Below are 71,623 nucleotides of genomic sequence, written 5' to 3'. Positions count from 1 at the left end.
CTAAAATCTTCCTTAACTCTGTTGCTGTCCAGGGCTATCCTTTGCCATATCTAGGATTTTGGGGAAAAAATCTTTGCTGTATGAATCACTAAAATTAAAAAAAATTCTCTTTATAGCACCCTAATAATTTAACATTCTTAGAAACCTAACAACATTAATTAGTTTGGCATGAGTCATTCATAAGGAACACCTATTGTCTTTTATGATTATTTTTAATCTAAATGTTCATAAACTATCTTTCAATAATCTCTTCCAGCAATTTATGAAAATATTGCATTAAATTAATTCTCCTTTAGTTTCTACAAATAATCTCTTTGAAAATTAGGATGATTGCTTCTCTTAAATTTTAGGCATCCTCTCCTGTTCTGCTCTGCAAGAAATACAGAATGGTTTAAATCAGCTATAAGCATCCTGTTTGGGTTTTAAGACAATCTTGTGTTTTTTGTCCAATCCTTTTCATTTCTAGAATGTTATCCTTTCTGGAGAAGACTGACTAAAGTGAGAGTCATTTGTTTTTGCTTTCTCTGAATTCCATGTTTACTTTATAATGCCTGCCTCGAGAAGCATACTTATTGTTTTCCTTTCTCCCTTTCCCAAGTTTGGTTGTATTATTATTACCATTGTTGGTCTTAATGTTAATATTTATTTTTAGCATGATTTGCAGCACAGAGTTTCTTCTGAACTCTTTGAACACTTTGAGATAATATCCTTAAAATTCCAGGATGTGCTTCCTTTTAACTTTTACATCTTTTTAGCTCTGACGTCTTTCATTCTTTGTTATAATTATCTGTGATTACACAGAACATCATAGTTCCACATTCCTCTGAGCCATCCTCACTTGGAAGGCTCTTGAGCAAGTTAGCTCTAGCTTTTGTTTTGGATTTGGTGAGAGTGAGTGAGCTGATACTATATGCTAGAGCTCCAGGGCCAGGCAACTCCTCCTTAAGATTTTCAGGACATGCGCATATTAGTCATGTGGGGCTTCCCTGGTGCCTTAGTGGTAAAGGATCTCCACTGCAGGAAAGGGGAGTTCTATCCCTGGGCCAGGAAAATCCCCTGGAGAAGGAAATGGCAACACACTCCAGTATTCAGTTCAGTTCAGTTCAGTTGCTCAGTCTTTGTGACCCCATGGACTGCAGCACACCAGGCCTCGCTGTCCATCACCAACTTCCAGAGCTTGCTCAAACTCCTATCCATCGAGTCAGTGATGCCATCCAACCATCTCATCCTCTGGCGTCCCCTTCTCCTCCCACCTTCAATCCTTCCCAGCATCAGGGTCTTTTCCAAAGAGTCAGTTCTTTGCATCTGGTGGCCAAAGTATTGGCGCTTCAGCTTCAGCATCAATCCTTCTAATGAATGTCCAGGACTGATTTCCTTTAGGATTGACTGGTTGGATCTCTTTGCAGTCCAAGAACTCTCAAGAGTCTTCTCCAACACCATAGTTCAAAAGCATCAATTCTTCAGCGGTCAGCTTTCTTTATGTTCCAACTCTCACATCCATACGTGACTAATGAAATACTCCACTATTCTTGCATGGGAAATCCCATGGACAGAGTAGTCTGATGTTAGGGGTTGCAAAGAGTTGGACCCGACTTAGCCGCTAAACAACCACCCTCCCCCATCACCAACCCTCCCCCACCATCACCAACCCTCCCCTAATCCCCTATTCTCTGGATCTGATTACCCTCCAACAGTGCAATCTCAGAGTGTGCAGCTGGCTGGAACAGAACCCTTCCTTGTAGGCGCCAGAATAAAACTCTGCTATGCCTCAAGGGCTTCCGTGGTGGCTCAGAGGTTAAAGCGTCTGCCTGCGATGTGGGAGACCCGGGTTCCATCCCTCGGTCGGGAAGATCCATCCCCTGGAGAAGGAAATGGCAACCCACTCCAGTATTCTTACCTGGAGAATCCCGTGGATGGAGGAGCCTGGTAGGCTGCAGTCCATGTGGTCGCAAAGATTCAGACGCGACTGGGCAACTTCACATGCCTCAAGCCTGCATGCTCACAATGTGTCCACTAGATGGCGACCCACCACCACTGTAACCGTGGCCCTAAAGTATCCTGGCTGTACACAGTAACAAAACCCATAATAATTCTTTCTCTAAAACACCCTAGAGCCACTGAGATCAGGTTTAAAGATACTCAGGTCATTTGGGTTGCAACTTAGTTTGCCAGATAAATATAGAATGTTCAGTTAAATTTGAATTGCAGATAAACAACTAATTTTTTTTTTTTAGTGTACTTCCTGCAAGAGGAGGGTGACCTCTTGAAGACTCTGCTCTGTATTTTCATTTGCTAAATCTGGCAACCTTAGTTGTAGCGCTTTCCTAGGGACAGCTACATCCACCATAGCTTCACAATTAAGACTGTCCAGGAGCCAAGAGCTGGGAGTTGGCCTCTGTATCTCTACTCAGCTTTCTTGCATTTCAGGCTCTGAACAGTCCTGTTCACTTAGTATTTTCCTTCCTCCTGCCATCATAACCCTAAATACAGGGTCCGCACACGTCTGAAAAAATGCTCCAAAATCCTTTAGAATCCTACTCTATTTTCTGTTCTTGCTAGTCACATTATTAATTATTCATTTATATATTTCTGCGATAGTCCATTTGAATGTATTTTGAAATGCATATTTTAACATCATTTGCACTAACAGAAGACAGGAAAATAGGCTGCAAAAGACAGTTTGGCTTTTGCTGATTTCATTCCAAGTCGTAAATGGTCCTGACTAGTTAAGAGTAAGTCTTTCTTAGAGGTGAAGAATTGCCTTCATTCACCCAGAAGTGGTATTGTTTTAGGCCAGAGAGAAAATCTGGGATAGTTAGCATTCTTATACTTGCAGTTTAGTTTATAATGTTCTTTCAAAAATACCCTCTCACTTGAATTTCATAACAAAGTCCTGAGAAATTAAGGCAGATGTTCATTCCATCATTCAGTAGGGATTCACGGGCAGCAACAGCACTGGGTGAGCGAACGCAAGATTAATCAATTGTCTTTCCAAGTTTCAGGGAACTCACAGTCTCGCTGGGGAGTCAGACAACACAAACGACCAGTTACACTATAGGTGGGCGATGCTGTGTGGGAACTCAGCCATGAGAACAAGGGGAGCTATACGTCCAGAAAATGCAGCAGCCATGTCCACTGTGGCTCAGAAAGCTTCAGAGTCCAGGGCACTTCTCTTAGAGTAGAAGTGGGATAAGCAGAGAAGGAAGGGCACTGCAGGCAGAAGGGGCGCCAGGTGGAAGGCCACTGAGACTGGGAAGACGATTAGGGAGAAGGTCACAGTGGCCGGATTTGTCCGTAGAAGAGGCCAGTGGAGGGACTGTGGCAGAGGAGGCTGGTAAAGGACAGAATGAAACTGTGGAAGTGAAAGTCACTTAGTCGTGTCCGGCTCTTGAGACCCCCTGGACTGTAGCCTGCCAGGCTCCTCTGTCCATGGAGTTCTGTCCAGGCAAGAAAACTAGAGTGAGTTGCCATTTCCTATTCCAGAGGGAAAGGCCCAAATTCAATGCTGAGATGCTTGAGCTGTATTCTCCAGGCCATGAGAGAGACAGTGACATTTTTCACTCATTGCCCAAATTTGGGTTTTAGAAAGACAAAGAGAGCCCAAGATTGGAGGGCTTAGAGAGGAGACGCAGAGAAATCAGAACAGGCTACTTACGGAGCGAGTCTAAGTGAGAAATGATGAGAGGCTACAGAGAGCTAAAGAAAGAAGAGGGTCAGGTCTGAGAAATGTTTCAGAATCAGAAGCACTGTAATATGACATGATAAGAAATGAGTTGAAAGGACTCAAGGAGTAAGAGAAGAGGACAAAGACTCTGGTAATTAAGAATGCTATTGACGGTGAAAGGAAATAATGGGGTTGGAGCAAATATCAGGAACAGGGAGGTTGTTTAGTTTGTGCACATTGAGGCTTTTGTTGCTGTGGTTGTTGGGGTAGACATGTCCAGTGAGGAAAATGGGGAGCTAGGGTCCGTGAGAAAGACTAGAGGTTACTATTGAGCTTCTTCAGCATAGAAAATGCTAGGTGAGGTCAAGAGACCCTGCAGAATGGCTTAGACAGACAGAAAGAAAGTGATCTTAGGACGGACTCAGGGAAATGCCAACGAAACGAGAAGTATAAGAAGAAAAGGTGGCACCGAGACTGGTGAGGAATGGGCAAGGGTAAAGAATCTGCCTGCAATGCAGGAGGGTCAGGGTTAGGGTGGAAAGAGCTGGAAGGGGTGCTGGTGAGGAAAGATGCAAAGCCCATGTGGGCCTGGAGAGGAGGTTGGACAAATACTTGTGCGAATCAGATCGCTTTTTCCCAGTCTACAGAGGAGGACACTGATATTTCAATGATTTCCAAAGACTGCCTTGACTGAGAAGTCTTTTGATTTGTTTTATCTTCCACCTCACTAAATGCAGATAGAGACTCTTGCTTCCTGAATGCCAGTATATCACCTAACAGCTGAAAACTCTGAATACATAAGACGCTATCAGTGATGGACAGTTTTGTGTATATTTTATGAGACCACAGGAAAAACTGAACTAGCTCACTTACTCAGAAACTGATGCTCAGAAAAAATATTAATGATGATGGTAGCCATTTATTTAGCATTTATTGTGTTTCTAGCCCTTTAATAGGGAATTTAGGGAATACAATAGGGAATACAACCCCAGAATGTATCCTTCGACAGACGGAAATCAGAGACACAGAGAGGTTTGTGTATTTGTCCAAAGTTGAAAAATGAGTAAATTTTGGATGGGATGTCAACTATGTCAGGGGGTGCCAACTCCAAGAAGCAGTGTATCTTGGTGGCTGTGTATGTGTGTGTGTGCTGTCATGTCTGACTCTTTGTGTCCCCTTTGGATATAACCCACCAGGCTCCTTTGTCCATGGGATTTTTCCAGGCAAGAATACTGGAGTTGGGGGAGATAAATTAATAAAAGGAGGTCAGAAGTTGAGGATGAATGTAAGAAAACAATGGGTATGATCTGGATTAGATTTAGAATCAAATCATTCCATAGACCCTTGGTCTGTACTTAAGTAACTTATCCACTCAGTTCTGTCTGATTTAAAAAGAAGTAGGGACATTGTCATGAGACATAAGATAGAGAAGACAGCACTGTCAAAAGGGAAGAGGAAGCTTCGTATTCCAAAGCTGGAGAGGGACAGGCCTGGAGGGGAGTGAATCATAGATAAGGGACCGTGTGAGAGGAGGGAAGTGGGGCTGGATGGCTCGGGTGGATCCAGACTTGTTACCTGGTAGCTAATCAGAGGGGTAAAGAGGATACAGTCAAACCTGAAATTGCTATAAGGTACTCTTCCACAGAGATTGACGGTGAAAAGACTGGGAGTAGATAGATCAGTGGGGACATGATGCTAGTGCCCAGGAATGAGGTATTGAGATTAAAACAGTGGTTTGTCAACAAAGGTCCATCTAGTCAAGGCTATGCTTTTTCCAGTGGTCATGTATGGATGTGAGAGTTGGACTATAAAGAAAGTTAAGCACTGAAGAATTGATGCTTTTGAATTGTGATGTTGGAGAAGACTCTTGAGAGTCCCTTGGACTGCAAGGAGATCCAACCAATCCATCCTAAAGGAGATCAGTCCTGGGTGTTCATTGGAAGGAGTGATGTTGAAGCTAAAATTCCAATACTTTGGCCACCTGATGTGAAGAGCTGATTCATTTGAAAAGACCCTGATGTTGGGAAAGATTGAGGGCAGGAGGAGAAGGGGACAACAGAAGATGAGATGGTTAGATGGCATCACCAAGTCAACAGACATGAGTTTGGGTAAACTCTGGGAGTTGGTGATGGACAGGGAGACCTGGTGTGCTTTGGTTCATGGGGTCGCAAAGAGTCAGACACAACTGAGGGACTGAACAGAACTGAACTGAGGAGAACAAGGGGGCTTCCCTGGTGGCTCAGATGGTAAAGAATCTGGGTTGGGAAGATCCCCTGGAGGAAAGCATGGCAACCCACTTCAGTATGCTTGCCTGGAGAATCCCCACAGACAGAGGAACCTGGCAGGCTACAGTCCATGGGGTTGCAAAGAGTTGGACATGACTGAGCGACTAAGCCCAGCACAGCATAGAACAAGGGGGCTTTCCTGGTGGCTTAGTGGTAAAGAACCTGCTTGCAATGCAGGAACTTCAGAAGACATAGGTTTGATGCCTGGGTTGGGAAGATCCCCTGGAGGAGGGCATGGCAACCGACTGCTGTATTCTTGCCTGGAGAATCCCATGGACAGAGGAGCCTTGGTGGGCTACAGCCCATGGGATTGCAAAGAGTTGGACATGACTGAATGACAGAAAAACAGTAACAAGGAGAACAAGAGGGAAGCAATCAGTGAGAGAGATGCTGGGAAGAAATCAACAGATCTTGACTGGGTAGCGGGGAGAGATGGTCACGCTGACCTCAGGTTATGGTGACCAGGCATCTAAGGGGAGAATGATTCATAAAATATGGAACTCCAGAGGAGCCGGCTGCTGCCTCAGCCTTAGAGCTTCTGTGTCTCTGCGTGTCACTCTCCCATTTGGTTTCTCAGCCTCATTGCTCTAGTCAAGTTGCCTCAAGGACATCCCTTCCTGCACAGTGTATTGTCTGAGAATGGAATTTCCGCCCACAGACATTCCACCCATCCTTCCTGGGTGGAGACTTTCGCCCTGCTGTTGCTTACATCATCCTTTCCATCCAGTTCTGCCCAGTGTGTACTTCCCACTTGACACCCTTGTCCCAATCGTGTACCTAGAACTGCCAAGAGTGCAGTCGGTTATTCAGAAGTCCCCTCCGAGCCACCATCGACAGCCAGCGCTGAATCTTCCCAAGCGCTCCAGTTCACCCACTTCGTTATTTTGCATTCTTGTCCATTATTCATTTTGGTTTGACTTTTTATTTCCTGTGGTGCTCAAGCTCAATCACTCAGTCGTGTCCGACTCTGTGACCCCATGGAGTGTAGCTTGCCAGGCTCCTCCATCCATGGGCTTCTCCAGGCAAGGATACTGGAGTAGGTTGCCATTCCCTTCTCCAAGGGATCTTTCCCACCCAGGGATAGAACTCGCATCTCCGGCGCCTCCTGCACTGGCAGGTAGGTTCTTTACCACTAAGCCTCCAGGGAAGCCCTGTTATTTCCTATAACTCTTCATTATTTGAATCAGTGAAATCAGGTCCATTTTCATACCCAGGGAAATAAAATGTGTCCCTAGAACTTATTTAAAGGACTATTGTCAAATGTTTGGGGAAAAAAAAATTACCCATTCATTTTCTTGGATTTTCAACTGGAAAACTCCTCCTTCATCTTTTTTTCCCCTTTAATTTGCTAATGCCAGTACCACTGATTTCACAAAAGAAGTCCAGTGTTTCTGCACACATTCCATCTTCCATCAAGGATCCTCCTGTCCTTTCCTCCCCTAAAGCCGAGGACACACACATACACACATACACACACCACACTCAGGAAACTCTCCCGTTCACACACACACCGCGCTCGGGAAACTCTCTAGCTCACACACACTGTGCTCGGGAAACCTTCCAGTTCACATACACACAGCTCTCAGGAAACTCTCCAGTTCTTAAGGCCCTGCTGTGCAAGGATGATGAATGCCTGCAAAAGCCACACCTTATCTTTCTTTCCAGTCTGTTGCCTGGCCAAGCTTAGTCCAATCACTAAAACCTGTTTATTAACCATTCCACAAGTCTGACCGCCAGCTCGTCTCACTTCTCAAAACTTATCTGCCTCTCCATATTCTGTTTACGCAGCCTTTGCATTTTAGAGCAAGTCACTGTCAACCTTTTGTGAGCCACACAAATGGCGCATGCTGCAGATCATGTGCTAAAATCCTAGAGGTAAACAGCAGGCTGTTTGGATTTGCAGTTTACAACTCTCTGGCTGTGTGGTATTAAGCCAGTTGTCCCCCTTCCGCAAGCTACTGTGTGACCAGGAAGGGGATAGACACAAAGAACTTCGGGGTCCTTTCCACTCCAACAGCGGGTGGTTTTCTCATCCCCAATGGTGGATCTCAGAAAGAAAACACTCTATAACTGGCTGGATGCGTCCCATCCATGGGGCCCTCTTTCCTCCCAGCATTTTCCTTTTCTTCCCAAGGCTGCCTCCGTGATGGCTGGAATCTCTTGCCAGACTTGTGGACTCTTACAGACTCTACCAGGGTCTTCCCTGGTCTGTGGCCCTCAGCCACTTTGCCCAGCAGTCTGAACTCTCTCCCTGGCCTTTTGGGGCCCTGAGGCCCATGAGCAGATGCAGAACCTCCATGTCATTCAGTGCAAACTAATGCGGCTCCTGCTTTCCTTTGGGCTTTCCATCGGCATTGTTCAGAGGTAATTGCTCAGGTAAACCGCCAGGAAAATATCTATCTGCCCATTGGTGCTTCTGGAGAGCTCTGTGGGCCAGACTCAGGCCCCTCCCTGTAGCAGGCTCTGCCCTCAGGGCGGTGACTCATTCACCAAGCAGCTGGGATCAGTAGTCACTCCCTCCTAGCTCCCTTACCAGCTTGGAAAAAAGTTTACGGCTCACATCAACCCAACCCCTTTCCTTCCCCAGTTGCTGGTGCCCAGCCTTCCCGGAAAGAAGAGACAAGACACCCTCTTTCACTTACCGACACTCCCCGAGGGGTCTTCCTTCGGCCCTCGCCTCCCTCTGGGGATGTTTCCCTGGAAATTCTGCAAGTGAAGGGATGCTGTGCTTTACCCTCTTCCCAGGAAGAGGCTGGAGTAACTTCCACTCTGTAATTGGCATTGGAAACGGGTGGGTTGGAAGAAATGGGTCGAAAGCCATTAGGGATAGAGAATGTTTTCAGTCTACCTGAAACATGACTAAGTCTGGCGTCTGTCTCCCTTTAGTTCATTTGCCTGTAACCTTTGGCCCCTTGGCACACCTGATTTCAGGAGATTACATTAAACAGCAGGCTTTGAGCCGCACAGCTCCTGAGTCATATTTATAGCAGATGCGGCTCTAAGGTAACTGAGCTGTGTGAGTGATAGGGTCAAGTCACCACCGGCAGAAGGATATTTACCTAGAGGTGTGGACAACCAAGTGCAAGCACGCCCAGGCCTCAGTGATGTGTCTCCGGGTGGGTGGGTGAGGTTCGGTTTTGTCTATAAACAGCTGCTGCACCAAAATGCTGCATTTCTAATCTGACTTCATGAACCAGAAGAAGTTATGATAAAGAGAGCATCACTAAATAGAGACAATTATGGGTAGATTGACATGGGGTCCAAGAGGAAACTGGGTTTATTGCAGGGGGATAAATATGTGTGTGAAAGAAGGAGAGCCAGGGAATGTCATTTCTTTACATTTTCAAAGACTTTTAAACAACTTCTATCCCAAAGACTAATAACAAAACAGGGACATCCCTGGAGGTCCAGACGTGAAGATTTTGCCTTCCACTGAAGGAGGTACGGGTTCAGTTCCTGGTTGGGGAGCTAAGATGCCATGTGCTTCATGCCCAAAACACCAAAACATAAAACAGAAGCGATATTGTGGCAAATTCAATAAAAGACTTTAAAAAATGGGCCACATAAAAAAAAAAAAATCTTAAAAAAAAAAAAACATCAGTCATCCTAGGACCAAAATCCATTTTACTTTGTGTTGTGGAGATAGAAGTTGTTTAAGAGAAGATGAAATCAGGGGAAATAAACACATCTCCAACTGTGAGCCTTCCAGATACTGACATGTAAGCTGATCTTATTAAAGTCATTGTAAATGACCGTGATAGCCTAAGTGCTGAACTCTTAGAATCATAACATCACAGTTAACTCTAAATGAAAAGCTGATGGCGAAAATAACCTTTACAAAACAGCTTTCTAAGTCGTGTGAGTGGATAAAATTGACAGACAAAATTTAATGGGATCAAGAGCCCAAAGGAAGTGACTCAGCGTATATCTATAGGATTTTAAGCTCCAAGCTTGTTACAATTCAGCAAAGGAGCAATAAATAGGACTCCTAAAGACACTGTCCTCAAAAAAATGCCAACAAAATACCATCTATCATCGTATGCGGCTCAAATACAGTCTGTCCAGGAAGTGCTGGTTAAGAGCTGTCTTCATGATTTCTCATAAGGAATTGCTATGTTTCTAATGCACTGATGCCAATGAGGAGTAACGAAGAAATTGAGTTAAATCCTGAAAATCTGAAGAGGGAAGGGACAGTGACAAGAACTGTGCCCCATTGTTTGAAACCCAAAGTATAAAAATTTAGTAACTCAATTCAGAAAACATTATTCATACCTAAGCCCTTTTGTTGTTGTCGCTTGATTTTTGTTTTTAAAACGAAGGATCTAAAGACAAGTTGACGTCAAGTATCTCTTAATTTCCCAGATTAGGTGAGAATAACCTGATTAAACAAATATCTATTAAATACCTCAAGACAAGTTCAGCTCTAATAGAAGTCAGTTTAAAGGTGCTTAGAAAACCTTAGCAACTTCAAGCAAAGAAGCAGTCATTTAACTAAAAACATTTTTTTTTAACATATATATCATTCAGAAGTTGATATTTTATCTCCCTGGGAGAGTAAGGGAGCATTTGCCTAGAAAATATAAGGTTGGATATGGCTCTCTTTGAGTCATAAGGCCAGTGTTCAATTATTGGTGTGAGCAAAGATCTGGATGAAAATTACTGTTATTAATATTAAGAAGAATCAGTTGTTAGTTTACATATAATATATACATTTAACATATATTAATACTTAAAAGCTAACTTTATGAAAAGATGTAAAATCTTAATTGAACTTCTCTAAAGTCATGTCTCGGAGAAGACAATGGCACCCCACTCCAGTACTCTTGCCTGGAAAATCCCATGGACGGAGGAGCCTAGAAGGCTGCAGTCCGTGGGGTTGCTAAGAGTCAGACATGACTGAGCGTCTTCACTTTCACTTTTCACTTTCCTGCATTGGAGAAGGAAATGGCAACCCACTCCACTGTTCTTGCCTGGAGAATCCCAGGGACGGGGGAGCCTGGTGGGCTGCCATCTATGGGGTCGCACAGAGTCGGACACGACTGAAGTGACTTAGCAGCAGCAGCAGCAGCAGCAGCAGCAAAGTCATGTCTATTTTAGCACTGTCAGACTGTTTAGGATAAATTAGTATTATTCTGAACTTAATTAACTTAATAGTGATAACTTTTCTAAAGATTAAGTAAGCTAACTTACATTTTAGGATGGATTGTAAACAAAATGTGTTATCAAAAGTGATACTATCATGTCATATCACAGTTAATTGGGATATGAGACCAAATTTAGAGTATTATTCTTACCTTTGTATAAAGCTGCAGTGCAATTCTACCCTGAGGCCCTCTAAAGATAAAGCATGGCAAAGGAAGAGACAACCCACTCCAGTATTCTTGCCTGGGAAATCTCATGGACAGAGGAGCCTGGCGGGCGAGAGCCCATGGGGTCGCAAGAGCTGGACATGACTGAGCAACTAAACCACCACCACCGGAGATAAAGCCGAGGGGTAGAATGTCCAGGGATGGACCACAACGTGCCCACTTAAAAGATGACTGTACCATTGCTGTGTGACGACTCGACATGAGGAAAAAAATGTAAGTGGGTATGTTCTCCACCTGAGAAGGGCAAACTGATGGAAGACAGAGAATCATGCATCACAGAGTCGGATGGAAGTCTGGAGGTTACGTGGCTTAATTCGGCATTTTACATTTAAGGAAAGTGAGAAGTAGGCAGGCTGCATCGTGGTGAGGCACTAACTGGAAGTTGGGTCTTGCGACCTGGATTCTAGGATTCTGCTATTTCCGTACTCTTTCTCACACAGAGGATGACGCAGCGGTGATGACACCCTTCCAGTATCTAAAGTCAAAATATAAAATCCATGAAGGGTCTGAGTAACAGTTCCAAATCCACCTAAACTAGCTTAGACCTTAACCTGTGGGTTCAGTTAAAAAAAGGTTTGGAGTTTTCATCACCCATCAACTCATTCTACTTCCTGATACAAACTCTGAGGCCATAACAAGCAGAAAAACTGCCCAAACGCTCCACAGTCAAAGAAAGATTTGGCCACTGCTGTAACCCAGTCAGCATCGTGGTCTTTCATGACATCTGAACCGTGGGATCCCATGTTCTGAACCTCGCTCAGTGCTCAGGAGTCTGGGGAGAAAATACTTGGAGAAGTGCCAGCTTTATTAGAGTGAGGGTGTATCACCTCACATAGCCACCGACAGACCCCAGAGACCCAGGCACTGCCCTTGCCCAGTAATTACGGGATATCTCCAGGGTTGGAAGATACCTTAAAAGGTCACCGGGTTAATCCTCCCATCTGATTTGTCCATCCTCCTCAAAATCTCCCTCCAGATTCTGTTTAATACACGGCCGTGATGGAAACTCTGGTCAGCTCTGAATCTGTACTCTGAAAGCGTTTAGCTGCAGGGCAGGAGAAGTGAAGTTCCTTGGCTTAGGCCCCATGGATCCCTTTTTCTATGAGAAAAGGTTCTCAGAGTCCAGTGTAAAGTCCCTCAAAATCCCCACACCAAATACAAAGCACACAAAAAAAGGAGGCCTGGGACTAGCTCATGGCAGCTGGGTGTTGTCCTTGGGCTTCAGAAGGCCTAGTTCCTGATGCACAGAAGGCTTCCACCACCGCGTTCCGGGCCAGCCCTGTCCAGGAACATCTCATCCTTAAGCTCGGGGGTTTCCTCCCAGGAAACGGCTAGGCCTGCTGCTCCACCAGCTGCAGCTTGGCAGTCTTGACTCGGTGGGCTTCCTTCAGGTTCCGTGCACGGACCTCTGGGTTAGAGATGAACTCCACTTGTTGTAGAGGGAACCAGCCTTGCTCCCCATCGGACAGTCTCACGCCTTCCAGCCAGCCTATGGGCACAGGGTGAATGGGAAGAAGAATTACCTGGCAAAGACTCACAATAATTTCCCCCGGACCTCCTTCCTGGACGCACTTGTGAATTAAAAGCTATGGGAACTGGAGAGTCCCCAGCATGGGGAATTCAGCCTCCCCATGTACTCACCCTGGCTGCTCTAGGTCTGATACAGTCTGTAGCTGCCCACTTCTGAGCCTTCTCCACTCTTATGGGTGAGCTGTATTCCCCCAAACTATATGATGAAGTGCTAAGCTCAAGAGCCTCAGAATGTGGTCTTATTGGGAGTAGAGTTGTTGCAGGTATTGTTAGCGAGGTTAAGATGACGTCATACCTGAGCAGAGTGTGCCATTCACTCAGTATAATTGGTTGTTGTTGTTTAGTTGCTAGCTGTGTCCGACTCTTTTGTGACCTCATGGACTGTAGCCCACGAGGCTCCTCTGTCCGTGAGGATTCTCCAGGCAAGAATACTGGAGTGGGCTGCCATTTCCTTCTCCAGGGGATCTTCCCGACCCAGGGATCGAACCCAGGTCTCCTGCATTGGCAGGTGGATTCTTTACCACTGAGCCACCTGGGAAGCCCAATATAATTGGTGTCTTTATTAAGAGAGGGAAATTTGGACACCTAGACACACGCAGAAGGAAGAAACAGAGCTTGGAGTGATACTGCCAAAAGCCAAGCCAGCTGGGGCCACCAAATCTGGAAGAAGCGAGGAAAGACCTTTTCCTAGAGTCTTCAGAGGAAGCATGGCCAGCCCAGCACTTGACTCTGGGCTTCTGGCCTCCAGAACCACGAGAGGATACATTTCTACCTATTTAAGCCACCCAACTTGTGGCGCTTTGTTAGAGCAGCCCTGGGAAATGAGGCCCTCCGCCCCCACCATCCCACCTTCCATACCCAGCCTGCCCCTGTGGATCCCTCTCTTACCATCGCTGCTCTGCTGGGTCACCATCACCACGTCCGCCTTCTCGAGTGCCAACTCGTCATTCTCTCGGGGTTTGTAGGCTCGAAGGCACTGCACTTGTGGGGAGTCTTGGAAGAGAAGAGCGTGAGAGGGGTAAGGAAAGGCAGGAGCTAGAGCATGAAGGAGGACTTGCAGGAGTGGTAGCTTGAGAGGACTGGGAGGAGAGAGAGTTCAAACTGTTGAAAGTTACACACAGAGAGACAATTGGAAAAGTCTCCATCTTCTCCCAGGGAACAAGATGGTTGATTAGGAGACAGAAATATCATCACTGAAATGACTCAAAGATTCTCTCTAGTGAAGATGAGTTGAGAAACAGGTTGTGACTGCCTTTTAGTGACCACTGTTGCAAAGAATTGAGATTCTGCTAAGCACTGAAATCTTCCCTGTGTCTTTCATCCGCAGTGGATTCTGAACTCCTTTAAAACTGTCTACGACAAGCCACTTATCTTTTACCTAATTGTTCCAAGCTTGTGTTCTGCCTCTCCAACTCCATTGTAAACTCTGAGACTCATTTTTCATTCTTCTCCATGGTATATGTTGTGGGACTAAGTGAGACTTATCCAGTGGGCTTCCTGGTATAATCTAAGCACTGAATGCCCTTTCGTTTCAGTTTCCTTTTCTATAAATGACTCAGCTGATCAAGATGACTCAAGGACATTCTGGATTTTCTGTGGTTTTGTGATACAGGGGAAATTTCCAAAGTTTTTAAGTTCAAAATTAAGAAGCCACAGAGTATGCCTGATCCACAGTCTTCTATCTTACATGGGTTTATGGCTCTTTATATTTCACCACACAGCACTGGTTCTCTTAGAGAATAAACAGACCATGTACTGTTACAGAAATGGTCTGGACCTAACAGAAGCAGAAGATATTAAGAAGAGATGGCAAGAATACACAGAAGAACTGTACAAAAAAATCTTCACGACCAAGATAATCACGATGGTGTGATCACTCATCTAGAGCCACATCCTGGAATGTGAAGTCAAGTGGGCCTTAGAAAGCGTCACTATGAACTAAGCTAGTGGAGGTGATGGAATTCCAGTTGAGCTATTTCAAATCCTGAAAGATGATGCTGTGAAAGGGCTGCACTCAATATGCCAGCAAATTTGGAAAACTCAGCAGTGGCCACAGGACTGGAAAAGGTCAGTTTTCATTCCGATCCCAAAGAAAGGCAATGCCAAAGAATGTTCAAACTACCACACAATCACACTCATCTCACATGCTAGTAAAGTAATGCTCAAAATTCTCCAATACATGAACCGTGAACTTCCTGATGTTCAAGCTGGTTTTAGAAAAGGTGGAGGAACCAGAGATCAAATTGCCAACATCTGCTGGATCATGGAAAAAGCAAGAGAGTTCCAGAAAAACATCTATTTCTGCTTTCCTGACTATGCCAAAGCCTTTGACTGTGTGGATCACAATAAACTGTGGAAAATTCTGAAAGAGATGGGAATACCAGACCACCTGACCTGCCTCTTGAGAAATCTGTATACAGGTCAGGAAGCAACAGTTAGAACTGGACATGGAACAACAGACTGGTTCTAAATAGGAAAAGGAGTACGTCAAGGCTGTATATTGTCACCCTGCTAATTTAACTTCTATGCAGAGTACATCATAAGAAACGCTGGACTGGAAGAAACACAGCCTGGAATCAAGATTGCCGGGAGAAATATCAATAACCTCAGATATGCAGATGACACCACCCTTATGGCAGAAAGTGAAGAGGAACTAAAACGCCTCTTGATGAAAGTAAAAGTGGAGAGTGAAAAAGTTGCCTTAAAGCTCAACATTCAGAAAACGAAGATCATGGCATCTGGTCCCATCACTTCATGGGAAATAGATGGGGAAATAATAACAGTGAGAGACTTCATGTTTTTGGGCTCCAAAATCACTGCAGATGGTGACTGCAGCCATGAAATTAAAAGGCGCTTGCTCCTTGGAAGGAAAGTTCTGACCAACCTAGATATCATATTCAAAAGCAGAGACATTACTTTGCCGACTAAGGTCAATCTAGTCATGGGTTTTCCTGTGGTCATGTATGGGTATAAGAGTTGGACTGCACGCCAAAGAATTGATGCTTTTGAACTGTGGTGTTGGAGAAGGCTCTTGAGAGTCCCTTGGACTGCAAGGAGATGCAACCAGTCCATTCTGAAGGAGATCAGCCTTGGGATTTCTTTGGAAGGAATGATGCTAAAGCTGAAACTCCAGTACTTTGGCCACCTCATGAGAAGAGTTGACTCATTGGAAAAGACTCTGATGCTGGGAGGGATTGGGGGCAGGAGGAGAAGGGAACGACAGAGGATGAGATGGCTGGATGGCATCACTGACTTGATGGACGTGAGTCTAAGTGAACTCCGGGAGTTGGTGATGGACAGGGAGGCCTGGCGTGCTGCGATTCATGGGGTTGCAAAGAGTCGGACACAACTGAGCAACTGAACTGAACTGAACTGAGCTGTTACCTGTACTTAGCTTGTCCGTATTTCCCATTCACAAGATTACAGTGATGGAGCAAGAACTGTCTTGCTTTCTTTCTCTTCTGAGAGAGTGAAGTGCAGCAGATGGGTCGCACCCTGAACAGAGCCCCATTTATATGCTAGTTCTCCTACATCCTTTTCCAAAGTGCCCTGGATTTGTTTGTTCTTTTGAGTCACTAATAGCTCAGTGTTCCTTTGAGTTCAGTTCCTCTCTGGATGTGAATTAGAGAGTCCTTGCCGGAGGACGACACTTCCTAATGTGGGTGTCTGCGGTACCTGCGGGTGCCTGGAAGCCGAGGGTAGAGGCGGGGCCTCAGGTCAGCCTGTATAGGGGAGGGGTGCTCAGGACATATCTACTATACTGCTGTACCCCCCAAACCCCACTCCACATGGACTTTCTCCCCCTATTTCCCCAAGACCTTCAAGTCAGTGAAATTTAGGCAAACAAGTAGCAGGATAGACTTAAAGGGATGAATATTCAAAACAAGCGAACTACTGCCCAAGACGAGGAGTGTATGGGGGGTTGGGTGGGGCACTGCCACGGTCACGAGCAGTTTTAAGCAGATGCATCTTGTTACCACCCGGCCTCCTAAACTGCATCCAAAGCAGACTTCTGACCACCTCTCCCTCTCTCTTGGACTTTAACCCACCGTAACACTCCAGAAGGTCCAACTCCTCCCTCGGCATAGCCAAGGCTGAGATCCAGCGAAGCTTTTCACTTCTGAGAAAACAAAGCAAGGTCATGCTTCAGCAGCAGCTCTGGGGGTACAGGATAGGGGCAGGTGATGGGGAAGCGGAGGGACCATGGGAAAGACTTGTCTAGTTCAGCAATATCTAGGACAAAAATCAGTGGGGCTCCGCTTGGATGGAAATTTGACCGGATCATGAATTACATTTTCATGTGTCTTGTCCCCATTTCTCTTTCTCTTTCCAAGCTTACCCTCTTAAGGACATCTTGTGTCTTTCAAGTAGAGGCCTAAAGTCAACTATCAATCGTGCATATGTAGACTTTCCATTTGGGGAAGTCTACTGAGTGAAATGTTCAGCTCAGCTGAGATTCCCTCCATCACTCTGCATACTTTTTGACACTCTGCCCACCTTCCTTCAATCAAAGATCTCAGAGACAAAATTATTCTGTAATCATAACTGGGTCAGGTAGCTGCACCTACCTTTTTTTTTTTTGTCATGTAATACTGGGTTGGCCAAAAAGATTGTTTGGGTTTTTCCGTACGATGTTATAGAAAACTCCAAATGAACTTTTTGGCCAACCCAGTATGATCCGAGCTGAATTCTGTAATTATCTGAAGGTTTCTGTATTATCTGAGCCTCTGCCTCCAACCATGCTGGAGTAACTGAGAGCTGACACTATCACTGTTCCAGGAAGACGCTACCCAAAGCACTAGACAAAGAACGTGAGTCTGTATCCGATGACCTGACTTTGGTGATATTTTGCACCTGTACAGCCCCTCTGTCCTTTAAGTGAGGGCAGGCATTACTGATCCTACCCTGAAGGGTCTTCCAATGGGACAAAATCGTTAAGCGTCTACAACGTGAGGACGCTCAGACCATTAGGCGTCAGGTCAAACTTTTCAGAGAGGAGGTTTCTTATATCTTCTGTAACAGCTGTAATAGCTGCAACTGTTCATTATGGTAGGTACTGAGTACCAGACTTTTAGACATTATTTTGAATGCTCTTTATACTGTATGCATGTGTGAATATATTTTATTAATATTATTATTATTAAAGAGATGAGCCAATCATAGTTCTCAACACTATGGATTTCTGTTCAGTAGAGGACTGGGTGGGAAGATGGGAGCAAAGAAAGCTAAAGGCACCCAGTGCTTATCTAATTCATGGCTTATTCACGCATATGCCCTCCAGCCTTGAGCACTGAGGAATTGCTGGCTCATACACATTCAGTCATGGATGTCAGTAAACCAATTATGCACTTTGTCCTTCTTAGCATAACAGATGCTAAGCCTTGATGGTAACAGCGACTTTACACCTTCTCCCACCCCCAGGCTTCTCAAAGTCATCTATCCGCTCTAGGAGTCTGGGTTTAGGCTGGTCTGTGGATGCTCCCTGGACATGTTTTCTGCCCTGGTCCCTCTTCCTTGCCCGGCTGTCTTCCCTCCCTCCCCACAGCTCCCCTGAGCAGCCCCATCTCACTGGGTCTCTGTGCGGAGGAGGAACTCGGCCTGGGAGCCCTGGGCGTTGTGCCGCAGGAAGAGTCGGAAGAGGTTTTTGTGAGCTCCATGCAGCTTCATTTCACACTTTTCCCCACGGACGGCAGAGAAGGGAGCATGGTCGAATACCAGGAATCGGCTACCCCTGCAAAACACAAGGCTTTTCAGCCTGATGCTGGGGTGCTCGGACTTCATCCACCCGCTTATCTTTACAATTCAAAATCCCTGTCCTTAGCATGTTCAGCCTGTAAATACTCATCTTCTCATGGTAAGATGGTGTCAGTATGCCCCTGGAAGGGACCTGTCAATGGCTTGGCAAACCACGTAGCCAGGGCAATGGATGCTCACCACTATAACAAGTTGCAGAAACAGAACCAATATAAAGTTTCTAAGGACCAAGGAGTTAGGATCTGGAACTGGCTCAGTATCGCTAAGCTAGTAGGCTGAGCCCAGCCCAGAACGTGTGTTAGTTGCTCAGTTGTGTCTGACTCTTTGTGACCCTATGGACTGTAGCCCACCAGGCTCCCCTGTCCATGAGGATTCTCCAGGCAAGAATATTGGAGTGGGTTGCCTTTTCCTTCTCCAGGGAATCTTACCGACCCAGGGATCGAACCCAGGTCTCCTGCATTGCAGGCAGATTCTTTACCATACGAGCCGCCAGGGAAGCCCAGAGACAACATAGACTTATTCAAAAAAGTGACATAGGCTAATATGCTGCATTTTGTCCTGTCTATATAACATGGTCGAGGTCCTGCCGGGTGATCTCAGGATGTAATTCAGTGGGATTCCCCTCTTTGGCTTTGGATCTTTTTTCCTCTTCTCTAAGTCATGACGTGGACTCCATGGGGGAAGCCGTTGAGAAGGTTCCTCTATAGGACCAGGACCCTTCTCTGTCCCCTTTAGTCCTTCCCTCTCGCCTCATCCCACTTCCCCCTCATGTTCCGGCCTCCCATCCCAGTCACTGACTCTCGGGGCCGAGACAGCAACAGACAGTCGTTGAAGAGGTGCAGGTGCACTGGGCGAGTGGTCAGCTTCCTCCGCAGAGCCTGGGAGACACTGAACTCCAGGGCTGTCAGCTCCCCACTCTTCACCAGCCAGCGTGACTGTGAAATGAGCGGGAATATCTATATGGAGCCGGGAAGAGAAAGAAGGTGGCGTCACACACAGGACATGCGTGAGGCTTTCTCCCAGGCCAGCCCTCCTCATCTGGCCTCTTCCTCTGAAGTCCCACCACCGACAGTGATCCCTTCACATCTTCCTTCTTGCTCACACCCCATCCACTTAAACTCTGCTTCTCTCTGAAACATCTGACTACCGCTGTCTCCTGACTACTGCTGGGTGGCTCCCATGTCCCCAGCGCACGCAAATGGAAGATACCCTAAGGTTCAACCCAGGAGAGTGACTCCATGAGATCGCTCAGCTGTAGAAGCTAGAACTGAAGAAGAGATGGGAGAATCTGACTGGGACGGGTGGACAATGCCCCAGAGCTGAGACCAGTATATGATGTGTCTTGTAGAAGTTAAAGGTTCAGGGTGCTTCTGACGTCTGTTCTTTCTTTGATTATAACCTGAGACATGAGAGGAGCAGTCAGAAACAGATGTGGATGAGAATACAGAGATCTCAGTGGGGTCTGCCTGGAGTTTGAATAAAGTTAAGGGTGCTGGACACTGATGAACATGTGGACGAGGGATTTTCCCTCTCCTCTGGGGAGGTAAGGATAGTATCTGAATCGAAATTTGAACGTGGAATGTCGATTTTAAATCTGGATTTGGACACCAGATTTTAGCCCTATATCTGGATTCAATTTTATATTGCCTTGGTTAGACTAGATGGAGACTTGATAAAATATTGAATAATTCAACTACCGAAAGTATATCTTTATAAAGGTATACATTGATAAGTTCTCTCTCATCTGCCCAGGTCTCAAAGGTACTCTCTCCCTGTCAGGTAACCACTGTTCTTTATTTCTTAGGTATCTTTCCAGAGTTTCTTTATGAATACACAAGCAAATACATATAGATTTTTATCCTACTTTTTCACCAAAAGTAAGAGACTGCAATACGTATACAGCTGCATCTTCCCTTTTCCCCTTAACAATATATCACGGAGATTGAAGTTTGCTGTGTGACTCAGGGAACTCAAACCAGGGCTCCGTAAAAACCTAGAAGAGTGGGATGGGGAGGGAGAATGAAGAGGGAGGAAACATATGTATACCTATGGCATGATTCTTGCTGATGTTTGGCAGAAACCAGCACAATATTGTAAAGCAATTATCCTTCAATTAAAAATCAATAAATTATACATATAAAAAGGAAGAAGTAGGCATGTGGGTATTCCAGAAATAGAGCAGAAGAGAAGGTGTACAGCAAGGAGCTTAGAGGCTGGGGTACTGTGAGCGAGACTGGTTCTGTGTTAGAAGGTGACACATGGGGACCTGAGGGACGAACTTACTTTGCACTCAAACTCAATCTTCTGGCTCAGGTAGATCAGCTCCTCCGTCCGTCGCATCCTCTGGACGTTGTTATTGCAGTCTCGGATCAGCTGTGTATTCAGCAGGGCAAGGAGAGAGGAAGAGAACCATGTTAAGAGGCTTTGGCTTGAAGTCCCTTGCAAGAAATCTGGAAACTGGCTGTGATAGCTCTCATCATTCTGCTGGCCTGGAACCGAGCAAAGACAGCACAAGGATGATGGTCTACTTTGTAGAGACCTGCTAGAACATTCCTGGCTGCGTCAAAGGAAGATGTAATCTGGGGATCGTCCCTTGGTATGGAGGGTCCTTGCAGCTGGCAGGCACGAAATGCTTGGAGGTTTGGTGGGTGCAGTGAGGCAGCTGAGCGATCGCATTGGCCAGGACCTATGCCTCCTGATGTCACGGGCTGGAGCAGGGGCAGACTTCTCTGTGAAGGACAATCAGGGGGTCCGAGCAGGGATGGTGGCCGCCTACCTCCTCCAGGGCGTGGTGCGCTTTCGTGGCCTCTGCTTCCTCTGCGGAGCCAGGCTGTGTTCTCTTCAGAATGTTCTACAGAACAAGGCGTAGGCAGGAGGCAGGTGGAGAGAGGGATGGGCAAAGAGGAGGAAGAGGTCAATGGAGACGGTCAGGAACCAAGCTGTAGCAGCCAACCTTTCTGGGAAAGGAGGGTGGGGGCTGTGGGGAGACGGCTCACTGTCCAGCGGGCGTGGGAGCGTGGCACAAGGAGGGACCGGCGTTTTGGTTCAGGGGAGCGGGCTGAGGGGGGCATTTGCAGTACCTGGAGCAGGAGCTTGAGACGGGTGATGCGCTGGAAAGGCAGAATCAGGAAGGACTTGAGGGAAAGGCGCTGGCAGATGGGGGCGCTCTCCAGCTTCTCCAGGACCTCTCGGAAACTGCTGTTGCTGTTCCTGCAGGGTAGGGAGCCTCGGGTGAGGAGGGGCACAGGGCATATGGGGGACGCAGTGAAGGTGCGGGGTGTAGGGGCTCATTGGGACGTCTGCAGGTAGAGAAAGACCAGTGGGGACCCAATGCAGAGGAGCCCCAAGGGGGATGGCTGAGGGTATCCTGGAAGTCGGGCGGGGGTGGCAACCGCAGGGCAGGCACGAGAGCGTGTGCTCTCGGAGCGGGTGGTGGGGGGAAGCTGGGCTGGCTACTGGGGGCCACTGCAGGGCCCACGTGGGGACCAAATGGGAGATCAGGGCTCACAGCAGGCTTTGGAAGGTGCGTTCCTGGTAGGTCTGGTTGGTGACGTAAGGCAGGTAGACCCGGCGGAAGTTGGGGGCATGGTTCAGGACCACATCACACACTTGGAAGGTGAAGATGTTGTTTTCAAAGTTCTCTTCCAGGTCAGAAAGGAACCTGCACAGAGTTGAAACACGTCTCGTGAGACCTGTGGGTCTCAAGTGAGGAGTCGGCTGACCCCTCCTGTAGCTTGAGGTTGGAACTTCTTCTCTCCATTAGTCAATAACGTCTACTGACTGTTAGCTCTAGAGTCCTTGTCACGCACCAGGGTTCTCTCTGCCGCTACTCTGCCCCTGATCTAAGTCTCCGGTTCTCATAGTCCATGTCTTGTCCTTCTTTTTATCTTGTTCTGGTTTTCTGATCATCAGCTGTTTCCCACCTCATCTCCTGGAGAAGGGAATGGTTACCCACTCCAGCATTCTTGCCTGGGAAATCCCATGCATGGAGGAGCCTGGTGGGCTACAATCCATGGGATCGCACAGAGTTGGACATGACTGAATATGCAGGCGCCTCACCTCCAATGCTGTGCACGCCCCCAGGACATCCAAAACCTCCATCCAGGAAGCATTTCGTATTCATTTATCCATTAATGTTCCCATCCACCTGCACTCCTCCTCTCCTTGCTCTCCTTATCCCTACAGCCTCTGGGAATCATGCAGGGAGCAATGAGAGGGCTCTGAAAGTGGAAAAACCCAACGAGAGGTTTACAGGCTAAGAGCATGAGGCTGAGTGAGTGGTCTCTGGGAGAAGGGGACGCTCACATGGTGCTGACGTCACGCACATCCTGCAAACGAGAGAAGAGCCATTGGTGATCCTGGTTGGAAAGGGTGGCCCGGAGCTGCTCTGAATGTTGGAAATGATCCACAGCTATATGCAAACTGCGCAGGTAGGAAGCCTCTGACACAATCAGCTCAAATTTGGCCTAAGAGGTTAGGGAGGAGGAAGACTAATTAGAAACATTTATTGAATCCCTGGTGCATGTTAGCCACTGTGTAATATTTTAGGGATAGAGCGGGACACATCCTATTAGAGTTCATAGTCAATACCAGAATCCAACCCGATCTCAGGAGACAGAACATTTGAAGCTGAGTGAAAGACATGTGCAGACTCTCAGGTGGAAGAGAAAATGAGGCTTTAAGGAAACTCAGATACACTGAGTATCACTGAAAGCAAGGGTATCAAAGGAGAGGACGCTGGAGAGGCAAACAGCGAGGAGGTCTGAGGATTGTCTAAACGAGGTAAGACATGACAATGGGGAAATGAAAAGAGCCTTTATGTAGGGGGATAACTTGGTCTAATTTGTTTTATATAAAGATATATCTGAGCACACCATGGAGAAAAGATCAGAAGGGGCAAGAAAGACACACGAGGAAACCGTGATAGTAATTCCAGAGGAGAGAAGAAGGCCTAAAGAGCCATGAGGATGGTGAGAGATATACGCCAATTTCATAATGATACAGGAGGGAGATTTGAAAGCGCTTGGTTATCTGCTAGAAATAGAGGCTGAAAGAACAAGAAGAGTCACAGCTAATGCCTGTTTTTGAGTTTCCCTGGGGGCTCAGAGGGTAAAGAATCTCTCTTCAATGTAGGAGACCTGGGTTTGAGCCCTGGCTGAGGAAGATCCCCTGGAGAAGGAAAGGGCTACCCACTCCAGTATTCTTGTCTGGGAAGTCCCATGGACAGAGGAGCCTGGCGGGCTACAGTCCACGGCGTTGCCAAGAGTAGGACACGACTGAGAGACTAACACACTTCAACTGGGTGAGTGATAAAGTTCCTAAATGAACTAGATAGAGATCTCTGGAAGAGGAATAGATTTAGGCGATGAAGGTAATTTGGGGTTTGAGGAACCATGGAAGGAAGCAGGATATTTGAGGTTTAGATGGTGCAATTGTGGTTTAATGGAAACAGCCCAATTGTTGGGAAGTTCCAGCAGGAAGCACAATGACTCACAGCCCTGTTCTCTAGCTGGGCTGGTCAAGTTCATCACCCAAGCATGCAGCTTCAAGACAGATGCACGGACAGAAAAGAGAAAGGGCACGCACACACCTGGGAGATGACGTGGATAACTAATGACATGGCTGGAGGCCACTCACACACAGCACTTCACCTGCATCCTGGCTCAAATATCCACTCATTACATGACTTCGGGTGGCTCATTTAACCTCTCTGAACCCCAGGTTTCTTGTCTGTGCTGATACAGTGACCCCCCTTCTCACACAAAAAAATGTTGTGACAGTCAAAAGAAATGCAGTCGGTGAAAGCCCCTTTTCCCAGAAGTGCTAATTCAGGAAAGGAATATATGTGGATAAGCACAGAGGCTTTTCTTCTCAGAACCATGAGACCAGCGCTGGCCCAGGAATGCTGGCAAACTTCCTTAAATTCCGGTGTTGGTGAAAGAGCTATAGGGTTCATATCACCTGCCCACTCACTGGTCCATAAATATGCGCAGACTAGTGATTTTCTAAATATCTCCCACATGCTTTAAAAGTTGAGGTCAGCACAAGGTGCTCAGGTCTGAGCTTCAAAAAACCTAAAATTTTTTACCTATTTAGCTTGGTAAAAGCACTGCTATCATAAGTCCTTACAGCCAGAATTTTACTCCTTCCCACTTCTGAAAAGGAGGAAGAGTATGGTACTAACATGTATCAAACTATGCACCAGGCGGGCTTCCCTGGTGTCTCCCAGGTTAAGAACCCACCTGCCAATGCAGGAGATGCGGGTTTCAATCCCTGTGTTGGGACAGTCCTCTGGAAAAGGAACATTCCAGTACTCTTCCCTGGGAAACCCCATGGACAGAGGCGCCTGGCAGGCTACAGTCCATGGACTTGCAAAGAGTTGGATACAACTTGGTGACTAAACAATAACAATGTACCAGACACCATGCTCAAAGTTATATGAGAGTAGTTTCATTTAAAACACACAGCAACTCTGAAAAGTGGTCATTATCATCCTTGATTTTTAGATGAGGAAACAGATTTAGTCAAGTTATATAACTTAAGGTTACACTGCTAGTAAATGGTAAATATAGGATTCAAACTCAGCTCAGTTTGACTTGAAACTAAATAGTAAATATTTGGTATATAGTGTCAGGAAATGTTCCAACCTCATTCTTTTACATGGAGCAGTACAGTTTTCTTAGCACCACTTATGAAGACACCACTTATGTCTTTAACTCCATTACATAGACTTGCCTCCTTTGTCATAAATTAATAGACCATAAAATAAAGGAAAACAGTGACAGACTTTATTTTCTTGGGCTCCAAAATGACTGCAGATGATGACTGCAGCCATGAAATTCAAAGGTGCTTGCTCCTCGGGACAAAAGCTATGACAAAGGTAGACAGCAGCAGAGACGTCACTTTGCTGACAAAGGTCCATCTAGTCAAAGGTATGGTTTCTCCAACAGTCATGTATGGATGTGAGAGCTGGACCATAAAGAAGGTTGGGCACTGAGGAATAGATGCTTTTGAACTGTGGTGTTGGAGAACACTTGAGAGTCCCTTAGACAGCAAGAAGATCAAACCAGTCAATCCTAAAGGGAAACAGTCCTGAGTATTCATTGGAAGGACTGACACTGAAGCTGAAGATCCAATACTTTGGCTACCTGATGCGAAGAGCCAACTCATTGGAAAAGACCCTGATGCTGGGAAAGACTGAGGGCAGGAGGAGAAGGGGAAAACAGGATGAGATGGTTGGATGGCATCACCGACTCAATGGACATGAGTTTGAGCAAACTCAGGGAGATAGTGAAGGACAGGGAAGCCTGGTGTGCTGCAGTCCATGGGGTCATAAAGAGTCCAACACAACTGAGCAACTGAACAACAACAACAAATAGGCCATAAGTGGATGCACGCATTTCTGGGCTCTCTACTCTGCTACACTGATTAATGTATCTGATTTAGTGCCAGCATAATACTGATTACTGAAACTTTGCAGTATAGTCTGAAATCAAGGAGCATGACACCTCTAGCTTATTCTTTTTTCCTCAAAATTCCTTTGCAATTTGGGGTCTTCTGTGGTTCCACATAAATTTCAGGGTTATTTGTTTTAGTTCTGTGAAAAATGTCATGGGTCTCTTGATAGGGATTACATTATATACCAACTCAAAATGAATTAAAGACTTAAATGTAAGACCAGAAACCATAAAATGCCTTAAAAACATAGGCAGAACACTTTTGGACATAAATTGTAGCAACATGTTTTTGGATCTGTCACCTAAGGCAAAATAAATAAAAGCAAAGATAAACAAACGAGGCCTAATTAAACCTAAAAGCTTTTGCATAGCAAAGGAAACCACTGACAAACAAAAAGACAACCTATTGCAAAGTATGTGATTGATAATGGCTTAACACCCAAAGTATATAAACAGCTCATAAAAATCAATACAGAAAAGCAAACAACCCGATTAAAAAATAGACAGATGACCTGAACAGACATTTCTCCAAAGAAAATATACAGATAGCCAACAGGCACATGAAGAAATGCTTAACACTGCTAATCATCAGAGAAATGGCAACCAAAATTGTAAGAAATCACCTCACACCTGTCAAATGGCCATCATCTAAAGGTCTACAAATGATAATTATTGGCAAAAATTTGAAGAAAAGAGGATCCTAGCACAGTGTTGGTGAGACTGTAAATAGGGGCAGTCACTATGGAAAACATTATGGTAGTATCTCAAAAACAAAAAATAGAACTAACACATGATTCGAGAATTCCATTCCTGGGTACATATCAAAGAAAATGAAAACACTAATTCAAAAAGATTAATGTACCCCAATGTTCATACCAGCTCTATTTACAAGAGCCAAGATATCGAAGCAACCTAAGTTGCTGATAGTTGTCTATCAACAGATGAATGGATAAAGAAGCTGTAGTACACATACATACAAATACACGCACACACACACACACACACATACACACACATACACACGCACAATGGAATATGACTTGGCCATAAAAATAATGAAATCATGCCATTTCCAACTACATGGATGGACCTAGAGAGTATGATGCTTAGTGGAATAAGTTAGAAAGAGAAAAACAAATAGTCTATGTTCTATAGACTACTGTATGTGGACCCTAAAAATAAAAGAAACAAGTGTATATAATAAAAGAGAAACAGACTCACATATATGAGAACGACTAGGATCACCAGTGGGGATAAGGAAGAGGAGAAGAGCAAGATAAGGGTTTGAGATTAAGAGGTAAATACTATTATGTATAAAATAAATAAGCAACAGAATATATTATATAGCGCAAGGAAATATAGCCATTACTTTCTAATAACTTTAAATAAAAAATAACCTATAAAAATACTGAACCACTAATATACTGTAAATCATCTATACTTCAATTTTAAAAAGTGACATTTTTTGACTGATTACTATGCACTAGGAACTTTTTAAAAATTATTTTTCAATTGAAGTATAGTTGATTTACAATGTTTCAAGTGTACAGCAGAGTACAGAATTCAGTTACACACACATATATACACATGCAAAATACGTACATATATACATACATATTTCTGCTTTATTGACTATGCCAAAGCCTTTGACTGTGTGGATCACAATAAATTGTGGAAAATTCAGAAAGAGATGGGAATACCAGACCACCTGACCTGCCTCTTGAGAAATCTGTATGCAGGTCAGGAAGCAGCAGTTAGAACTGGACATGGAACAACAGACTGGTTCCAAATAGGAAAAGGAGTACGTCAAGGCTGTATATTGTCACCCTGCTTATTTAACTTCTATGCAGAGTACATCATGAGAAATGCTGGACTGGAAGAAGCACAAGCTGGAATCAAGATTGCCGGGAGAAATATCAATAACCTCACATATGCAGATGACACCACCCTTATGGCAGAAAGTGAAGAGGAGCTAAAGAGCCTCTTGATGAAAGTGAAAGAGGAGAGTGAAAATGTTGGCTTAAAGCTCAACATTGAGAAAACTAAGATCATGGCATCGGGTCCCATCACTTCATGGCAAATAGATGGGGAAACAGTGGAAACAGCAGCTGACTTTATTTTCCTGGTCTCCAAAATCACTGCAGATTGTGACTGCAGCCATGAAATTAAAAGACGCTTATTCCTTGGAAGGAAAGTTATGACCAACCTAGACAGCATATTATAAAGTAGAGACATTACTTTGCCAACAAAGGTCCATCTAGTCAAGGCTATGGTTTTTCCAGTAGTCATGTATGGATGTGAGAGTTGGACTATAAAGAAAGCTGAGCACTGAAATATTGATACTTTTGAACTGTGGTGTTGGAGAAGACTCTTGAGAGTCCCTTGGACTGCAAGGAGATCCAACCAGTCCATCCTAAAGGAGATCAGTCCTGGGTGTTCATTGGAAGGACTGGTGGTGAAGCTGAAACTCCAGTACTTTGGCCACCTCATGCAAAGAGCTGACTCATTTGAAAAGACCCTGATGCTGGGAGGGATTGGGGGCAGGAGGAGAAGGGGACGACAGAGGATGAGATGGTTGGATGGCATCACCGACTCAATGGACGTGAGTTTGAGTGAACTCCAGGAGTTGATGACGGACAGGGAGGCCTGGTGTGCCGCAGTCCATGGGGTTGCAAAGAGCTGGACACGACTGAGCGACTGAACTGAACTGACTGATACATACATATGCATACACACCTAAATATCCTTTTACAGATTCTTTTCCATTATAGGTTATTACAAAATATTGAATATAGTCCCCGATACACAGTTAGTCCTTGTTTATAATTTTATATATAGTAGTGTGCATCTACCAAACCGAAGCTCCTAATTCATACTCTTTCTTGGTAACTATAAATTTATTTTCTATGTCTGTGAGTCTGTTTGTATACACACCACATCTTCTTTAGCCCTTCATTTGTTAATGGACTTATAGGTTGCTTCCCTGTCTTGGCCGTTGTAAATTATACTGCTATAAATGCTGTAAATAGAATCTATCTTTTTCTGATTCTCCCAGGAATTCTTTGCAACCAAGTTTTTACAAATGAAACAGAAGCTTGGAAAGATCAAGTATTGGGCTAGCCAAAAAGTTTATTTGGACTTTTCTATAACATCTTATGGACAATCCTGAATGAACTTTTTGGCCAGCTCAATATTTCGGCCTAAGTTAAATAGCTGGCAAATATTAAAGTGGGTCCAGGTCATTTAAGCCAGAACCTAATGCTTAAACATTGTTCCATAATGCTTTTCCAATGTGCCATATCGTCTTTCCAGGAAGAAAGATTTAACCCATACTTTAGATTGATTTTTAAGATAAGTGCTCCATGTAAAATATATTAATGATAGTAACTTAACATGAGACCAACAGCCTTTACTGTAGTCTTGCTGTTGGAAGGAAGGACCAAGCAGAGCCTGATGGTCATTCAAAAGCCTCTTTGAGACCCATGAACCACAGAACAGCTGCAAGGGCCACTCACCAAGGGAATACCAAAAAGCCCCTGCATGCGTCTTGGTTGAAGAGGAAAACTTCGGTGTAGGCTGACCCTTTGGTTGAAGAGGGAAATTTAAGTCTAGCCTGAAGCTAGACTAATGAGATTGAGTGTATACTCCTCCCATCAAATTCAGGGGCACGGTCACTTTGTATGAGCTCAGACCAATAGCATGGAGCAGTAAATGGTTGATGGAGCGAGAAGGAGGTAGATAGGAGGGAGAGTGGTGATGTTCACAGAGCAACTTGAGCCCAGAAAGCTGGGGGTGACCCAGTGTCGTGGTGGTGAGTGTGGTAGGGACAGCCCGCTCGTGGTGGTGGTGGGGGTGCTGAGTAGGAGACACGGGCGTGAACAGAGGAGACCCTGCTTTCCCTTCCGCAGCCCCTGCCCCACCCCGCCTGGTGGTACCTCCTGGAGCTTCTGGTCTTCATGGGTCATGGAGAGCAGCACGGTGCTGTTGCGCACCACGGGGATCTCCTGCCACAGCGAGCCGCTGGAGGCCATGGAGAGGCGATGCAGGTAGGACTCCGAGGAGACCAGGGCCTTTCGGGGCTGCTGGAGCGAGATGGGCCCCGGTGCCTCCGTCAGGCTGTCCAACCGCTGCTGGCTCTGAATCTCCTTGTTCAGAAACACATCACTGTACTCCTGGTAAAGCAGCGGGGCTACAGGGGTGAAGAGGTGCAGGAGAGGGAGGGAGTTAGGGAGATGGGGAGTTGAGGCTCCGAGATAGGTCATCAAGCCCCGTGGTCTCCTGGCATTTCTTCCTACAGATGGCCAAGTCCCACCGCTGATGACCATGAACCCCTCTCCGGCTCAAGCAGAACACTCACGGGGGTCCACAGGCCTGTTTTAAGGTACTCACAGGAGTTGATGAGCTTGGAGCACCGTCTTGAAAAGTTTCCCATCACCTCCTTTGGCTTTTTCTCCCTGTGGGATAAAGAAGGGCTCCATGGTGTTTGCTGACCATCAGACACGGAGAAGCCCCAAGTGACTATAAATAAGATAATCTCTGACCACTGGGACACGTGCCAGAATATCACAGCCAGAGCCTCTGGAGAGGCAAGCTGTAGCCTGACGCACTTTTGCACAGTTCGACACTCTTATGGATGTCAGGTTGAAATTTTACAGCAGGGTTTAGTTCACGGCCCAAGGGTCTAGATGGATGGGAGATTGGGATTCAGCTGCAAGAACCGGGTAGACGAAAGATCTCCCTATCCTGGAATCCTGGTGTCAGTCCCTTCCCCTCCCTACGCCTGGAAAAGACACGGTCTCAGCACCTTTGTCAGCTAATAAAAATCTCAGTATCCTAGGAAAGAGAGAAAACTGTGCCCACTGGGAGAAAGGGTGACTCACCGGAAAACAATGGCGTCCAACAGGCCAGGGGATCCTTCCATGGCGGGACCTCTTGTGTCTGAAAATAGAAAACGGGTAAAGTGAGATTGCGAGGGGCTGTTCAGACAGAGTCAAGGAACCTAAGACCTAGAGTGGGAGTTGTAGCCATGGGGGGTGGGTTCAAGGTTCAACTGGGCATCTGTGAGAAAGGGAAGAGCCCAAGTCAAAAGCATTTGAGATCTATCCCCACCCATTGCGGCAGAGTGTGAACCGGACAAGCAGAAGATGCCTTCTCTGCTAGCGGAAGGGCATCGAGCAAGTGTTGGTAATGAAGGTATGCAGCGGCGGTGGGGGGTTGTGGGGGGGAAGGTTCCAGAACAACGCTGGAAAACAGAGATGCACTATAAAAGTACACACCGCAATAGAGCGAGAGAGAAGGAAGGGGAGAAGAAAGAGCCTCGCCATGAGCTCAGAGACGTTCTAGAGGACTTTCCTCTGCTTGGGGCTGGGTACGTGGGTGAGGGAAGCCAGCAGGGGGACCAGCAGGAGCCTGGAGGACGGAAGATGGATGAGGAGGGGAGAGCGGGACAGAGTCTGCTCTGAGGCGAGGTCACCGTGGTCCAGGCTCTGCACTCACCTACAGGGCTCTCGGGGAGGATGGAGGGTCTTCGCAGGCCCTGCCGGTGCCAGTCCTTGTGCTTACTCGACCCCTCACCGGGGACCACCACCGCCTCACTGCCATCCTCCGCTGGCCTTCTCGGCTCCCGTCGATGGGGCCAGCTCGATGCCTTCTCCAGGAGGCTGTGGCCCGATTTCTCTGGCTGCCTCGCTGGGCCTACCTCTGACTTCCTCAGGCCATTGCTTCCTTCCTGGGGGGCTGTTCTTCTCCAAGACCCTCTGGCAGGGGCTTCAGACTCTTCTGAGAGCCCGGGTTCAGAGGTGGGTCGCTGGACCTCTGGAGTCCATGGGGTGGTTGGGGAAGATGGGTGTAGAAGGGCCGTCATGTTACTGAAAGCGAGGCCCGGGGGGGCATCACTCTTACACCTGCCGACGGAAGCCAAAGGGTGGGTTGACCGGCATGTGGCTGGAGGCCAGGAGACCCGTCCTGCAGAAGGCGGGGTGGAGACGGTCCACTCTTGACAATCAGGCCTTGGCCTGCCTTGATCCCCTGAGTTCACGAGTCCTCCCTGTGAGCTCCTGCCCCTCCCCTTGGACTTTGGGGGCAGAGGGGGCGGTTCAGTAGGAGGATCCAGGATAGGGACAGGAGGGAGAGGCTTGTAGATCCTTGAGATGCTCGACAAGACAAGGGGGTGGTGGGCCTGAGGGGCGTGGGGGGTGGGGGGTAATGGCTTGTTGTATCTCTGCCTGGGAGAGACAGAGTGCTGAGTGTGGAGTGGCACGTCCGGCGTGGAGGGCAGCGGTCGGTGCTCCCTTGCCACCACAGGGTTGAGAATGTGGGCTGGGGGGGCCCTGGGAGGGCCGTGGGGCCCCGGACCCAGGGTGAGTGGTGGAGGATGGCTGTACCGCTTTAGCATGGGGACCACCGTAGGGGGATGGCCGTCTCGCTCCACCGTGGAGGGCTGGACGTGCCTCCTCTCCGGGGGAGGCAGGGGTGGAGGTTCATGGATCGTCAGGTCTATGGGGGTGCCAGGGGCTGGGGAGGAGCTGCAGGCAGGAGACCCGGGGGCAAAGGCCCAGTGCTTCGTGGGGCCCCACGGCTGACTGTCGGGGGGGCTGCCGGCCGTGGCTGGATTTGAAGCCGGTTCTCCAAAATCCTGCCCCGGAGCGGGTGGTGAACTTGAGGCTTCGGGAATGATGGCACAGTCCCTTACAGTTCTCCTGCCCCTTCTTGGGAGCACAGAGCCATAGATGACAGGTTTGGGAGGTCTCTGGGGTAACTCTGAGTGGGAGGAGGACAGGGATATTCCCACCAGGTGCGGGGCTGGCTCTGTCCCGTGAGACCCGGGGAAGGAGTTGCTCCTCATGGGCTGGACCACTCCGGTGGGGCTGCCCAGGGACCCTGGGGGGCTAGCCCAGCCCGCCAAGGGGAAGCCGTAGCGGGCTGCTGGGGGGGTCTTAGGAGCCCCACAGGGAGATGGACTGTCGGTCAGGCGAGAGGCTCTGGAGGTTTCTGGAGAACTGGCAAGGACAGGAGGCTCCCTCCTGGGAGTGGCAGCCAGGGAACGGGCCGGCGGTGTGGCAGCCGTGCCAGGGGGCCCTTCAGGAGGACTGGGTGTAGCTGCCTCTGGGCTCCTTGGAGGGGTCGCGGAGAGACTGTAGACAGAGACTACCTCCCTCCCCCCACCACATGTGGTCTCCTGCCCCAACTCAGAGCCCTCTTGTTGGTGGCGATGAGCAGTTTCTGGGTCTGGGGACTCCTCGGCAGGACAGGAACCAGGTAAAGAAAAGGGCTGGTGGAAGCATCCTGTGGGTTCTGGGGCAGGACTTGGAGCTACGGGGGATGGAACCTTGGCTCCAGGCTCTGTTTGAGTCCCCAGGATCCTGGTCGGGGGAGAAGAGGCCTCTAGAGACAGGCCACAGGGAGGAGAGACCTCAGGGGCTACCAGAGCCAGCGCAGTGGGACCCTCAGGCTCTCCTTGTCCTATGCAGCTCTCTTCTCCTCCTCCCCCCGGTGTGTCCCCCTCCCCGCGCCCTGGTTCCTCCTCCGGTGACCCCACTTCCTCCTCCTGCCCCTCTGCAGCCTTGGCTTCCCGCTGTGCACCCGGATCTTCCGGCTTTCCACTTCCCTCCTCTGACTTACTTGCTGAGCTTCGATTCTCCCCATTCTGAGCACCCACCTCATTCTCCTCTGGCCCTGTTAACTCCCTCCCCTTCTGCTCCCCTTTGCCTGGATCCCCGTGGCTCCAAGCCCTCCAGTCCCACTCCCCATAACTCAGATTCCCCAACTCCTCCCCACGGCACCACCCCTCTCTTTCTCCTTGACCTGCGAGTACCATGTCATTTTGAATCTGCTGCTGTTTCTCTCTCTCTTCTTCCTCTGCACCTTTAACCTGCTCTCCTATCTGCTCTGGAGCCCCGGAAAGCCCAGCAGAGCCAGCAGCCTCTCCCTGAGGTCCCCCTTCCTCCAGCCCCTCAGTTCCCTGGAGACACACGAGGCCTGGACTTTCCTGCCTGGCAGGTCCACACTCCGAGTCCTCCAGGGGCCGGCTGGTCTCAGCCGGGTGATTGTCATCACAAGAAGGCCCGCGTCTGGTCTGGGCATAGGTGTCGGAGGATGTTTCCTCCTTCCCTTCTGCTTGTCCCGTTTCCAATATCAAAGACGTGAGTTCTGGTTTAAAGTCTACCTCCACACTGCTGCCCAGGTCCCTGGATAACGAGGCCGTGTCCAGACAGTCACCTTGGTCAGGGCAGGCCAGGAGCTCCAGGGAAGCTGGCGTCCTTGCCTGTCTGTCTGCCAGGCTCCAGGGCCCGGCCTCCTGGCATGAGGGGGTATCGTTACAGGCCTTAGCCGTCAGGGTTTCCTGGTCAGTCTCCACCTCTGGAGAGGCTTCGTTGTGGAGAGAGGTCATGCTCTCAGCTGCATGGTCATTCGCATCCCTCACGTGTCTCTGCTGGGTCTTCAAGAGCGTGCAGCCTTCAGCCCACTGACACCCTGGGTCCTTGCCCTCTTCGGCTGCAGGCTCCAAGGCAGGGGTCTGGCTGCTCCTCATGGGAGCTGCCCGGATAACAGGGAATTCCGCTCCGGCAGGGATGGGAGTTGAGGCTCCGTGCTGGGGCTCCTCCGCCTCCATCAGCGCTGAATCCTAAAGAGGAATAAGAGACCAAGTTTCCACCCCCTCTTCCGCTTTATTTGTTATTCATCCAGAGGGACAGACCATAAAGAACAAGCATGGGGCATTCCTTTGGTTCCATTTGCAGTCTTTCTTTGAGACAAAAAGTCCTTCACAAAGTAAGCCATGGCTTCTATAAAATTTATCATTGATTTGTTCATTTTATAAATATTTGCCAAGTCACCCTTTCAAGGGTGGGGCATTCAGTAGCAAAGGAGGCAAACAAAGACCATGTCCTCATGGAGCCTGCAGGCTTGTGACGGAGACAGGTGAAAACAATTACGTTAGGGCACCAGACCGCTGTCAGAGAGCTCCCAGCATTCCCCAGTGGTCATTAAGCTCTAGATGGTATGACGTCATGGTGTCTCCCCGTCGACTCTCTGGACACCAAGAGTGACTCAGGCCCGTATAACTCCCAAACACTGTGAGTGACATGCCCTAGATCTTACAGCCCAGAGGAGCAGTGTCTGGAGGGGAATCCTCCTTCTAAACTGCTGATGGGATTTAAACAGTTCTGGCCATTATGGCCGGTGTCTGAGATACCACAGCACCGTATAATCTCCTTTATGAAAGTGAAAGTGAAGTCGCTCAGTCACCTCCAACTCTGTGACCCCATGGACTGTAGCCTACCAGGCTCCTCCCTCCATGGGATTCTCCAGGCAAGAGAACCGCAGTAGGTTGCCATTTCCTTCTCCAGGGGATCTTCCCAACCCAGGGATTGAACCTGGGTCTCTCACATTCCAGGTAGACGCTTTAACCTCTGAGCTACCAGGGAAGCCCAATCTCCTTTATAGAGGGTCTGAATTTCACTCACCTTATTTTCCAGAGTGTCTAGCAAAGCCTATGACTAATTAAAAACAACAACAAAAAAATTGTGTTTCAATTATAGAACAGCTTTAGTAAACTAGACTTAGATGAGAACCAGATGAGATTAGACGAGAACGAGAGTGATACAAAGGGTACCCACTTCAATGAGGTCCATCAAACTGGGGACCCCTCACCATCTTACTCTCCCCTTCTCTCTAGCATGAACTCATCTCATCACTGGTCATATTTTGATCTTCCCACCTCTCTTTGCTACTTTGCAAAGAATTTACAAACCAATAGAGAGGAATTGCTTCCGTTTCTTGCAGTTCAGAGCAACCCACACTTCACTCTGTCCATCTTCCCCCTCTGACTATGCCAGAGCACCTTCATCTCTAAGTGCCATCGTCCATAGCTGCCTTCTCAGGATCTGATGCAGTGGCTAGCTCATTCTCTAGCACCTTCACCTTCTGTTAGAACCATCCCACCAGCCTTTAAGCATGTTTGTGTCTCTTTCTCTTCCCAAGATGTACTTGGAGTTCTTCATACCTACTCTCCTCATATCCTTGCATCTCCCCTACCTCCAACCAAACTTTAACAGCACCACTTTGCTCACCTCCCCTACAATCTTCAACTTGCTAACTCTAAACAAGACTCTGTGGATGCTTATTTTCGGTGGTTCTTGCCAGCATTTGACATTTGACACTGCAGTGGACACCAATTTGACATTACACATACCCTTTTCTGTTATTTGTGAGACTACATTTTTTCCTCTTGAGTTTTCCTCAACCCTCTAACTGACTCATTAGAACTGACTCATTGGAAAAGACCCTGATGGAAAGACTGAAGGCGGAAGGAGAAGGGGACGACAGAGGATGAGATGGTTGGATGGCATCAATGACTCAATGGACATGAGTTTGAGTAAGCTCCGGGTTTGGTGATGGACAGGGAAGCCTGGCGTGCTGCAATCCATGGGGTCACAAAGAGTCAGACACAACTGAGTGGCTGAACTGACTGACTGACTGAACCCTCTAACTGGGTTACTTTGCTCCTGTTTGTAGCACTTATCATCTAGTTGCTGCTGCTGCTGCTGCTGCTGCTAAGCCACTTCAGTCATGTCTGACTCTGTGCGACCCCATAGACGGCAGCCCACCAGGCTCCCCTGTCCCTTGGATTCTCCAGGCAAGAACACTGGAGTAGGTTGCCATTTCCTTCTCCAATGCATGAAAGTGAAAAGTGAAAGTGAAGTCGCTCAGTTGTGTCCGACCCTCAGCGACCCCATGGAGACTACCAGGCTCCTCCGTCCATGGGACTTTCCAGGCAAGAGTACTGAGCTCACTTTATTTCTCCTTTGTAGCACTTATGCAATTATAATTATGTAGTTATGTGTGTATTTTAGTTTATCATCAATCTCAAACAATGAGCTTCAGAAGATCAAGAACAATATCTGTTTTGCTCAATTGCCAATACCTAGGACAGCCGACTCACTGGGAAAGACCTGGATGCTGGGAAAGATTGAAGGCAAAAGGAGAGTAGGCCAGCAGAGAATGAGATGGTTGGATGGCATCACCAACTCAATGGACATGAACTTGAGCAAACTCCAGGAGATATCAAGGGACAGGGAGGCCTGGCAAGCTGCAGTCCATGATGAGGTTGCAAAGAGTCAGACACGACTTAGCAACTGAACAACAGGACATAATACGTGGCCCATACTAAGCACTCAGTAAATATTTTTCCATGATAGAATAAAATTCTTGTTTCCCTCCTGGCCAACATTCCCCATATTTAATCGAGCATTAACTCCTCTGGATCCTTTCTCTGAAATCTCACTCAAGTCTGTGCACTTTTCTCCATCTCCACTGCTAGAGTCTGGTCCATGTGGGTGCCCTCTCGCACCCAGGTCACTGCAGCTGGCCGCTGGCCTCCACACGGCTTCTCTTGCCCTTTTTCCGAGGCATTCTCTCCTTAGTGCCTGAGTGATTAAAGGCCCCACTTCTGGTAAATTTCTTCAGTAATCTCTAACTATTGGGGTGAAACCCAAATATACGTGGGGAGCATGCCCTCCACAATCTGGCCTCTGTCTTCCCTTCAGCAGCATCCTCATCGGTCACCACCACCCCCATCCCACTGGCTTCCAGAGCCTTCAGCTCCCCTTCCTGTCACCCTTAGGCCTTCACAGGTGTGGCTCTGAGACCTGGAGTCCTCTTCTCCTGCCCAGAGGACACTTGACTACTTCTTCCACACTTGGAGTTCTGCATGTAGTGTCTATTTTCTGGGCCAGACCATGAGCTTCATGAAAACACAGATGCTGCCTTGTTAACTATTCAGTTCCTTCTTCCCGCAGCTTAGCTGGCCCTCAACAAAGATTTATTGCATGGATGAAGGAAGGAAGAACATAGACTTACAAGAACATTGTCCGGCTTTTAGTTCTGCCTTTTTCGTATCTTACTAATTTTAACATAATTATAGAAATCATGTAGTTGAACATTTTTTTTCTCTTATTTTCAGAAAGGGGATAACAGCATTTGCAAAGAGTCCTAATGAAGATTAAAGAAGGCAACATAAAAAATGAAGAAAAAAAAAGGATTGGTAACACTGATGGTAGCAGACATGTCAAGAATTGTATGTATTTTGGGAGAAAGAAAGTATAAGAGACATATATTGGATTTATGAGCAGGATGGACTTTTGGAGACACACAGAAAATTTTGCCTAATCTACAGATGAGGAAACTGAAAGTCAGCTAACCTTCAAGTGTCCTGAGTACAGGTGAACTCAAAAACATGGTCTCCTGACTTCAGTCTACCATGAGCAACCCGAAGTCCAGCTGTAAGAAAGCTGTCCAGTCACTAGTCTAGAGGAGACCCTGCGGTCCTATAGAACTCACAGCTCCACCTGGGCTCACCCTACCCTGTCTGGTCTAAGCTTAGAGAGGAAACCCACCACCCCCAATGCCAGCTGTCTTGCTGAGACATTGCACGTGCATAGACACTCACATAAGCACACACATGCACGCACGCACACACACATACAAAACACTAAACCACCCTTGCGGATTCTATGGGGACAGCCTGACATAACCAAACGAGCATGTTCCTAGCCACCCTGCAGCTGTCGCATGTGACACGCTCCTGGTCGTTCACACAGATACTATCTCTATGGGCTAAGGGGCCATGTCTAACACACGCATACTGTGTACAAGGGCTTTTATGTCCTTTTCCAGTTAATTGACACAGTGTGTGATTTGCCCCCGACACTCAGCCTAAGTACAGAATAGTATAATCACTATAGATGATCCTGCAGTGACGTGACCCTCTTCTCCCAACCACATGTTAAATAATATACTTGCTCACCGTAAACACTTTCTGAAACTTGGCTCCTACCTGCCTAAGGAGACCCTGTGATTAAATCTGTAGTCTCACCTCCCTGACATGTGTATTGTCCCGGTCCTATACCCATACACAGGATTCCCTGGTGGCTCCGGGGTAAAGAATCTGCCTGCCAATGCAGGAGATGTGGGTTCGATCCCTGGGTAGGGAAGATTGCCTGGACAAGCCATTCCAGTATTCTTGCCTGGGAAATCCCATGGAGAGAGGAGCCTGGTGAGCTACAGTCCATGGTACTGCAAAAGAGTCTTCGAGACTAAACAACAGGCCCAAACACTGGCATGTCCTCAAACAAGCAGCCTCTAAATACATAAGTGTATTTCTGCTACATTCAGGTTGTTATCTACAGACAGTAAGTGCTGCATGGACATCTTCCGTTCCACCCTAGTCACATAGTGCATGTCTGTCTCCCACTGACACTATTCTTAACACCATCTTTACCCCTTTGGCATTACTGGTGGTCACCGGCTCAGCCCTCATATGCCTATTCTTCGTCCTGTGCTATAATCCTATGGGAATCAGGAATTACAAACCAGGAATGTGACAGAGCTGAAGATCTGTAAAACGCGGTTTTACTCACATAAAGGCATCAGAGATTTTTTTGCACTTCCCATTATCTTAGCGCCACCGCCTCATCGCTTTCTGCACGGGGGGTGAATGATCATTTTTATCCGAGTACAGGCAAAGACAGAGCACAGCATGGGTGACCTGGTCTTCCTCCAGGCCAGGGTCATCTTTGCATCTGCTGCCCCTGTTCACATGCGACTTCTTTCAGGACAAAACTCCAAGTCACTCCAATGACAGTGTGTGACAGAACTCAACCCCCCCCCCCCCCCCCCACCATAAAGCCTCCAATACCTTAGCTCTGGCCTATTTCAACTCACCAGATGTGAATTTGTATTTCAAAGATACCCCTCCTCCTCACCTGGACCCCTCATCACACTACTGCTTCTTCAGTCCAATGCCAAGTGCCAAGTATACTTCTGAAGTGGATTTTGCAGCAGTGTTAGTTTCAAATATCCTGACTTACACCACAAATCACTGAAGTACTCTTGCGATTACAATACTTCTGCATATACACTGTGTCATCTATATTCTATTTTAGGAAAATACCCACCAAATCAAAAGACACATTCTCATTTTGCTTTCAAATCAAAAGACACATTCTCATTTTGCTTTCAAAAATAAGACCCATAGATGGATGCCTTTATTCATTGTTTGACATTACTGCCCTCGATGCTACATCAAAATAAGAGTAGCTTTCTGGACCACTAACTGCTAAGATCTGTGTTCTACATATTTGAGGAAAGCCCCACCATCCAAGTGAAAGCTGTAATAAACACCTCTATCTATTCCCTAATGTCTGAAAACACCACATCATTCAGTGCTTTGTAGCCCCAATGGGCTTACACAGACCATCATTAGTGGCAATGCTAACACAGAGCCCACAAACCCACCGGTGGCCCTGGTGCCATCCACACAGAAGTGTGAGTGACCTGTTTGTGTCCTTAACCTAGACCCTGACGGTCACCTTGTTGACACTGTACGTGACCAGCTCCAGTTCACTCCACAGACATAGTGAGTGACTCAGCCCTGTCTGCACCAGATGCTGTAAATCATCTGCTTGGGTCTACACCACTTGAGTAACCCCGATCCCGTCCTTGTCCACACCACAGTGTGACTGACCGCTCCAGACACCACGAATGACATATTCCTTGTCTATCCCACAAACACTGTGCTTATGAGGCCACAGACAACCCCAGACAGACCACACTGTGGACAGCCATACACTCCAAGAACCCCGAAATGATAAAGACTCTTGACTAAGAACCACTGTATCCTTCTGATAAGAGATTCCTCCTCCCACCTCCTGCCTTCTCTTTCTGCCCCACCAGGACAGTGACCTACATTCCTCCTGTGGGACATCTCATTTGATTGACGCCCCACATCCCTTCCCCTCCCCAGCTCCCCAAGAAACCCCCACCATGGACATGGTTCCAATTTCAGGCCCACAGACTGGCGAATAGATGATCCCCATTTTGCCAGGGCCAGAGGTGGGTGGGGGTGGGCGCCTAGGGAGCTAAACCAGGAAGTCTGAACAAGAGGCCACATCGGGAGCTCTTTAGTCAGGGGCTGGGAATTCTGGAGTCGACAAAGGATGCAAGATCCTGGACAGCAGTAGGGGAACAGAAGGGGACAAAAGATAGAAAAGTCACGCTCCCTCCCTTGTCTGTCGGACACACCCTTCCCCTCAATCTGACAAGAGTCCTGGCCAGAGTTCACGTCTAGGCAGACAGGAGGGCAAATCTGGCTTGGGAACCCCAGATTCAGGAAGGCGAGCAGGGGCTTAGATCTGAGATTTGCGGAACGGCGCTGGGGGGGATGCTCCGAATCGGGGCTCAGAAGGGTGTTCTAACACCCCCGCCCCCAGCCCAGCTCTGCACAGCTCCCTTCCTACCTCGCCGGGTTCTGAAGGCAATGCTGGGATCCGCAAGAAGCCTTGGGAGCCCTCCCCGGGTGTGGGGAAACGGGAGGGGGGCAGGGCGCGAGCCCTTGTTTACAGGTTGAGGCACCTCCTCGGCTCCCAGCGAATAGCTTAGACACACACACAGTAGGCGAGTCCACAGGCAGATAAGCGAAGGAAGGCCCGGCCCGAGTAGGAAAAAGCAGACAGCAAAACACCTCCAGGGAGGGCGTCCGTCCACAAAGGGAATCTCGGCTACACCTCATTACAGGAGCGGGCTTTCCCCAGGGCCTGGACTTGGAAGAAAGAGCCCTGATCACCGGCCCGCGGAACATCTTAAGGGCAGGGTGCCCATTTCCGAGGCGGGGACCAGGCCGGAAGCAAAGTTTTCCAGGCAGGAGCCCTTCCTCCCGCGTCTCTCCCCTCTCCCAGACCAGGTGCTCGGGCCCCGCACCCCACCTCCGCCCACCTGCCCGGCGCGCTCCCCCCCACTTTCTGGAGCCCGCGCCCCGGAGCCCGCGGGGGCTGCTCCCAAGGTGAAGGCCTCGATTCCCGGGCTTCCCGCCCCCTCGCTTCCCCTCCGCCCGGGCGCCACAGCCGCCCGCCCGGAGCCGGGCACCGGGCACCCACCTGGGTCGGTGTCACATGCTGTCCGGGCGCCCCCCCCGCGTCCCCTCGGGTCCCCCGCCGGCCGGCCGTCCCCAGCGCAGGCCCCGGCCGCCCCGCCCGGCCGGGAGGGAGGGATCTGGTTCTCCTCGGAAGTTTCAGGTGAGGAAACCAGGGACACACCTTCCTGGGGGAGGGCCGGGGCCGGTCCGCGCCGCGGCCTCATTGGTGTGAAGGCAGCGCCCGCGTCAGAGCTGGGAAGTGCCGGCCCGGCCGGGACGGGAGCCCGGGGCCGGGCGGGAGCCCTGGGCCCGCGGGCCGGCCCGAGGGCGTGGGAGCGGAGAGCGGACCGCGGGGCCTCCCCTGGGTCGGCTAGGTCTCTCAGATCTGCCTGGTGTTTCTTCTCCCGGGTGTTTCTCCAGGTCTTTACCTGAGCTGGCCCCTGACCAGTCCTCCGTCCCCCACCCCTGCTTCGGTGTTCTTCTGAAGCTCACCTCTTGGCCAGTCTGTCTCTTGAGTTTTCTGTGTTCGTCTGTATTTGAGTCTTTATCATGAGGCCTCAGTGTTAATTTCTCTTCCTTGATGGCTACCAGCCTCTTCCTACATGAGGAAGGGTGTATCCGGCTCCTTTTTCACTTTTCTGCCTGCACTCCTGCCCCCTACCCCTCAATCCCCCAGACCCCCATCTTTCCCTTTCCTGCTGGCTTTTGACTCTCTAGGAGGCCATCTCTCTCAGTGCCAGGCCTCTCCAAAATAGCTTGTCCATGTCTTTCCTCTTTGTATGACCTGAGTTCACATCTCCCAGGACGTGGGTTCCTTCTGGCTTCTTCCCAGGACAAGTATGTGTGTTGGTATGTAAGTATCTAAGCCTACATCTCAGGCCTGTGCGTTTTCTCCTGCCTATATATTTCTCCTCTGATGTTTTCAGGGACACTTTGTGTTTTCCTGGTCTCTGAGACCAAGGTTGAGTGGGTCTATCTTTATGCCGCTTCACAGACTTCAGGGAGGGCTTCCTTGGTAGCTAGCTCAGCTGGTCTGTCTAAAATGAGGGAGACCTGGGTTCAGTCCTTGGGTTGGGAAGATCCCCTGGAGAAGGGAACTGCTACCCACTCCAGTATTCTGGCCTGGAGAACTCCATGGACTCTGTTAGTTCATGGGGTTGCAAAGAATCGGACTCAGCTGAGCAACTTTCACTTTCATAGACTTCAGGGAACCAACCCATAACATTCTATGGTGTAGTCCCCTACGCACATAGGGCAAGAATCCCACATGTAGGGGACAGAGATTTTTGGTATGTTCATTTCAATTAGATCAGCCCCTAACCTCACTCCTTACTCCAGGGGTTTCCATGATGAAATAAGTCAAGTGTGTTCAGATGCTTCAGTCATGTCTGGCTCTGAGTGACCCCTGGACTGTAGCCCGCCAGGCCCCTCTGTCCATGGGATTCTCCAGGCAAGAACACTGGAGTGGGTTGCCATGCCCTCCTCCAGGGGGTCTTCCTGACCCAGGAACTGAACCTGCATCTCCCACGGCTCCTGCATTGGCAGGTGGATTCTTTACCACTAGCATCACTTGAGAAGGTAAGTAGAATCTTTATGGGCTTTCTGACTGTTTTGTTCTTAGGACTGCCATGCTCTATAAGCCCAACAGCTAGTTGGTTAGACCATTTCCAGGTTACTGTGCCCATTGGCTACTGCACTGATCCCAGCTGACCAGGCCTACCAGCATTGGAACAGGCTTTAGGACAGAATGCCACTTGGTCTTTTCTCCAATAGGGTCCTGATACATCTCTATATTTAAAGAGTGTGCTACTTTGGCTGTATTACTCTGAGGAGTTAAGCCCTAAGTAGTCCAGAAGCCTTTAACCTATTCCGAGCTGCTGTGTAAGGTGTGGGTGGACATGGGGAAAACCAGGAGACTCAGAGTTAAGGTGTGTAAGCACAGGCTTCTCACTTGCCATATGCTCAGCAAGAGAAGAAGATTGAGGAGTGCAGTTAGTCAAAAAGTTTAAGCTAGAGCTGTCTAGTTCTCAACTGGGAGAGAAAATTCAGTCCAGAGTGTGAGATAGCCCTTGATTTCTAATGGCTGAGCCAAGCCAGTTGGATCCTGGGCAGAAGTGACTGATCTCTGCTATTTCGTCCTATCTCCTGGGGGTGGGTAGTGTGGTCAGAGGTGCTGGGACTGCCTTCATCTTCTTCTTTTTTAATCTTTTGGCTGCGCCATGCAGCATATGGGATGTAGGATCTTATTTCCCCAACCAGAGATCAAACTCACGCTCCCTGCCTTGGAAGCACAGAGTCTTATCCTTGGACCATCATGGAAGTTCCTGGCGCTGCCTTCTAAACCAGCCTGATTATTCTTCCTGCTCCACTCTGACTTCCCTTGGTTCTCCTTCTAGCCCTTCATCTTCTCTGAGTGTCAAGTCTCAGAGACTTGACCTTCTCTTAATCTGCCAGCTTTGACCTATCGGCGGCATTTTTTTTTCTTTTCTCTTAAGTCACTACCCTTGAGTCAGTGATCTTGGGGTCATTGAGAGCTAGGCATACAAGGCTTGACCTGACTTTTCAACTAGTAGTAAGATGAAAATTACCAGGAAGTAGGAAAGCTGAAAATTACCACTTAGGGAGTTGACTCTCCCCATGGAGCAACACTGTCTGCGGGGTGTTTGCAATGTGGGAATCATCTGGCACCCCAGTTTTCTCTTCCCTTCACTGTGCATAGCAGTCGTCGTCTTTTTTTTTTTTTTTTTTTCCGTGTTCTTGGTGAGTGGTCTTCTTAATAAGGCCAGTCATCCTATTCCAAGATCTTGATATTTTGCTTGGGCCGTTTCCTCTATAAAGGACCAGAGATGAGAGAGAATGATTCAGTAGAAAGAGGATGGAATTTAGATTCAGATAGGGGTGGATCTGACTCTCACCCTCAACACTTTCCAGTGGCTCAGCAGGTCAAGAATCCACCAGCAAAGCAGGAAACACAAGAGACGCCGGTTCAGTCTCTGGGCCAAGGAAGATCCCCTGGAGAAGGAAATGGCAACCCACTCCAGTATTCTTGCCTGAAAAATCCCATGGACAGAAGAGCCTGGTGGGCTACCGTCCAGTGGGTCGTAAAGACTCAGACATGACTGAGAACACACAGCACAGCTCACCACTTACTTAATGCAAAAATTGGGCATTATTAACCTTCCTGTGCTTCCTCTTTGTCTTTCTAGGCTTCGTTTTTCTACTGTCTTAGGCGGGGAAAGTAATATTTAATAATACCTGCCTCCCTAGGTTGTTGTGGTGATTCACTAAGCTAATATACAGAATCACCCTAGTACAAGGGTAGAAGGGGATTGATATGGGCTGGTTTCCTTTCCTAACAGTGCCTGATAATTATGCATGTTGAATGAATACATTTACAATAAGAAAGCGATAAGAGCTGGGAAAGGTAAACTAATTCAAAGTAAAGTTATTTTAAAATGAGAGATGTAGTCAATGGGGGAAAAAAGGGTTCTGGATTTGGGGAAGGTGGTGCATTTTAACTGGAGTCAGTGCCTTTGAGATCCAGCACGGTGTGGGAAGGACAGAGAACTGTCCTGCGTAGTTCTAGGTTTTGAGAGCAAAGGGATTATTATAGTGACCTTTTGAAGCATCGGATTTCTCCCCCGGGCTGTCACTGACCTGACCAGATGTCCTCCCGGTCCCACCATCCCACGTTGTTGGCTCTGTGGCCTCCCACTTAGTTAAATGACCCTCAGCTCATCCAGGATCAGTTCTTTCTATATTTCTCTGGCTTTTTTGATTCTGCTTTTTACCTGATCCCCGACCCACCTTGGAATGATTTTGAACTCAGTTCTTTTCTTAATTTGACCAACGGTGGTCTCTTCATCTTTCTCCTTTAAATCCACCCTGACTTGACCAGTGTGGTTCTTAACTATCCTTTTCTATTCTGATGAATATGTTTTTCTTTCTCACCCTTGGAATGGAATGGTGCTTGAAGTGAAAAACAGCTGCTGCTGCTGCTGCCAAGTCACTTCAGTTGTGTCCGACTCTGTGCAACCCCACAGACGGCAGCCCACTGGGCTCCCCCGTCCCTGGGATTCTCCAGGCAAGGTTTCCCTTTATTTCTTTTCTCAAATTTTGCACTTTGGCTCTAACCTAAATGTAATGCTATTCAAGGTATAAATAGTGATTGCCTACAATTTTTTTCCCCTTCATTTACTTAATATGCATTTTTTTAGAACTCAATATACAAAAACCAGCTCTCTGCCCCCAAAAGAACTCTCAGTCTAATTGAGGAGAAAAAGTAGCAAATAAGGATAACAGAGTGTAAGGAGTATTATGCTGGGATCCACGCAAAGTGTGATGCAGGCATAAAGGAGAGCGTACTGCTTGGAGAGTAGGAAAAAGCTTCACGGATAAGATGATGTTTGAGTTGACTTGTCTTTAAAAAGTATTCTGCTTCATGGTGGAGAGGAGGAAAGGCATACCAATAGCAGGAATGGAATATGCCAAAATAGAAGCATAAGCCCCAGGGAAGCCCCTTTCACCATGAAGTGTATAAAGAATTAGCAGAGAAGAAAAACAAAAAAGAAGTGGTAACTATGTAAGGTGATGAATGTTAATAAGCTGATTGTGGTGATCATTTCATAATATGTATGTATATTGAAATATCAAGTTGTGTACCTTAAACATACAATTTTTATTTGTCCATTATCCTCAATAAAACTGAACAAAACCCTTTAGGAGACCCCATCTCTGGAAGCATAAAGTCCAAATTCAGTAGCCTGTATGACCTTCAAGATCCTTCATGGCTTGACTTCACACTCTCCCTAGGTCTCTAGCGGTTCACAGTTCTTGAAAGTTTACCTATAGGTATTTTTAGCTTGGGCACATATATCATAGGATAATATTAATATATAGACCTCTGCATCTCATTTGGGCTTCCTCAATGGCTCAGCAGGTAAATAATCCACCTGCAATGTAGGAGACACAGGAGATACAGGTGTGATCTCTGAGTTGGGAAGATCCCCTGGAGGAAGGGGATAGCAGAGACATTACTTTGTCAACAAAGGTCCATCTAGTCAAGGCTATGGTTTTTCCAGTGGCCATGTATGGATGTGAGAGTTGGACTATAAAGAAAGCTGAGCACCAAAGAATTGATGCTTTTGAACTGTGGTGTTGGAGAAGACTCTTGAGAGTCCCTTGGACTGCAAGGAGATCCAACCAGTCCATCCTAAAGGAGATCAGTCCTGGGTGTTCATTGGAAGGACTGATGTTGAAGCTGAAACTCCAATACTTTGGCCACCTGATGCGAAGAGCTGACTCATTTGAAAAGACCCTGATGCTGGGAGGGATTGGGGGCAAGAGGAGAAGGGGACGCCAGAGGATGAGATAGCTGAATGGCATCACCGACTCAATGGACGTGGGTTTGGGTGGACTCCAGGAGTTGGTGATGGACAGGGAGGCCTGGCGTGCTGCGATTCATGGGGTCACAAAGAGTTGGACAGGACTGAGCGACTGAACAACGACCACCTGGAGGAGGAAATGGCATCCCACTCCAGTGTTCTTGCCTGGGAAATCCCATGGACAAAACACCTAGAAAATAATATCTGAGAACAACCACATCTTTCCCTAGAATGGTTACAGTGTGTTTTATTCAGTTGTAAATAATATACAAAGTGAAAGTGAAGTTGCTCAGTCGTGTCTGACTCTTTGCGACCCCATGGACTGCAGCCTACCAGGCTCCTCTGTCCATGGGATTCTCCAGGCAAGAATACTGGAGTGGGTTGCCATTTCCTTCTCCAGGGGATCTTCCAGACCAAGGGATCAAACCCAGGTCTCCCGCATTGTAGGCAGACTCTTTACCATCTGAGCCACCAGGGAAATCAAATAATATACATGTACTTTATAATATAGAAAACAACATTTAAAATAATGAGATGAAAATAAATATAATGAAAAGTTCTAATATTTTCATTCCATTCTCCCAGTAGATCCACTGAGCATCCTGCTATGAGTATCCTTTCATTCCTTATAGAAAGAATGGGATGAATATTTCCTTGGTTGGACCCTCAACTCTTAGATTTTACCATCTGCAATAGTTAGTCACCCTCTTCAACCCAAGTAGGCACTCTCATTCAATTATTTAAGTTCCTCAGTTATTCAACATATTTGTTGTGTTTCCATTTTGTGCAAGGCATTGAATAAAAGGCTGGGGATATTATGGTCCACATAGTCCTTACCATGTCAGTTTATATTATTGTTGTTGTTCAGTTGCTCAGTCGTGTCTGAACAGTATGAAAAGGCAAAAAGATATGACACTGGAAGATGAGTCTCCGAGGTTGGTAGGTGTCCAATATGCTACTGGAGAGGAGTGGAGAAATAGCTCCAGAAAGAATGAAGTGGCTGGGCCAAAGTGGAAACAACGCTCAGTTGTGGATGTGTCTGGTGGTGAAAGTAAAGTCCAGTGCTATAAACTCCATGAATTAAGGTAAACTGGACGTGTTCAAGCAGGAGATGGCAAGCATGAACATTAACATCTTAGGAGTCAGTGAACTAAAATGGATGGGAGCGGGCAAATTGAACTCAGATGACCATTATATCTACTACTGTGGGCAAGAATCCCTTAGAAGAAATAGAGTAGCTCTCGTAGTTAATGAAAGAGTCTGAAATGTAGTACATGGATGCAATCTCAATAACAACAGAATGATCTCGTTTCGCTAACAAGACAAACCATTCAACATTGCAGCGATCCAAGTCTCTGCCCCAACCACTAATGCTGAAGAAGCTGAAGTTGAATGGTTCTATGAAGACCTACACCTTCTAGAACACCAAAAAAAAAAAAGATGTCCTTTTCATCATCAGGGATTGGAATGCAAAAGTAGGAAGTCAAGAAATACCTGGAATAACAGGCAAATTTGATCAGCTTATATTACGACAGCGCATAAACATTAAACAAGTGATTACTTAATAGCTATTATAATTTTAATTGGTGCAGGAAGTTTATATGTTTAACTTAAGAGAATAAGTCTGTGGAGGTGGAGAAATCAATAGTTTGGGAGTAATATTTCAGCTGACTCTGAAGGATGAATAGAAATGAACTAGGCAAAGAGGATGGGGAAGAGGGTTTCAGGCGGAGGTGAAGGATTTGAGAACCCCAAGGCCGGAAAGTCACTGGCTCATTTTAGGAACTGAACAGAAGCTAGAGTGTTTCAGATCTAGAGGGTGGGGGAGGGACACTGGCACAAAATGAAACTGTGGTGTGAGTGGAGATCAGAAATCCTGAGGGGCTGGCTGGACCACATTTAGAATCTGAGTCTTTATCCTGAGGGCAGGGGAAGCCACTGAAGGATCTAAAGCAGGGATTAAGGGCCGGATCTGCATCTCAACATGGTTACTTAAAAGTATAACAAATTGAGACTTCCCTCGTGGTCCAGTGGCTAAGACTCTGTATTCTCAAAGCAGGGGGCCCAGGTATGATCCCTGGCCAGGGAACTAGATCTCATAAGCCAGCTGATTAGAGATCCCACATCCTACAAACAAGATTGGAGATCTCACGTGACACAGCTAAGACCTGGCACAAAAAATATTAAAAAAAAAAAAAAGTATAAAAAATGATCTCTAATCTTTCCTTTCTTATCTTTTGATTGTGCTTAGAAACCTGCTTTTCCATCGCCCTCAGCTTATACTTTCCCTTCTCCTACTTTCTGCAAACTCTTACACATCCTTCAAGATTCAACATTAAGGTCACTTTATTTGGTGAAGTTTCCCTCTTCTCTATTCTGAACTTCCACACCCTTTGGAGCTAATCTCCATAATGGCACTTCCTAGGTCTTTTACTATAATTTACCTGTTTAACTTTGATTTGGGATGGACGGGTACAGAAAGTGGATTGACTACAATCTTCAAGGCACACTGTCTCCTCTGGTTCCTTTGGTTTCGAGTTTCCTCCTTTGTTTTGAGTCTTTACTCCTTTTGTATTATAGAAACGAACTCTGTGTTGTTTGTATTTTCAGTTTACATGAATGTTGTTGTGCTAACAACTCTTTATGATTTTCATTAGTCATTTTTCTTTGTGAACCCTTACACTACCCTTATGGCAGAAAGTGAAGAGGAACTAAAGAGCCTCTTGATGAAGGTGAAAGAGGAGAGTGAAAAAAGTTGGCTTAAAGTTCAACATTCAGAAAATTTAGATCATGGCAGCCAGTCCCATCACTTCATGGCAAATAGATGGGGAAACAATGCAAACAGCAGCTGACTTTATTTTTGGGGGCTCAAAAATCACTGCAGATGGTGATTGCAGCCACGAAGTTAAAAGACGCTTACTTCTTGGAAGGAAAGTTATGACCAACCTAGACAGCATATTAAAAAGCAGAGACATTACTTCGTCAACAAAGATCTGTCTAGCCAAGGTTATGGTTTTTCCTGTGGTCATGTATGCATGTGAGAGTTAGACTATAAAGAAAGCTAAGCACCGAAGAATTGATGCTTTTGAACTGTGGTGTTGAAGAAGACTCTTGAGAGTCCCTTGGACTGCAAGGAGATCAATCCATTCCATCCTAAAGGAGAGCAGTCCTGGGCGTTCATTGGAAGGACTGATGTTGAAGCTGAAACTCCAATACTTTGGCCACCTGATGCGAAGAGCTGACTCATTTGAAAAGACCCTGATGCTGGGAAAGATTGAGGGCAGGTGGAGAAGGGGACAACAGAGGATGAAATGGTTGGATGGCATCACTGACTCAATGGACATGAGTTTGGGTAAACTCCAGGAATTGCTGATGGACAGGGAGGCCTGGCGTGCTTCAGTTCATGGGGTCACAAAGAGTTGGACACGACTGAGTGACTAAACTGAATTGATTCCTTCTACTTTTATTTTGCTTTAGCCCTGTTTTCTTTTTGTATGTACATACACAAATACATGCTCATATATACATAAAGTTAAATATTTCTCCTATCATTTTGCAGATATATATTTGATTTGGGATGGACGGGTACAGAAAGTGGATTGACTACAATCTTCAAGGCACACTGTCTCCTCTGGTTCCTTTGGTTTCGAGTTTCCTCCTTTGTTTTGAGCCTTTACTCCTTTAGGAGAAGCTGGGAAATGTGCATTGTATCTTTTTTTTGATATTTTGTCTTTTTTAGATGAAAATCTCATCATATTATTGAAAGAAAGAGTTGGGTTTTTGTGTATCACCTCTCCTTCTGAAAGTAAAAACTGATAACATTGTTATTGGCCTCATTCTTAATCTCAAGCCCTTAACGTCTAATTCTCGAAGGATCTTGCTCCAGCTCTCAAAGTCCCCAGGGATTGTCCTTAGGTGTAAGTGTAACTCTTCTACCTTTATTCATATTATTCCATTCTTCTTCAGAAGGCAGCCAAGACTCCCTTAGCCGCAAAGCAGTTTTTCTGTCTTACTCCTATGGGCAGACCCAGAGCTTCCTCTTGACATTGCACCCCTAGGTTCCCGCTTACCTGCCTGTAACTCCCTGTGGGGGCAGAGAGGTTGCGGCAACAAGAGGGAGAGGGAGTGACCAGCCATGTATTGCTCTGTCCCAGTTTTGATCGTTAAGACATGGAATGAGAGACAGAAAAATAGAGATGAGAATAAAGATGGAGAGAGATAGAGATGCTATTCACTTTAGCAGAAAAGTCCTAATTCCCTTATGATACAGATAGTCCTGCTTCCGTGGCTCCCTCAAGACAGGGATATGAAGCCAGTGAAAATACAGAAGTAAAACATCTGAGGGTTAGGTGGAGAGTTCTATCCTTTTGGTGATGATCAAAGAGCTCCACAGAGGTTGTGACTTAAGACATCACACCCCTAGCTCCTAGGTAGTGGCCAGGTGGTTAGCATCCGCCTGATTACTCAGGCTGCCAAGGCAACTGGGCACTTTCTTTAGACAGTCTGCATTCGTGATCTCATGACTGTGCATGAATTCAAGGTACGGTGCTCATTGTGGGATAGGCAAAGGGCAATTATGACATGGACTCTGTCCCAGAAGAAGTTGGAGAATTTAGATGCAAATGATAATATTCTAAAGCAGCCTCTGATAAGCCCAAAGAGAGATTAAAAATACCAACCCAGGGAAACTTAAAGGAAAGTATGAGTAAAGTGGTAAGGAAAGGCTGCGTCTTGAGCTGCCCCTGGATAGAAAGTGTGGGCGGTGTGGGAGATAGATTCCCATGATCGCCGACACTGTACACCACTCCTTAATATGCACGTTCCATTCCTGACACGGGCCTGATAGCGGTTAGAGCAGCATTTTGGAAAGGCTGGGCAGCAGGTGAGCGCAAAGTCTTGAGACATTGACCCGGGTATGTGTGGAGGTGGTGGAACCATGATCATCTGAAACAGCCTTCACCCTCGTAGCCCGCATCAAGCTCCACCAGAATGTCTTTGTACAAAGTGTTTCTTTGAAAGACTCATCAACCAGTTTGGTCCCCAGTCCTAGCATACTTAGGATTCCTAGCTCCTGAAGGAAACCTGAATCTTCTGCTTGGCAGAAGCTATAGCACCATCTGGTGGAAATAAATACTTTAGGTCACAAGCCTTTCTGGTCACAGAAGCTGTCTTTGCACAGATCAATCTTGAAATGCTATCTTGGCTTTAAATCGTGCTAGGAACACACCATTTTTAAGTAACAAAAGGTTTCTAATATATTCTAAATCTTGATCTCATATATTCTAATGGTTAAGTTAGCAGCTCTTAATCAGTGGCAGCTTTCTCATTTTCAGAATACTTCCATATACTTAGGGTCCTCTATACTCTTATCTCAGAATTGTTTCTTTTAGGCTCTGCATCCTCAGATTTGGGTTTGAAACATGTCCCAAGGGATCCTTTTCATTGTGTTCATGGGAAAGATTGAGGGCAAGAGGAGAAGGAAGTGACAGAGGATGAGATGGTTGGATGACATCACTGACTCAATAGACACAAGTTTGAGTAAACTCCAGGAGATAGTGAAGGACATGGAAGCCTGGAATTGCTGTAGCTCATGGTGTCACAGAGTCGGACATGACTTAGCCACTGAACAACAAGGGATCCTGTCCTCTTTGAATTTACCAAAGCAACTTGAAATCCCCAAAGAAAATAAAAGGAAGAAATGCTGACTGAATGGCTCTTTTCAGCCTTCTCCAGAGGAGTTGGAAAAAGGAGGTCCCTTATATTAAAGGAGCTAAAACATTGTGATGGTGAGCTCAGGGAAGAAGTAATAGTTGCCAGGAGCTTACAGAATCGTTTTCTAGAAATTTTGTTGGTTCCACTAAAAAAAAAAAACAAAAAACAAAACAAAACCCCTGGGACTATGTCTTAATTCAAATAATAAATGCATTGCATCATTGAGTAAATACTGAGACTTTTGAATGTGAACACTCTGTTTCTCAATCTCTCTTTACTCTGGTTTGGTCTACATCAAATATGGATTTGATTCTCCTTGTGAGGGTTTGGGACTTAAATAGGCTGCCCTCTAAACAGTTTCACACTGCTTTAGAGTTTTAGGTTAGTTAGTGTGAATTTTGCATAAAAATCTGTCTTAACTTTCTCAAAATACGATTTTTTAAAAATCACACGTTACACATTGACATGTTTTGAAATTTAAAGGTATAAAACTTATCCTTTGATATACTTGGCATGCTAAGTCACTTCAGTCATGTCCGACTTTGTGTGACCCTATGGACCGTAGCCCGCCAGGCTCCTCTGTTCGTGGGATTCTCCAGGCAAGAATACTGGAGTGGGTTGCCGTGCCCTCCTCCAGGGGACCTTCTTGACCTAGAGATGGAACCTGTGTTGTTTATGTCTTCATGTCATTGGCAGGCACCTGCGTTACCACTGGTGCCACCTGGAAGCCCCTCCTGTTATGTAAGTCCTGGTTAAATGACCAGGGGTGGGTTTGCTAGATTATATGGTAGCTCTATTTTTAGTTTTTTTAAGGAAACTCTATATTCCTATAATCCACAGTGGTTACACCAGTTTACATTTTCACCAACAGTGGAGGAGGGTTCCTTTTTCTCCATGCCCTCTCCAACATCTATTATTTGTAGACTTTTGGATGATAGCAAGTCTGATTGGTGAGGTGATACATCATTGTAATTTTGATTTAATAATTAGTTGAGCATCTTTTCATGTGCTTTTTGGTCATCTGTATATCTTTGAGAAATATCGATAACCTCAGTTATGCAGATGACACCACCCTTATTGCAGAAAGTGAAGAGGAACTAAAAAGCCTCTTGATGAAAGTGAAAGAGGAGAGTGAAAAAGTTGACTTAAAGCTCAACATTCAGAAAATGAAGATCATGGCATCTGGCCCCATCACTTCATGGCAAATAGATGGGGAAATAATGGTAACAATGAGAGACTTCATGTTTTTGGGCTCCAAAATCACTGCAGATGGTGACTGCAGCCATGAAATTAAAAGACGCTTGGCTCCTTGGAAGGAAAGTTATGACTAATCTAGATAGCATATTGAAAAGCAGAGACATTACTTTGCCAACAAAGGTCCATCTAGTCAAGGCTATGGTTTTTCCAGTGGCCATGTATGGATGTGAGAGTTGGACTGTGAAGAAAGCTGAGCACCAAAGAATTGATGCTTTTGAACTGTGGTGTTGGAGAAGACTCTTGAGAGTCCCTTGGACTGCAAGGAGATCCAACCAGTCCATTCTAAAGGAGATCAGTCCTGGGTGTCCTTTGGAAGGAATGATGCTAACGCTGAAACTCCAGTACTTTGGGCACCTCATGCGAAGAGTTGACTCATTTGAAAAGACTCTGATGCTGGGAGGGATTGGGGGCAGGAGGAGAAGGGGACGACAGAGGATAAGATGGATGGATGGCATCACTGACTCAATGGACATGAGTTTGAGTGAACTCCAGGAGTTGGTGATGGACAGGGAGGCCTGGTGTGCTGCAATTCATGGGGTCACAGAGTCGGACACGCCTGAGCGACTGAACTGATATCTTCTTTGGAGAAATGCCTATTTAGGTCTTCTAGCCATTTTTTGATGGGTTGTTTGTTTTTTCTTGATATTGAGCTTTAGGAGCTATTTATATATTTTGGATGTTAACCACTTGGTTTCATTTTTTGCAGATATTTTCTCCCATTGTGTAGGTTGTCTTTTAATTTTGTTGACGGTTTCCTGTGCTGTGCAAATGCTTATAAGTTGATTTGGTCCCATTTGTTTATTTTACTTTGAATTATTTTGCCTTGGGAGACTAATCTGAGGAAATATTGATACAATTTATAGATTGTTTTGTTAATTTAGCTTTTCAGTAGGTAAAAGTGGCTCAAATGGCAAACAGCTTTCAAAAGTTTTTCTTGACATTCTGCTTCCTTTACTTGTTTTAAGAGGTAGATTTATTGTGATGCTGGTGAAACTTAAGCTTCAGCGTCCCTACCAAGGGCCCCTTTCAAGGCCAGAACTAATTTGATAGTCATAAATGTATGCTCTTTTTCTTAAAGAAGTTGAAGTTTTATAAACTTCAGCCTAGTTGTGCTGTTGCTTGTCACCATCATTCCAGTTTCCAGACTCTCTATTATGGTCTCTTCCGTATCTTTCCAGAGTTATTTTATGTGCATATAAGCACGTATGGCCATAGATTATCCACACCTCCTATTACTTGCTTTTCTTAATGTAACTTGGAGGTTTTTCTATATAAGATACAGAAGAGCATCTGCATTGTTTGTTATATTTTTTGCCATGCCAGGTCTTACTGTGGCATGTGGAATCCGGTTCCCTGACGAGGGACTGAACCTGGGCCCCCTGCATTGGGAGTGGAGACTCTTAGCCACTGGACCACCAGGCAAGTTCCTCCACATTGTTTTTTGTTTGCTGCTAACTGCATGACCTTCCCTTGTATGGAGGGTGGGGATTACTGCTCTCTATGTAATTGGCCCCCACTTGTGAAACTTAATGGATATTTGTTTTGCGTGGTTTTGTTTTTGCCATTATCTTGTCTTCTGGCATGTTTTAGAGACTTCAGTTCAGTTCAGTCACTCAGTCGTGTGCGACTCTTTGCGACCCCGTGGACTGAAGCACACCAAGCTTTCCTGTCTATCACCAACTCCTGGAGCTTGCTCAAACTCATGTCCATTGAGTCAGTGATGCCATCCAACCATCTCATTGTTGTCCCCTTCTCCTCTTGCCTTCAATCTTTCCCAGCATCAGGCTCTTTTCCAGTGAGTCAATTCTTCACATCAGGTGGCCAAAGTATTGGAGTTTCAGCTTCAGTTTTTCCAATAAATATCCAAGACTGATTTCCTTTAGGATGAGCTGGTTGGATCTCCTTACAGTCCAAGGGACTCTCAAGAGTCTCCTCCAACACCACAGTTCAAAAACATCAATTCTTTCGCGCTCAGCTTTCTTTATAGTCCAACTCTCACATCCATAAATGACCACTGGAAAAACCATAGCTTTGACTAGATGGACCTTTTTTGGCAAAGTAATGTCTCTGCTTTTTAATATGCTGTCTAGGCTAACTTAGACAGTAGCTAAAAGTCTCCTGTGGCCACTGGTTTCAGAAGAGGTGAGGATTAAAATAGGTGAAATTGGCAAGAGGAGTGTCAGTCTCTAGGTATCTGGGACTGTAACTCTTATCAAAACAGGTTCCCTAATACCTACTATTTATAACCTAGCATGAATATATGCATCTACATGCTTATTTGTGATTGTGAAACAAAGGACAATCTTGGTAAAGAAATTCTGGGTATCTGAAGGCAAGAGGAAGAGATCCGATCATTGTAAGCCTCAGTTCAGTTCAGTTCAGTTGCTCAGTCATGTCTGACTCTTTGCAACCCCATGAATCGCAGCACGCCAGGCCTCCCTGTCCATCACCGACCTCCGGAGTTCACCCAGATCCACGTCCATCAAGTCAGTGATGCCATCCAGCCATCTCATCCTCTGTCGTCTCCTTCTCCTCCTGCTCCCAATCCCTCCTAGTATCAGACTCTTTTCCAATGAGTCAACCCTTCGCATGAGGTGTCCAAAGTACTGGAGTTTCAGCTTTAGCATCATTCCTTCCGAAGAAATCCCAGGGCTGATCTCCTTCAGAATGGACTGGTTGGATCTCTTTGCAGTCCAAGGGACTCTAGGGTGCCTCTAAAATCCTACTGGATAGGCCTTGGCTTCATAAAAGGAAAAATAGCTCAAGAAGTCCATATTGCTCTATCAGTAGCATTGCTGCAGCCCACAGAAAGATTCCCACTGCTCACACACTAATAATTTGTTCTGCTGAATGCCATGGAGAAGGATCCAGGCAGGGAGTACTGGATGACCACTGCACACTGGAAGATTCAATCATTTAGCATCTTGACTTTTTACCAACTTCACTCTCTAGTTCCTTTCTGCTCTTCCAGTTCAATACGAACAACATGGGAAAAGCATTTTGGATAACCGGAAATGCAGACTTCTCCACTCTCTCCACCATCTTCAAGCATGAGTGTCCAATCTCCTATTATATTCTGCCTTCTGGGAAGAAAGGATCATTTATCTGTCTAATGGGTTTTCCCAAATCTAACCCTTTGCCCAGTTATAACTTTTGTTCAGACAATCTTCTTAGGATCTTCCTCAATATCTTCTACAGAATCGAATTATAGTGGGTTTTAGTTAAAGAGAGCACATTTTAAATCCTGTGTGTTTTATAAGGGGTCAGGTAAAAAGTAATGATGCCTAAAGCAGAGACATTACTTTGCCGACAAAGGTCTGTCTGGTCAAAACTATGGTTTTTCCAGTAGTCATGTATGCATGTGAGAGTTAGACTATAAAGAAAGCTGAGCACTGAACAACTGATGCTTTTGAACTGTGGTGTTGGAGAAGACTCTTGAGAGTCCCTTGGACTGCAAGGAGATCCAACCAGTCCATCCTAAAGGAAATCAGTCCTGAATATTCATTGGAAGAACTGATGTTGAAGGTGAAACTCCAATACTTTTGGCCACTTGATATGAAGAATTGACTCACTGGAAAAAACCCTGATGCTAGGAAAGACTGAAGGCGGGAGAAGAAGGGGACAACAGAGAATGAGATGGTTGTATGGCATCACTGACTCTATGGACATGAGTTTGGGTGAACTTCTGGTTTGGTGATGGACATTGGAGCCTGGTGTGCTGCAGTCCATGGGGTCGCAGAGTTGGACACAACTGAGCGACTGAACTGGAAAAGTACATGAGAAAGTAGGGGAGGAGAAAAGAAATAAGGTGAGAGGAGAGAACTGATGATTTTCAATTTTATAGATCTAAAAATAATGTTTAGTACTTTTCAGCTTAAAAATTGTTGATGTGTATATTACCATTTTGGAATTCCCAGCTCCTCTTTGGAACAGACAGGGTGGGTGGCATCTTATTAACACTTCAAAGATGGGGCAACACCCACCCTCCTCCAAAACTGGTATACCTGAACTCAGGTCCATGGGATTTCCTACTATCTAAAGATTTGATGATCAAGGCTGACACCAGCCCTCAGGAAGTGATCTGGGGAGTATTAGCAATTCAGAATGTCTGCTGTAGTGGGGCCTAGAGGATTTGCCTTGAAGCTTTATTTGGATTGTATTTCACATAACATCAGACACAAATCCATCTGTATCACTGGCAGAGCTGCTGCTGAGGACCTGGGAGGAGACTCAAGTCTCTCTTCTCCAGCCTTAGTACCACTAGGCCTCTAGAGTTTCAGTGATGTCCTAAAGGGCCAGAGAGCTAGGAACTCAGAGCCTCTGGTTACTGGTGGCAGAGACTGCTAGATGGTTAACAAAACTGTTTCCTATTGTTCCTGGGAAATAACATGTGCTGACCATATATCCCAGGCTTCTTTGTGTATTTTTATGATCAAGTACTATATCAATATGATTTTTTCTTACTTATGAGAATCTTCCAAATATTACTTGTTTACCCATACTAAACTTAATTACTAAAACTTGTTTATTATAATAGTTATATAAAATATTCCAAAATGTAGGCTTATATAATATTTAACAACTGCACTGTTGAAGGATATAAGGTTATTTGTGGCATTTTGCTACTACAAAATTTTCAATATAAAATAAATTTACACATACATATTTTTAACATGTATATGTGAATATTTCTATAGGATATGTTTCTAGAATTGGAATTGTTGCATACCAGGTGTGCAAATTTTAATTTTGGAAGACATATTCCCAAATAACCATGAAATCAATTTATATTTCCACCAAGACTATGGGGAAATTCCTAATTGCCCATATGCTCAGCCGCACTATAAAGTATCAATCTTTTTCTTTTTGTCCAGCTGATGGGCAAACAAATGGTATCTCATGCTTTAAAATTAATTCCTCTAATCACTGGAGAGGCTGTACATCTCTCATCATAGTCATTAGTGGTTTTCACTTGTTCGCCTCTGTGTGGTTCATTTGTCTCTACTGTATCCAGGAATTTTTGCTCAGTTAAACAATTCATTTGTATATTACTACTTTGTTCAGTATATTTATTTTGAAACTCTGTTAGCTATATTTTTATCTTTTTATTAAAATGGAATTTCGGAATATTCAGGGTGATTTTCTTGAGTCTAACTTTACTATATGTAGAGAAAGATTCCCGAAGTCCGGGCTACAGGGAGGCAGTATGCTCAGTGATTATGGGTGTGGTTGTGGTGTCAGGCTGACCTAGATTAGAACTCAGGTTGTGCCATACACTTTCCTATAACTCTTTCCATCCCTGTGCCTCCATTTCTTCTTTTTAAAAATGACTGTAATAAAAGTACTAAACTCGGAACTGTTACGAAGCTTAGACAAGATAATAATGCACGTATCTCTGTTGATGTTTGGCAGAAAGCAACACAATTCTGTAAAGGAATTATCCTTCAATTAAAAAATAAATAAATTTAAAAAACACTGTTGTGATAGTTTCAGGTGGACAGCAAAGGTGCTCAGGCATAAAAAAACATAATGCATGTATCTCACCACAATACCTGAAACCTAATAATGCTCAATAAATACTATATGTTAAAGTGATTATTTTAGAGATACAAAATTAGACATTATTTAAGTTTATTCCAGGTCCCAGAACCTATCCAGTGAAATTACTCTTAACAACATCTGAGAAGGCTAATAAAATTTAACTTTTCTTAGAGTGGGCATTTCACCTTATGCTCTAGCCAGCCTTATACAATTCCTATTTCCTGGAACATTAAATGTTCAACTCATTTATTAATTCAGCCATTACTATTGTGTTCCTACTATGTTTAGAGCCCAAGACATTCAAGTATCTTAAGAATCCATTTCATTGTCTCTGCATGGAACTCATTCTGTATTCCTTTGGAAAAATTCAACATCCAAATTCCAATGGAACGTGAGGAAACTAAGAGAGACAGAAAGTAGGAAATAAGAAAGACTCACAAAAATTGTCTAGTTCAACTTCTCATTTTATAGATGAGGAAACTATAGGCCAGAGGAGTAAAAAACTTCTCTAGGGTCACAAGCAAGTCAGTGGGGGAACTGGGATGTCCTGAATCTAAGCCAGCACTCTGTTGACTGAATCACACTGTATTCAAGGATCCACCTCCACTTTTGGCCCAACACAACTTCAAAAATTAGAAACAAAGAGAAGCACAGGTTAAAGAAAGATCAAAATGAGCCAATGCTATCCAAAGTTTGTCAAGAAAGTAAGAAGCATAAGACACTCCCCTTGCTGGTTGGGAAAACAGCCGTGTTTTCACCCAGTCGGACAGCATTCCAGCTCTCCACTCATTTGTTTTTGCCCTCTCTCAACAGCCCATATTAACAATGATAATCTACGTTCACAGTAAGTGGTAAACAGCAATCCTACAGGTCTGCGGTTGGCAATCCCCGGTCCACATGCCAAATATGCTGCAGGTGCCAATTTCAGGCCGCAAGTGAGCCCGCCGCCACACGTGGATTCCCGTTCCTATCCTTACTGCAGCTATTACTGATAACAGCCTCCACCCTCTTGCTTGGGTTTTTTAAGGACAGCACCTCCCTTCCTGGCCTTCCAGAATCACAGCTTCAGCAGGTGGACACGCTCCTCTGCAAAGCGAATGACCACTGTTCCTTGTGATAGAAATGAATAAACAGCCTTAGCAGTTTTTACAGTAAATGCTAAATTTCTACCCAAATGTGTCTCCTTTCCTCTCTGATCCTAGACCAATACTGCATTCTTGATTATTAATATTCATCAAATAAGAATACACTAAAAACAAGAACTGGATAAATCTAAGGGATAGTAAGATCTTTGACTTAAACAGATACAAGGTAACACATTCCCAGGCCTGTAAGTTATGCGTAGAAATTAGGACACAGGGACTGTGATTTGTTCATTCAGTTTCCTGAGGGTCTACTATGAACAGTACAGATGCCAGCCATTCAGTTTATGAATATCAGCAGATCCTCTACAAAAGAGTGGTTTAGAATTATTTTAAAGCCAAACTGCCTGACCTTGCATTTTATTTCCTTGATTTTTAAAATAAATAAAATTCAAGGAAATAAATTTATTTATTTTATTTTGTGTCCTTGAGTAAATCAATTCACTTTCCTGAAGTTCATTTTCTTAATCATTATATAAGGATAACAATTGTACCCACTCTACAGATTTTGATACAAAGATTATTTGAAAGTATTTTATGTAGTTCTTACCATAGAGTAAGCACTTCATAATTATCAGATATGATCAAACTTTGTAACTATAACTCACAATTAGAGAGACTTAAGGAAGATTAGCAATCAGAAGATAGCTCCACTGAAAATTTGGAAATGCAGCTGATAGTTAAAGCATCCTTTATTTAAGGAGTGTTTGCTGAGTGTTTATTTGTGTTAGGAGCGTTAAGGCAGTAAGGATAAAGAGAGAAACTGATACTTGTCCTTCCCCACATGAAGAGATAATACGTAATTGAGAAATGTTCTATAGATCCCAGGTGAAAGATCAGAAAATGTTGGAAATAAGAAAACAAAATGTGAATCTCTTTGCTCAAGGGAAGGTCTCACATGTTTTCTTAGTATTTGGTTGTCTAGGAGCAGGTTCACGGAGAAGGCAATGGCACCCCACTCCAGTGCTCTTGCCTGGAAAATCCCATGGACAGAGGAGCCTGGTGGGCTGCAGTCCATGGGGTCACTAAGAATCGGACACGACTGAGTGACTTCACTTTCACTTTTCACTTTTATGCATTGGAGAAGGAAATGGCAACCCACTCCAGTGTTCTTGCCTGGAGAATCCCAGGGATGGGGGAGCCTGGTGGGCCTCTGTCTGTGGGGTCACACAGAGTCGAACATGACTGAAGCGACTTAGTAGCAGCAGCAGGAACAGGTTCAAGGGGAGAGATGTCAGTCCCCTGGAGCCTCTGCCAACTGACTCATTAAGGGGCCGCTGAATCTGAGCTCCAGCTGGGACCCCTTATCACGTTGTTCCCTCCAAGGCTGAGTGGTCCCCTGTGCTGCTAAAGGGGATATGCTTCTGCACATGGCAACGTAGTAAGCAACATCTGTCATAAACTGAAACAACCATTTAAATATTGTGTTAGGAATTATTGGAATTAAAAATTATATCCATGTTGCACAAATTACAAGCACTCTTTCTAATGCTCTTGAATTTGGCAAACCATCAATTTAAAGCTTCATTGTTACCTCTTTCTTGCATTTTTCTCTGTTCGACTATCCTAGTTGACAGGCTCTTCCTCTACTCTGGACCCTTGGACTCCCAATCCTTTCTTGCTCCCTCATTTTCACACCAGTATAAAGTGAAATTGCTTTCTTTAACAAACTTAAGTACCTTTTCTTCATGAAGCTCAAGGCCTCTCTTTGACTGGATACTGAAAGTTTTTCTTTTCCTCCGCTTCCTTCTTCTCTGGGAACATCACAAGCTATTTGATTTTTATATATAGGTATGTCTATGGGTTTGGTAATCAGATTGCCTAGGTCTGATTCTGGACTAAGTACTTATTAGCTGTGAGGCTTTAGTTAAGTTACTTAATCTCTTTGTGCCTCTGTTTCCTCATCTAAGAAGTGGTGAATAGTCTCTATCTCATAGGGCTACTATGAAGATTTAGAAAGGTAATACTCATAAGATGCTTAGAACAGAGCCTCACCATAGTGAACACTCAGTAAATACGTGTGCATACCTGTACACACATGTGTATGAACACGTGAGTGGTGTATGTGACACTAGAAATGTCCTAGTTCTAGGTCTTAACACCATGCAGGTCTAAACCAAACCTCTAATCTCGACAGCCTCTGTCCCCACCCTCTTTGTGTTGCTACAAAATTCTGAACATCTTTAGCAACCATGCCCACAGAACTCTCTGACCAGGACCAGAAGCCTTCAATAAATAATACCTAGCTCTCCCAGATTCACTGTGGCACACATTAGCCTGAGAAGAAACACAAAGCCTCCCAACATATCCTATGTTGGGATAGGTTCACCTTATTCTTAGTTTAATAACTCTGATAGTGAGGTACTACATTATTCAGTTAGTAGAAAAGACTTGGGAGTCATATTGTTGGGATATGAGTCTCACATTTGCCATTGCCTTAATGTTTGCATCTATAAAATGGGATGATAATGAAAAATGCATTTGTTATGATGATAAAAGGAGATGATCTCTATAAAGTATCAATCAACGTGAAGCAGGTGGCATGGAGTACTTAATTATGCTTTTAACTATTGTTATTACACCCCTTTTTCCATTCAGTTGCCTCTGTGTAAGGCTCTCCATTCATATCCAGCAATTCAAAGTTGGGCTGCGGCACTTGCTAACTCCTCCTTGGTATGTCTATTCAGAGAGAACCGTAGATATTTTTCTTGAGAAGATGAGGAGAGTTTGGAACAAGCAGCCATCAAAAGACCAGCGCAGACTGGACAATGGGTTTTGTTGGGCAATTCCCTGGGATGCCAGCTATATATGAGACTCAATTTCTGATCACAGAAATTGTAAGGCAGATTACAGGATGTGATCAGCAAAATCAATTTTCCGTAAGTCTAAGTAGGCATTTTGGTACAGCTTCCCTGGTGGCTCAGAGGGTAAAGCGTCTGCAGGCAATGCGGGAGAGAACTGAGTTCAATCCCTGGGTTGAGAAGATCCCCTGGAGAAGGAAATGGCAACCCACTCCAGTACTCTTGCCTGGAAAATTCCACGGTCGGAGGAGCATGGTGGGCTACAGTCAGTGGGATCGCAAAGAGTCGGACACGACTGACAAACTATACTTCACTATTTCTAAGAGGATTTACACTTGAGAGGAAACATCCGAATGTGGGGTGAACATGGACAAAGTTATTCATGGATTCTGGGTCTCTGCCTGTAGCAACAGTATTTTTAAAAATTGCTATGAATGTGGTTATATCACTGACATCTGTTATTCTGCTATTATTGCACATGCCTAGTGGAGTCAGAGGTAGAGTGTCTATTTTAACCTTTTGGGCTCCTTAGCAGTGGATAAAATAATTATTTCCCCCCTCTGGATCATCTTAATTCACCAAGTAGTTAAATGAAAAAGTAAATACGGTTGATAGAATTAAATATAATGAATACAGCAAAACCTAACTAATTTATGGGGAGGAAAAGAGAGTTCTTTACAGAGTGTCTTGGATGACTTAGTCTCGGAGACACAGAGTGATAAGCTTTGGTAGATACTCAGTACCAAAGTTCCAAGTAAACTCTTCAGGCGGGGGCAGTGATTCAAATGTCACTCCAGCAGGAAATGACTCTCCTTGAATGGTGCTCTCCTAAGGGCACCCTTGACCTCTTTGTTCCTAAGGCTGTAGATCAGCGGGTTCAGCATGGGGTTGAAGAAACTGTAAGACAGGGAAAGGACCTTCTGCTGCTCCTCAGGGTGGCGGGACTTGGGGGCCATGGACATGACGATGGCACTCCAAGGAAGAGCCCGACCATGCAGAGGTGGGAGGAGCAGGTGGAGAAGGCCTTCCTGTGGCCCTCAGTGGACTGGATCCTCAGGACGGTGGCCAGGATGTGCGCATAGGAGCCCAGCACCAGGGAGAGCGGCCCCAGTAAGATAAAAACACAGGCCGAAAAGATGACAACTTGGTTGAGCCAGGTGTCAGCACAGGCCAGCTTGAGGACAGGCAGGATTTCACAGAAGAAGTGGTTGATTTCATGATGCCCATAGAAGGGCAGCCTCAGGATGAGACCCACATGGACCAGCGCCAGGAGGGAGCCACATGCCCAGGAAGTCCCCACCAGGCTGATGCCGACTCCTCAGCTCACAATGACAGAATATCGGAGGGAGTGGCAGATGGCCACATACCGATCATAGGACATCACCACCAGGAGCAGATACTCAGTGTGAGTGAAACTCAGAAAGAGAAAGGTCTGTGTGATGCAGCCAGCAAAGGGGATGGGCTTGGCTGGACTCAGGAGGTTGACCAGCATCTGGGGCACTGTGCTGCAGGCGTAGGCCATGTCAGCGATGGCCAGGTGTGAGAGGAAGAAGGACATGGGGGTGTGCAGTCTGCAGTCCAGTAAGATGAGCCCCAGGATGACCCCGTTCCCCAGCAGGGTGAGGACACAGAACAGGGAGAAGAGCCCAAAGAGGAGCATCTGAGTCCTTGGGCCAAGACCAAGTCCCAGTAGAATGAACTCTGTAACTATTGTCTGATTTTCTCCCATTTCACTATGAAAACTATAAAACAGGATCACTTAGGACAGAATTGTTGAAAACCTCTAGACATTATTTCAGAAAATAGCATTTTTAAGGGACATGATTTTAAGATGATGACTGCTGCTGCTGCCACCAAGTTGCGTCAGTCATGTCCGATTCCATGCGACCCCATAGATGGCAGCCCACCAGGCTCTGCCATCCCTGGGATTCTCCAGGCAAGAACACTGGAATGGGTTAAGATGATGACTAGTTACACATTAAGTTAATCATATAACCTGACATACAGTTTTACAGAAAGGGATTGTGTCACCATGATAGGTTACCTAGAGCCACTGATGCGTGATGGGAAGAAGGAATGTCCAATCAAAAGAGGAGATAAAATAACCATGACATAGGAATCATTCTGAAGCTGCACGTGTCAAGTTACCAAGCACATTCCTAAATGATGACAAGGTGCTAAGCTGCACATCTGTTACTAAGAGAGTTTCTGGAATGTAGAAGTAATCAGTAAAGGAAGAACACCAAAGATGAGAATTAGAGTAGTCCTAGAGAGGAAATGTAATTCCAGTTTCTCAACAGGAATATCAACTGTGTTGCCTTCAGCAAATCAACCTTTGCTCTTTAGATGTAGAGCAGTTTACATGATAACAGGAGGAACAAACAGATAAAGGGCAACTTTTATGACAATGTGATTGTTTAAGGTGCTAAGCAGGGATCAGCGGATATGCTCCACATGAACTCTAGTGAATACCTTTATGTTACTAAGAGTGATGAAATCAAACCAACCATTGGCCGTGAAGGTACCAATGCCATCATAGTTACTAATTTACCAAACAACTGTTTTGAATAACAACCTCTACAATTTGTAGGAATTGGGTTTGGGAGTGCTGCGTGGCATTTATGTATTGTGAATCTGGACCTTTTGTGCAAGGGTGTAAATGACCGTAAAGTCAGGCACTCACACGTTGCTTTGAAGGCTGTGGTGTGTATGTGTGGATGCAGGTGAAACACGTGATGATGTAGTTTCCCATGTGCTACCTGTAACCCTACTGCTCTACTCCTGTTAAAAGAGAAAATCTAGGTCAAAATAAGTGGAAAAGGCCATACCTGGAGTAAGTGTGTGGTAGGCTTCAGTATTTGTGTGATGGTTTAGCATTTGCATCACATACCATATGTGAAATTCAAAAAGACAAGACATGACAATTCATTAAAAAATCAACTTGGTCCTACTTCAGAAACACAAGAACTGATATCTGCCTTACAGATAGCCAATTTTTTTTTTTAGGTAATTTAGTGAATTTGTCATTTTAGAGATGTGTATAGCATTCATTTGGTGGTTCAGTATTTGATGCTTCTGTGAACTGGTGATGTTTATTTGTTCTAAGTCCTGGATAACAGCTTCTGCAAAATATCATGTACAAATATAACATCTTTGCTGGTGCAGACATTTAGTTAGCACCTTCAGTTCAGTCGGTCAGTCGTATCCGACTCTTTGCGACCCCATGAATTGCAGAACGCCAGGCCTCCCTGTTCATCACCATCTCCCGGACTTCACTCAAACTCACGTCCATCGAGGCCGTGATGCCATCCAGCCATCTCATCCTTGGTCATCCCCTTCTCCTCCTGCCCCCAATCCCTCCCAGCATCAGAGTTTTTTCCAATGAGTCAACTCTTCGCATCAGGTGGCCAAAGTCCTGGAGTTTCAGCTTTAGCATCATTCCTTCCAAAGAAATCCCAGGGTTGATCTCCTTCAGAATGGACTGGTTGGATCTCCTTGCAGTCCAAGGGACTCTCAAGAGTCTTCTCCAACACCACAGTTCAAAAGCATCAATTCTTTGGCGCTCAGCCTTCTTCATAGTCCAACTCTCACATCCATACATGACCACAGGAAAAACCATAGCCTTGACTAGACGGACCTTAGTCGACAAAGTAATGTCTCTGCTTTTGAATATGCTATCTAGGTTGGTCATAATGTTTCTTCCAAAGAGTAAGCGTCTTTTAATTTCATGGCTGCAGTCACCATCTGCAGTGATTCTAGAGCCCCCAAAAATAAAGTCTGACACTGTTTTCACTGTTTCCCCATCTATTTGGCATGAAGTGATGGGACCAGATGCCATGATCTTTGTTTTCTGAATGTTGAGCTTTAAGCCAACTTTTTTGCTCTCCTCTTTCACTCATCAAGAGGCTTTTTAGCTCCTCTTCACTTTCTGCCATAAGGGTGGTGTCATCTGCATATCTGAGGTTATTGATATTTCTCCCGGCAGTCTTGATTCCAGCTTGTGTTTCTTCCAGTCCAGCATTTCTCATGATGTACTCTGCATATAAATTAAATAAGCAGGGTGACAATATACAGCCTTGACGTACTCCTTTTTCTATTTGGAACCAGTCTGTTGTTCCATGTCCAGTTCTAACTGTTGCTTCCTGACCTGCATACAGATGTCTCAAGAGGCAGGTCAGGTGGTCTGGTATTCCCATCTCTTTCAGAATTTTCCACAGTTGATTGTGATCCACACAGTCAAAGGCTTTGGCATAGTCAATAAAGCAGAGATAGATGTTTTTTCTGGAACTCTCTTGCTTTTTCCATGATCCAGCGGATGTTGGCCATTTGATCTCTGGTTCCTCTGCCTTTTCTAAAACCAGCTTGAACGTCAGGGAGTTCACGGTTCACGTATTGCTGAAGCCTGGCTTGGAGAATTTTGAGCCTTACTTTACTAGCATGTGAGATGAGTACAGTTGTGCGGTAGTTTGAGCATTCTTTGGCATTGCTTTTCTTTGGAATTGGAATGAAAACTGACTTTTTCCAGTCCTGTCCTGTGGCCACCTTACTGCTAGGCAAACATGACTTGAGGCTGATCTATTGAACTTGGGCCTGCTTATTTTGGAAGAAGCAGCTTCTCCAGGATTAGTGTACAGAAAGGTGCTTTTGTTGATAATATCCTGGTCTAGTTGTCATTAAGATAAATTAATACCAATCATTAATACCAATGGAGACATTAATGAGATACTCCCTGAGGAACTCAGAAAAAAGAGAAATAAAAGTAAAGTCCGCTCATCATGAATGGAGAAGAACTGGAGAAGGAAAACAAGAGAACTGTGTAGACATATAACTGGAGAATTCTAAGTGCATGCAGAAAACTCCACTCAAGGAGCTTTGATGCAATCTCACGGAGGAAGGGCTTCCCTGGTGGCCCTGTGTGGTAAAGAATGTGCACACAATGCAAGAGACCTGGGTTCAGTCCCTGGGTCGGGAATATCTCCTGGAAACAGAAACGGTAACCCACACCAGTATTCTTGCCTTGGAAATCCCATTTTCAGAGGAGGCTGGTAAGCTACAGTCCATGGGGTTGCAAAGAGTAGGACACGACTTAGCAACTAACACTTTCACTTCACTGTTTTTCATGGAAGAAGGAAGAGAGGATCTGACTGTGACTCAGGAATCCAAATATAACAATTGTGTGAGGTCCTTGTCTATGGAAAGACTGAGGAATAAAGCAGGTAGTGATCCATGGGCCAGTGGTTATCCACACATCTTCAGCAGTGTCCCGGGGCATCCGGCCTGATGGGATGAGCATGCCGCCCTGCTACAGGTCTGTGTCTACAGGTCAGATGGCTTCAGTGATCAGGGATCAATACCCTCACTGGTAAGACCTCCAGTTAAGCACCTCCCCACCTCCTACCCTGATTCCATGCTCACCAACCAACCAGGCTGTATTGATTTGCCTTCTTATGCAGATATTCTGACAAAGAGGATGTGCTGATAATCAAAGTTCTTGCCAATTTTTTATAACAATTCCATTCAGGTTTATTTATGCCTGGAAAATCCCATGAATAGAGGAGTCGGTGAGCTACAGCCCATGGGGTTGCAGAGAGTCTGATACAACTGACCAACTAATACATCAATAAGTTATTAGCAAGACACAATTAAATCAACTGTACTATGAATTTCTAACACATGATGAAGGCTTATTTTTTCAGGATTATATTAAAAATCATTGTTCTAGGACAACTTGTTAAATTTATTTGGAAAATACATAAAATATATTGAAACATTTAGCTGTGAAAATGCATCTGAATCTACCTCTTATAAAATGCTTAATCTCTTTATTAAGTCATCCTTTATTTCCTTTTGTAAATTCCAAGTTAATTACATAAAGAAAAAAGAAACATTGCTTACAAAGTAGGAATCTCTTTGAAACCTAAAGGGAGAGACAGGAGGAAGGAGGGCCTATTGACTATATTAAAATTCTTTATGAATAGTTGTCAACAGGATTGTAACACATCCCCTGTGAACAAAGAACAGGTGTATCCATTTTTGTAATTCTGGCACTTGGCAAATGTTTACTGAGTGAACAAATGAATGAATGAGACACATGAGTGAATGAATGCCTAAATATTGAATGCTTGGACCATCCTTGAACTGGGTCTGGTACTTCAGACTTGCTTAAATTTTTCTGAGCATCAGTTCAGTTCAGTCACTCAGTTATGTCCAACTCTTTCTGATCCCATGGACTGCAGCATGCTAGGCTTCCCTGTCCATCACCAACTCCTGGAGCTTGCTCAAACCCATGTCCATGGAGTTGATGATGCCATCCAACCATCTCATCCTCTGTCATTGAGAATAATACTAAATTAAGGATATTCTTCCCAAGGCCAAAAAGAATGCTGTCTGAAGTTTGGTAATAACAACTGTAGAATCTCCAAAATATTTAAGCATTGAACACCTGAAAAACACTTCTACTTTCTTTTTTCCCTCAGATTTTATGCTGGTGGTGGTTTAGTTGCTAAGTTGTGTCCAACTCTTTATGACCCCATGTACTACAGCCTGCCAGTCTCCTCTGTTCATTGGATATCCAGGCAAGAATACTGGGGTGGTTGCCATTTCTTTCTCCAGGGCATCTTCCCAACTCAAGGGTTGAACCTGTGTCTCCTGCCTTGCAGGCAGATTCTTTACCAATTGAGCCACCAGGAAAGCCCTATTTTCATTCTACATGGCATTAGAAGTCTCTTACCTGAACTCAAATGGATTAGTTTACTAAAGACTGTAAGAACTGAAAGATGAGACTAAGAAAGAAATGAAATACATCCCAATATAAAATACAACATTCAAGCATCATTTTATGCTATAATGATGCATCTGATATGTATGTACAAGTTAGCAATTTAAAAATTGGCAAATTGTTTGATGACTAATACATTATTCAGTATCTCTGTGGTTTCAAAGTAAATATCTAAGATCAGAATCATTTCTTTATACATGAACAAACCTGTCAGCGCTAGATGGGGCCTCTGTTTCAAAAAGTAAAATTTAAGATCTGATGGGCTGACAAACTCTTTTCTAATGTTGTGGGTGTGAGTCACAGAGCATTCCTAAAAACGAAAGCTATTTTTAAACCCTCAGTTCAACCGAAGTGCTGCATGCTTACTTCCAAGTTATAAGAAATATCTGTTACAGTTAATGTACTCAATAGAACCCTTTTTTGATTCTTTTCTAGATCAAAATATTTTAGCATTTCTGTTGATCTTTCTTCCTTGACCCATGTGTTATTTGGAAAGTGATTGTGTAATCCCCAAATATTGGGGGGATTTTCCAGCTAAATCTGTTAATGATTTCCATTTTAATTCCGTTTTGATCTAAGAACAGACACTGTGTGATTTCTATTCTTTTAAATTTGTTCAGGTGCATTTTTTGGCCCTAAATGTGCTCTATCTTGGTGAATGTTACATGTGAGCTTGAGAAGAATGTGTATTTTGCTGTGGATGAAGTAGTCTCTAGGTGTCCAGTTGGTGGATGGTGTTCAGCTATATCCTTACAGATTTTCTAGCCTCTGGATTGATAATTTATGATAGAAAAGCAAGATGGATTACTAATTAAAGAGCATAAATTTAAGGATCAGACATGCATTTACTACTTGTATGATTCTGAGTTCTTAACCTCTCAAGCCCTAGTATTAAAATTTTTGAAAAGAGAAAAGTGACAGTATCTATTATATGAGGTTGTTGTGAAAATTGAGGTAATACAGGTTAAATAGTTAAATGAATTAACTGAGGTAAAAATTGAGCATATTTCTACTACACATGATTGTATTACAGTCAATG

At 45.5% G+C, this 71,623-nt stretch overlaps 1 protein-coding gene, 1 long non-coding RNA gene and 1 pseudogene across 3 annotated transcripts; 1 reads left to right on the top strand and 2 right to left on the bottom strand.

Moving 5' to 3' along the window:
- Positions 1–12,102: 12,102 nt before the first annotated feature.
- Positions 12,103–42,108, bottom strand: ARHGEF5 (Rho guanine nucleotide exchange factor 5). Of its 2 annotated transcripts, XM_042248968.1 has the most exons (16): positions 41,992–42,108; positions 34,277–34,682; positions 31,556–32,023; positions 30,940–30,997; positions 30,449–30,513; positions 29,995–30,248; positions 22,908–23,068; positions 22,111–22,263; positions 21,683–21,812; positions 21,379–21,453; positions 20,886–20,975; positions 19,401–19,558; positions 18,418–18,579; positions 16,898–16,968; positions 13,737–13,841; positions 12,103–12,807 (listed from the first exon to the last, which is right to left on the bottom strand). In XM_042248968.1, the coding sequence occupies exons 2-16, from the start codon at positions 34,668–34,670 to the stop codon at positions 12,650–12,652; spliced, it is 2,502 nt and encodes an 833-aa protein (XP_042104902.1). In that variant the 5' UTR covers positions 34,671–34,682; positions 41,992–42,108; the 3' UTR covers positions 12,103–12,649. The 2 variants fall into 2 exon arrangements, with proteins under 2 accessions (XP_042104902.1, XP_027824705.2); XM_027968904.2 differs by having other exon boundaries at positions 31,556–34,682.
- Positions 42,109–42,217: 109 nt separating this feature from the next.
- LOC132659777 (uncharacterized) lies at positions 42,218–59,451 on the top strand. The gene is made up of 2 exons (XR_009600575.1): positions 42,218–43,547; positions 55,646–59,451. It is a non-coding gene; the product is annotated as an uncharacterized LOC132659777 (long non-coding RNA).
- A 5,143-nt stretch (positions 59,452–64,594) lies between these two features.
- On the bottom strand, positions 64,595–65,535 carry LOC114114464 (olfactory receptor 2A1/2A42-like; annotated as a pseudogene).
- Between the last annotated feature and the right edge of the window lie 6,088 nt (positions 65,536–71,623).

This window comes from Ovis aries, chromosome 4, assembly GCF_016772045.2.
Source record: "Ovis aries strain OAR_USU_Benz2616 breed Rambouillet chromosome 4, ARS-UI_Ramb_v3.0, whole genome shotgun sequence".
NCBI classification, from domain to species: domain Eukaryota; kingdom Metazoa; phylum Chordata; class Mammalia; order Artiodactyla; family Bovidae; genus Ovis; species Ovis aries.
This window is presented reverse-complemented; position numbering and strand designations above follow the sequence as displayed.

Bases quoted from the DNA above. Each gene is read 5' to 3' on its own strand.
- ARHGEF5 (XM_027968904.2), bottom strand. From the start codon at position 34,670: ATGGAGGCGGAGGAGCCCCAGCACGGAGCCTCAACTCCCATCCCTGCC. The intron at 23,069-29,994 runs GTACCACCAGGC...CTAACCTCTTAG, and splicing joins AAGACCAGAAGCTCCAGGAG to GCCAAATTTGAGCTGATTGT. The intron at 13,842-16,897 runs GTGGGTTAAAGT...TTCTCTTCCAAG, and splicing joins GGACCTTCTGGAGTGTTACG to ACTCCCCACAAGTGCAGTGC.